Below are 71,608 nucleotides of genomic sequence, written 5' to 3'. Positions count from 1 at the left end.
AAGATCATCATAAAGGTATGTAAACACGAAATAGAATATGATATATATCTTATTAATGAAGCCCAATTAATAAAATATAACTAGTGCAACAAACTGAAAATAACCACAACAGAACAATAAAAAAAATACTGCCAGTAAACTTGGATTCCAAGAATGTGAAAAATGGCAACAATGGTAATAATAATGGGTGGAGATAATAATTGATGGATGAAGAAACGAAGTTTGGGCAAAAGATGACAATAGAACTAGTTGGATAATTACCTCTGCGAATTTGGTCCCTCCAATTCAATGAGAATTTTCAGGCCACGCTCTACCAAGGTATTGAGATGAAGGATGACGGGGTCAAGAAGGTGGCTCCAAGAAGAAATAGGTCAAGAAGCAGGATGAAAGTAGAAGAAAAAATGGTCTCTTAGGACTTCGCCCACGGTGGCACTCACCTTTCTAGGATTTCTTCTTCTCTTTCTTCCCTCCTTCCATACATTCAACAATTCTATTTTCAAGACTATCATACATCCTTCTCCGTTCCTAGAGATGAGTGATGACCGTGGGCATTGAAGAAAGGCTAAGGCTCAAGCAATTAAGTGTGGTGGATTGGAGTTGGGTTAGGCTTCCTTTTACACCTAGGTAGACCCTTTTTGCTTGGTAGTACTAGTACATAACTCGACTGAAAATCCAAGCCTAAACATGGCTTTGGATGGAAAACACAGAAACAACAAAAAACATAAACTAAGTATAAGATGGAGTTCTGAGACTATATCAGTTTCCTCCAACTGGGAAGAACTCAACTCCTGACGAGTAGGCTTCTGTATGTGCTGCAACAAATCAGGTCTCTGGCGCCTCAACTCGTCCTCGCTGATCCATGAACTATCTAACATAGGTCTCCCTTGCCAACGCACAACGAATTTGCGGTACTGCCCACGCCTAGTGTCTATTGCTCGCACGCCAAGAATATCCTCAATATCCTCATGAAAATTGGACTCTGAACTGGTGCTGTGTAGATCTGGAACTGCAACCACCTCTGGTGGATCTCCATGGAACTGGTACAGGTCGGCGACGTTGAAAATTGGGAAAGTCTGAACGTTGTTTGGAAGCTCCAATAAATAGGCGTTCTTCCCCAGCTTTCGATGTATGTGGAATGGACCATACTTTTGCGGGCTGAGTTTGCTGTATTTGTCCAATGGAAATCTCTCTCCTGAAATGGGCCATCACTAGATCGCCCTCTGCAAAGTGAACCTCCTTGTGATGACGGTCAGCATCATCCTTATACCTGGCACTGGAGTCAAGTAAGCGCTGATGAACTTCCCATTGGATATGACGGACCTGCTCAATATTGTCCTTTGCTTTGGCGCTTATTCGACCATGATAGAGAATGGAAGCACGATCGAGTATGGGTGGAATAGAAAAATCATAGATGATTTCAAATGGAGACTTACCAGTAGTACAATTTATAGAACTGTTGTATGCAAATTCAGCTTGTGTTAAAACCAAATTTCACTGAGTAGGACGCTTATTAACCAAACATCTAAGCATGTTACCAGGTGTACGGTTCACTACCTCTGACCATCTGTTTGGGGGTGATAAGCACTGCTGAAGTTTAGTTTTGTTCTTAATTTGCTCCAAAGAGTTTTTCAAAAATAACTAGTGAATTTTGTGTCCCTATCAGATGTGAATGATCTTGGAATACCATGCAGTCTAACAATTTGTTCAAAAAAATAAATGTGTTATATGAGATGCATCAGATGTTTTCCTACATGGAATGAAATGTGCCAATTTTGAAAACCGGTCCACCACAACAAAAATCGAATCAACCTTCCTAGCAATCATGGGTAGTCCTACAATGAAGTCCATGGTGACATCCTCTCAAAGGCCACTAGGGATAGGCAACGGGGTGTACAAGCCTGTATTCTGGACCTTTTCCTTTTTCTGACAAACTACCGAGTCCTTTTTTAGTTCATCCTTGAAAGATTTTAGATTTAGAATCAAGGTCCTTTGAGTAGGTTCTTTGCCTTTTTCTTTCACAGAATTTTTTGTGTTATACTCATACAACTCTTTGTGTGGATAGAGTGTGATATTTATTTTATTTTTCACAAAGAAATATGTATTTTTTTCCGTCATGTTGGGTCTTCCTATCGTACTGCCAAGGCCTATCTAACAACACGTGGCACACTTCTATAGGCATAACGTCACACCATACCTAATCTTGGTATCGTTTTCCAATGGAAAACTCTACTAGACATCTGTGGGTGACTGGAACCTCAACTCTCTCCTTAAACCAAGATACCTTATATAGTTTATTAATCTTTTGTGTATGTATATTTAGTTTATCAACCATATGTTGAGACACGAAGTTTTCAATACTGCCACTATCAATCAAGATAGAACATCTATATCCCCCTGCAGTACCTATAGTCAAAAAAATACTTCGCCTCAACCAATTATTCTGGACAAATTGCTTAGGTGCCACCATGACACGGTGAACCACCATGAGTGGGCCCACCTCATCACATGTAATGTGGACATCGTCATTCTCCGACTCATCCCGCTGTTCAGACTTATCCTCATTTGCCTCTGGATTGGGTTCATTTGAATCGTCCTGGCGTCCTTGCTCAATCAGGTGTGACTGAGACTGAAATTTTCTCAAGGGACATTCAGAGGATTTATGTCCGGGTTTTCGGCACTTATAGCAAATGATAGTGGAATCAGGTGCCGGTGCCAGTACGCCTTTGCCCTTGTCCCATAAGTTTTTGTTAAAATTGGACTTTAGGGCAGTTGTGATCTTGGTAGGGTTCTGAGAACTTATTACCTTGTTTCCGAACTGACTCTTTCCTTGGATAATGGAGTTTCTGTTTGAGTCCCACTTTCGACCACTAGTTCGCATTTGTTGTGCTTCCACTCTCAATGCACGGCGATGGGCATCATCAGTACTCAAGACATCGAACATCTCTACTTGGTTCAGGATGTCCCGTCTCAAGCCATTGATATATCTACTAGCAACATGAATGGGTCCTCCCTAAGGTTGTTTCTTGCTTGGAGCTCATGAACTCCTAGGTGTACTCATCCACGGTCCTACGGAGGTTTGGGAATTTCAAGTAGAGGTTTTGGCGATAATCCAATGGGACAAATTGCTTCCCCAACTTCTCCTTCATTTTACTCGAGGTACGGATCTTATCCTTACCTTGCTGAACCCTTCGTTCCTGGAGTTGCTTCTACCAAACCAGTGCGTGTCCTTTTCATTTGAGGGTCATAAGTTTGACCTCTTTATCCTCAGAAATTTTCTTCTAATCAAAATATTGGTCGATTTGTCGACCCAATCAAGGAAAGCATCTGGCTGGAAATGCCCCTCAAAATCTCCAACATCAATCTTAATGCCATCATCCCAACGTCTGGCACGAGGGGGTTCTCTATGTGGTGGTCTCTCCCTGTTCCTATGTGGTGGTCGGTCATCTAATTCATTTTCTATCTCATCTGACTCACTACTCTCGACTACCCTCTGATGGATCCTTTGTTTATCTTGAGGCCTGACTCTACGTCTTGGTTCATTCTGATGGTTTTTCTCTCTCCTAGGTCTCACTATCTCAGGTATATTCAATTCTAGTCTAGTCATGAAGTTGGAGAGGTGTTCTACCTGTCGTTGGATCTGCTCAAAGGCTTGTTGTTGGGTTCTAAACATATCTTGACAATTATCAGACATGATTGTAGGCTAAGATTTGACCCAAAACTGTTTCGGAAGTGCTTCTAATGTTACGGAAGTGAAACAGATTTTTTTTTAGAAAAAAATTTTTCAGATTTTTTTTATTTTTTAATACCGAAAATGAATATTTTAATATAGAAATTAATATTTTAATGCATAAATATTTTTTTATTTTTTTAAATGCGGAAAATGAATGCAGAATTTTTTTTAAATGTAGAAACTAATTTTTCTGTATTTTTAACTCCGAAAATTAAAATTTCTGTAGTTTTATATGCAGAAAATATAATTTACTGTTTTTTCTTAATCCAAAAAAAATATTTTTCTGTTTTGAAGTGCAGAAATTTAATTCTCAGAATTTAAAGTGCAGAAAAAATGAATGATATAATGCAAACACAATAATAAAGATTCCTAGATATGCAGGACCTATTTGCTCTAATATCACTTTGGTGCAACCTATAATCGATTACTACAAGTGTAGATTGATTTCATAATAATCAATTATGGTGCGATTGATTAGACACTTCAGCAAATACTTATCATCCCAAAAGATCATCATAAAGGTATATGAATACAAAACAAAACATGATAGATATCTTATTAATGAAACCTAATCAATAAAATATAACTTGTGCAACAAACTGAAAATAATCGCAATAGAACAATAAAAAAAATACTGCCAGTAAACTCGGATTCCAAGGATGTGATAGATGGCAACAATGGTAATAATAATGGGTGGAGATAATGATTGATGAACGAAGAAACAAAGGTTGGGCAAAAGATGGCGATAGAACTAGTCGGATAATTACTTCTGCGAGTTTGGTCCCTCCAATCCAATGAGAATCTTTAGGCCGCGCTCCACCAAGGTATCGAGATGAAGGATGACGGGGTCAAGAAGGTGGCTCCAAGAAGAAATAGGTCAAGAAGCAGGATAAAAGTGGAAGAAAAAAAGGATCTCTCAGGGCTTCGCCCATGGTAGCACTTACCTTTTTAGGATTTCTTTTTCTCTTCCTTCCCTCCCTTCTTTCATACATTCAACAATTCTATTTCCAGACTATCATACATCCTCCTCCGTTCCTAGAGATGAGTGATGATTGTGGGCATTGAAGAAAGACTAAGGCTCAAACAATTAAGTGTGGTGGATTGGAGTTGGGTTAGGCTTCCTTTCACACCTAAGTTGACTCTGTTTGCTTGGCAGTACTAGTACATGACTCGACTGAAAAGCCAAGCCTAAACATGGCTTTGGATAGAAAACACAGAAACAATAAAAAACATAAACTAAGTATAAGATGGAGTCCTGAGACTACATCGCCACGTCATATGGATTTTATGTTGTTGAATACCTTTTGTTTTGATATTCTCTTTAAACTTCAATATCGAATCCATTGAGTTCATCAGACATATATATTTTTCCCTCCAGTTGGATGTTTTGCTTCTGTTATAATTTTGTTAGCTACATGGTCATTGTCCCTATGAACAGAGATAGGACTCGGTAGGGTTTCCCAATACTCCATAATCTTTCAGGAGGTGTTTGGTTGCCATTGAGTTTTACTAAAATAGATATCCATAAATCATGATCCTGTAAAACAGGTTTTATGAAAAAAACTCTCTCCCTTTTTATTATTATTTTCAGGTTTTATGACTTGGTTCTTTTGGCAACACAAATTTTATGAAAACAACCAAACAATTGTTTTAGTAAAACCCATTCATTTTGTGTTTTTCATATACCCATTTTAATAAAACTTCTCAACCAAATAGCCCCATAAGGTGCTATGTAAGTTTCCACACTTTAAAGCATATGCTGACTCGTGGTTGCCAATGCTTCAATTATATTCTGTAGAAACTTTTCTCACAAAATTCGTGCAACTTGTTATTAAATTCTTAGATTGCTAAGCTACTGGCTGAATTACCTAATGGTGGCTTGCATCTGGCACATTAGGATGGAATATCTAACAAAAACTTTGTGGAAAAAGCTAGTACTGTCCAGGAAAAATCCTGAATGGGATCCATAAATGTTCTTTATGATTTTCAATATGCTTACTGTTAGGTAGAGCGAGTGAAATCCTTGAAATATTCACAACTTACCAGCCAGCACAGATAGCAGTGTACTTCTATTTTACTCTATTTTCCATTTTGTTCTACAGTCTTGTGATGTTATGAATTAGAGCTGTAATTGCTACATTTAGAGAGAGTACTAATTTTTGCATGTTTTTACAATTCTACGATTGAGAATGCATGCGATTTGCTGAGCTTTGCCTAGAGCAAATATATGATATGCTAAGCTATTTCATTGCAGACTAGTGCCTCCCTGAAGTTTACTGTTTTAAATCCCAAAGGACGCATATGGACCATGGTGGCTGGTGGTGGTGCTAGTGTCATATATGCTGATACCGTAAGCTTACATTTATCCATGTCCTTTTGCATGGTTTAAAAAAAATTTGAGATCTCTTTGGACTTCATAGATTCAGTTTGAACCTACATGGCAGCAAATTGCTTTTAGGGGTATGAGTCATAGGAAGTGACAGAATGTAGGCCTGGTGCAAAAGATCTGCCAGCAAACCTAACCTTTTTATTTTTTTATCACTTTATTAGGTTGGTGACTTGGGTTATGCATCAGAGCTTGGAAACTATGCAGAGTACAGTGGTGCTCCTAATGAGGATGAGGTCCTGCAGTATGCTAGAGTGATACTTGATGTAAGTTCTTGTTCAATTCATTATCTTCGGTCTTCATCCCATTTTTGTGCTTCAGGCACTTCTTCCATTTTATTCACCCATAACTATGGTTTCTTTATGCTATTGTAGTCTGCGACTGCTGATCCAGATGGCCGAAAGAGGGCTCTTCTCATTGGGGGGGGTATAGCTAACTTCACTGATGTTGCTGCTACTTTTGGTGGCATTATCCGTGCCCTAAGGGAGAAGGTTTGGTTGATCAACTAATGCAGTGATTTCTTATCTTTTCTACTTTCAGTTTAAAACAAATATTCTCACATTTTCTTGCAGGAATCCAAGCTAAAGGCTGCCAGGATGCACATTTATGTCCGAAGAGGTGGCCCTAATTATCAAACAGGTCTGGCCAAAATGCGGGCTCTGGGTGAGGAGTTGGGCATTCCTATTAAGGTAATAATCTGCACTCAGTTCCTGTTCCTTTATTAAACATGAAATTTTATTTGGTCATTCACCAATTCTTGCCTTGCGGGGTACAACTTGAACAAGTTTTATACCCTTCTTCAGCTGTTGCTTCTACCAACTATTCCAGTTGCATAGTGGAGAACTTTCAAGGGTTCTAATGGATACTTACCTGAAAATGATGCATGATGATTTATTGTAGGTGTATGGGCCAGAGGCAACGATGACTGGAATTTGCAAGCAAGCTATTGATTGCATCATGTCTGCTGCATAATTTTGATTTCATTTTCTCCTTTTGTGTTTCTCCATCTATTTTTTGTCAAGCAAAAATCAGAATTCAGTGATTTATCCAGAGTGGATGATAAAAAGAGAACATTTATAGAGAATTAATGAGTCAATACTATCCACAATTTGGTTGCCTTCTCGAATTTCTGCAGTGCAACTTGTGCTGAGTCAATGTAGTTTTGTTCTAATAGAAATTTTCTGTTCCAGCTTGAATTTCCAGTGATTTTGAGCTTGATGTGTGGAAAGTTTGCAGGGCATTCTTTTTCATGTTACTAGCTTACATGCCTGGTAGATGTGTTGAATGAACTTAATTTTCTGAATCTGAGAATCATATATGGTAGTTGGTGAATATAGTTTTACCTTTGAGTGGGGTCATTTTAATGCACACTGTCACATGTTACTTTACCATGGTTTTTAACTCCATCGAGATGAAACTTTCAAGAAGTCTGGTCATATTATCAGCATGACCTCCTGCTTTATGTCTGGATTGGCTCTGCTGAAATATGTTCAGTTCTGGCTTAGGCCTTGCCCTGCGAGAGTAAGGACTCTGGTAGATGGAGAAGACAACAGGACTTATGTCGAGTCGGTCCTTGGCATAGTTTCCTCGGCTGAGCTTGAGGCAGGGCTAGCCTTATGCTGAAAGGTTTAACCTGTGGCTGAAACTGTGCAAGATCCAACCTGGCCCTTTGAAATTATACAGACACATTAAGAAAGAAGAAGAGGATGAAATAATATTGTTTTTCAGGGTTCACATAGATATGTCTTGTTTAATTGAGCATTACATTCCAAGTTCTTATCGGTGTTCTGCAGAGTATGTAACTATCATGTGACCATGCAATCGTAGCAGAATGACTTGCTGAGATGGAAACCAGGTGGATGACCAGGTGGTTTGTTTGCTTATGCTGATTGTCTGTTGCCTTTATTTGAAATGGACAAATGTTATGCAAATACTGAATGTCCATCTAGGAATGAACCCTGCAATAATCTTTCTTAATATCATTGTTTTGCTTTTAAAATTTGGTTTTGTCGGTTTGAGCAAGTTTTGAATAAAAAAAAATGGTTTGATTTTGATTTGAATTTCCGGAGAACTAATTTAACTGACTTGAGCTGACTTGATCCATATATATATATATATATATATATATATATATATATATATATAGACACACACCATTCATACAGATTCATACCGATCCGACCTGATTCGATCTAATCTCTCTCTCTCTCTCTCTATATATATATATATATATTTATATGTATACTTATTTTTTTATATATTTAGATTTAGTTCTTTGGTTCACAGATATGAGGCTATAAATCTAGTTATATAATTCTGCGAGATAGAATTTTCTTGTGCAAGAAGGAAAGAATATTCATGTCACCTGTTGCGAAACAATATTCATACTTTAAATTTATCCTTGTCAAAAAAGTCCGTGTCTACTTCTAGAACACTTTAAACTTCCGTCTCCAATAGCCCATCTGGAAAGACATTGCAATCATTACATTTTGAGAGGGAAATGTTTATTTGCATCGAAACACTGTTCGGTCTTCTTGCCGTATCATTGCAAGAATATGCGATACATCAATTTCTCTGATGAAATTCTGCATTATAAAAGAGTATCATTATAAATATTAATTATGTCATTTATGTTATTTAAAATGAGAAAATAGAGTTATATTTACCTTAAATACAGAATAATCTAACATTACTTCTAATTCTAAAAGAGACACATGGAAGAGGGTCCTGAACTTAGTTATCAAGTAACTCATTTGTAGTATTTAAGGCATCATTAAATGATGACTAATTAACTCTTTCGAATGTTGAAGATGGTATTGCAGCACCCTATTTCTTTTACCATGATCAATGCTGAAAAGGAAGATCCCCCTTTATCTGCCTGCCATGATTTATATGAAATAATGTCTCAAAGGCAGTTAGTAAAGTTTAAATCAAAGATAATAACCATGCTTGCTCTGAGGCTACATCTTGGAGCATTGAATTGTGGCAAGATAACACGCCATGCTTTTTTTTAAGAATAGCCCAGTCTCCTCTCTACCTCCATTCAAGTTATATCCTTTTAACAAATTATGTGGGCATCTAGCGTCATAAATCTTCCAACTATTCCCTTTTCGGGTTGAGATTGTCTTTTGCTTATTATTCTCATTATTATTTTTTTCCTCATTGTTTGCCACATCCCGATTTAAATATTGCTAGCCATTCATTTTGCCCCATTAAGTTGACATTACTATTCTTCGTTTTGACACATGCATATCAACCGCATATTGATAGTGGAAGTAAGCATAAATAACTGTGATATGTTATATAAATTTACCATAACCCGACAAAGTCTAATTGCAGAAGAATTGATAGAACAACTTTGGCATGAAATATAATATTAAAAGTGATTATCTCAATATGCAAAGCAGGCCATGAATTTGATTCGTTCACCAACAAGGGAATCAAGCTAGTTATGTAGAACATAACTTGGAATACATATTGAACATAAAAGGTTAATTTTGATGATGCAAAACAGTTGAGTTAAAAGTTGACTAATATATTTTCTTTGAGTTTAAATTATATATTTCAAAAAGCAAAAAAAAAAGCCTTCAGCCATTCAAAGGCTCAACATCAAAAAAGTTGAACTCCAAAAGGCCACAAAAATATTCCTTGAAAGCTCGCAAATAAGCAAAGAAGTTTTCATCCCGAGCTATCTCAAGAGTCGACTCCAAACTTGCAACAAGTTGACCCCGACATACTGTCGCTAACTGGTGCACTTTCACAAGCCGACTCCAACAAACTACGAGTCGACCCTAGAACAGTTTCAGAGAATAGACAAAAAGCTAAAAAATTTATCACATCAACAAGCCTTCTCATGAAGAACTCGGACAGACTCCTGCTTAGCATGAGCCGACCCCAGAATGGCTATAGAGAAAAGACAGAGAGCCATAGAAATTACCGCATTGGCAAGTCTACTCGAGGAACTCGCGAGCCGACTCCAGTAGAACTAGAGTCAAACTTAGGAACGGTTGAGTTGATCCCAGAATGACCACAGAGAAAAGACAGAGGGCCACAAAAATCACTGCATTGGCGAGTCATCCCAAAAAACTCACGAGCCAACTCTAGTAAAACTAGAGTTGACCCTAGGAACAGTTGAGTCGATCTCAGAACGGCCACAGTGGAAAGACAAAGAGCATCGAAAGATAGTTCGCTGAAGAGTCAACCCCTAAAATGGGCGAGTCGATTCTGAAAAATTTCGAGTCGACCTCTGAACCGAGAGAGCCGGTTCTACAAGTGCCACAGACAAAAGACAGAGTGCAGCAGAAACTGAAGCAAGCTCAAGCCGACTCCTGAAGATCACGAGTCGACTCTTAGAAATTTCATGTCGACCCCAGAAAACTGTGAGTTGACCTCTTTGCGCCTGATAACTGTAATGGCTAGTTATTCTGCAAGTCTAAATAACTGTTTTCTCTTCTCAACGGCTCTATTCCTGTCAAACAGCTAGAAATGTGTTCCAACATTCTCCAAAGAGTATAAAACATGAAAATACCAAAGGAAAAGAGTGAGCTTAAGCACCAAAAAGACAAATCCTCTAATAGCCAGAAAAGTAGAGCAAAAAGAGAGAGCTTCAAAGAAGATATCATTTAAGAGCTTTTATTGTGAGCTGAAAGATTACATCCTCAACTTCAGAGAGTTGGTAAAGTACCTTCGAGAGCATTTAAGTCAACCAACAAAGTTTTGCTCAACTTATTGCTTTTGTATTTATTTCAAAGCAATACTCATTATGCTTTTAATTCTTTCTACACTTTTTTGTGACAAGTTTTCAGTTTGAAACTTCAAAGATAGGTCCATCCAAATCTGTAATTGGATTGTGTTGAGCTTAGGATTGGTTTAGGGAAGATTTTGGTTGATTGGCCTGAAAAATCAATTGGGTTGATTGTGAGCCCAAAAATAATCAGTGAAGGTTTTGATTGATCAATTTAAGAAAATCAAGTTGGTTTTGTTGTAAACCCAAAAATAACTAGGCTGTAATCTTAGACGTATATTATAGTGAAATTCCTAAGAGGTCTTGGAAAGTAGATGTAGATGCAGGGTTGGCACCGAGCTACTATAAACTTCTTGTATTTGCCTTGCTTGTTTTTCTTGCTTTAATATCTTGCATATTTACTTAGTACATATTTGCCGAAATCATTATTCATCTGTCAAGCATTCAAATCCGCTGCATTATTAGTTAAAGATTTTTGAAAAACTTAATTTACGCCCCCCTCTTGGGCTACATAGTGGGCAACAATACACTTTATGGATAGGGTGGCCTAATGCACGAGGCTTCCATCATTGCAGAATTTTCGAAGGATTTGATGTATACTGTCATGCCCCAGATTTAAGACGTAATATGACCATGCTAACGAGGGGTGTAGCCCATGATAACACGAAGCCAACTATTACATTTTAACTTCCAAATCTATCACAAACAAAATATAATAAATAAAAGTCTAATTTCATCATCTATTAAATAAAACCAATACGAGTTTAGGGCATCTAAATCCAAACATAAATACAGAAACCCATAATTCTTAAAATTCAGAAAGTCAACTATGAATTCATAGCCAGTTAAAAATACTAAAATTCTTCTACAAAATCGCCAAGCTTACTAGTTAAAATTCTAATTTTTCGCATATTTTCCATGCTTGTGATTTATATGAAAATACGAAAATAATATTAAATATTGCTGATATCATGTTTTCTTAAAATTAAGGATCGAGTATATGACATTATAAAATTATAATTTATTATGAAATATTGATTCTATGAATATTTTAATGCTAAAAAGAACAGGGCCAATCAAAAGATAAAAAATAGCCCACGACTCAGGGCCACCTACAATCAGGGCCGGCCCGAGCCCTAGGCGACCGAGGCGGTCGCCTAAGGCCCTGGGCCAATGGAAGGCCCCCGGGAGGCTGACCAAAAGGAAGCAAAGGCCCCATATAAAACGGGATCAGGAGCTGGCTACGAGTCTTCCCCCTTGATGGAAGGGAGGTGGAGAGTATCCTGGCCTGCAGAGGGGCAATTTGGGAAGTTGGGGACAGTAGCTTTGTTTTGGGTGGAGACTGGAGAGAGAGAGAGAGGAGGGATTTGGTTGGCTTGATAGACGCCTGAAGCCACTCTTATCTTTCATCCCTTCTCTTTTTTGGTTTTGGTCTTGGTTTTCCTTCCCTCACATTACTCCTGATCCAGCTGGGCCATCCGGAAGAAAGGTAGGGGGATTGGAGATGGACTTCTTGGAGGGTGGAGATTCTTTTAGTTTTCTTCTCTCGGTTTCTTCTCCCCTCTTGGATGGTAGAGAGAGAAAAGGAGGGAGGGGGTTGAATGGCTGCTGTGCTGTGATGTTGCAGTTGCCGCTTGGGTACTCACTTGAAGGGGAGATGGTGGGATGGGACTTTTATTAGTTAGATGGAGTGAATTTCCCATAATGACCCTACTTTCTTTTATGGAGAGGTTCCTTTATGGACAAATTCTTTCTTTACCTTGACCATGAAGTGCCATGGGATGACCTTTTCCTATACGGCTCTTGCTTGACATGGTAAACAATATTGCCAAGCATTATCTCAGTTATTTAATCAGTTTCATGGCCCTTCATTTAGAGTAATTATTTTTATGTGCTTCCATTCAAAAATTATATTAAATTGAAAAAGCTTCTTGTCTATCTTTGTTAGATTCATGTATCTTTGTTAAAATAGTGTACTTGATAACTATCTATTTATATATATATTTTTTAAGTATTTTATATTTATTAAAAAAATTATTATCAAAAAAAAGAGGCCTCGTTCATTGGATTCGCCTTAGGCCCCAGAATGTATTGAGCCACCCCTGCCTACAACCTTGGCAACCTAGCCGGTACAAGAACAATGAAGAAAAAGGATCCCCGTCCCAGATTCAGGACCAAGAAGTATTTGCAATATATATAACACTCATGAACTACTTGGGCAATACCTAGATGATTTGGTAGACAGTAAGCATGAAAGAAATTCCCTATAATTTTTGACGTATTAATTATAGGATTTGAGTACTCAATTAATTATGTCACTTATGGTGCAAGATGTCATCCTAATAATAGCTTCTATTGATTTATCATCTCCAAGTCTCACAACTAAATACTAGATATATACCTCAACAACATGAAATGTAAAAAGACAAACCCAGAGAAGCCTGAAATCATATTGGGGTCAATAATCGACACAGACTGACGAGTAGAGTCCCCTGCGGCCAAACAAAAATTAAAACCTTATAGCAGGTTTCAAGATCTTGATTTAAAAGGGAGGGAGAGGGAGGAATAAAACAAAAGTACAGAGGAGAAAGTTATAATGCAGAACACCTTTCCATGTTCATAGCAACTAGCAAAATAGAGATTAAAAATGCACATCCAAGCAGAAAAGTATCTTATTGGAGAGCAAGCAAACTTACATGAACGATCATGGCACGCTCGATCAAATATTTTTCCAACAAGAAATGTCAGCGCACAATCATTCCATCAACTTTAGTATCCAAATCCTAGTAAATCTCATTTGAGGATCCTATGTTTTAGGGGAAGCATAGCTACACATATGATCGAAAGGATCTCATCTATGAAGGTACTCTCAAATGGGTAAACAGACCCAGTTTGCAGCATTTGTAGGGTCTGCAATTTCATTTGATCACAAGCAGTTTGGTTTAAGTGAGAAATCCAACCAACTAATGTCAAATATTGTATCAAACTAACATCTGAAGTTGGTAAGAATATGCGAAAAAGAAAAAAAAAGCCTCATATGTATCTGCTTCTAAAATGTCATAGATCCTTTTACCAAGCCACTAGCAATAAGAGTTAATGAGAAACATGAACTTTGTGCCATAATCTTAATGAAATAAGATGGAGCTTGCGCTCTTCCTTTTCTGAATTAAGAAAGAAACATGAACTTTATGTGAGGCTTAGGTAAGGGTTCGTGCATATGCTAAATTTAAGTTGAGGAATGGAAGAAGCTGTTGTTTTAAGGATGCTATTGAAGAAACAGCAGAAAAGAATATTGCATCAGAATATAACATATATTACCAAATATTTGCAAGTTCAGATCGAAGTTCTTGTGCCAAAGCATTATTAATACATTATGGAAAATTAACAACTCCATCAAATCTAGAGAAACATATGATGTGAAAATGAAAATTGAGAACTCATACAATCAACGGTTCCATGGTTCCATAAGAAATAGCTAGAAATGCTTCTGTGCACATATTAAAGAGAGCCAGAGAACCTTATTGACTGGATCATCACTTCAACTAATGCCAATTAAAATGGCTATCCTGCAAGACAGGAAACAACATATTGGTTATTTATTTAGATGGAAATGATAAAGTTAGGTGTTGAATTTTTTTATGTAGCTCGAAAAACATGCGCATCCTTTGGCATGGTGGAAATTTGGCATATATATAAAAACCCGGTCATTTGGAAGGAACTAGAATTAAATTTCTTGATTAATCGAATGGAGAAATAACTTCAGAAGAGGTAAGTACCAAGATGCATTCAATGACATTCATATTTTCCCATACTGTGGATTCTAAAGGAAGGGTGAATTTAAATTACTAAAGTACTAATAATATATTATTATCTTGAATTATATTTGAAATTACTAAGTTATGAATTACAAGCTTTGATTGTATTCAATGATGCAAGAAGTTTATTCCATTAATAGAGTTTTCCCCTAAGTTAAAGGAGTCATAATATCACAACCGACCGTAATAACAATCATTTCCCCCTAATGTTTAGAATACATATTCTGAGTTTTTCAGTGTTTACTTTCTACTTTTTCTAACTGTTCTTGGCCGGTCCCAGGTGTATGAATGGTGTTATCAGTGTCTTAATGCATGAGGTGTTGTAAGAGATGGACCGAGTTATCACATCCTGTCATCCAACTGTTTGTATTTGACAAAAAACAATAGAAATAGTGAGGATCAATCTCCAGTAAGGTCAGTAGTACTTGGTTGAGTTCAATGCTCTGTTTCTTAAACTAGATAAGGGAAAGAATTTTTGAATAAGAATTTCAGCAATTAGAATGTTCGAAGATCAGAGAGAAATCAATCATAATATTATGCATGATATTATATCAAACATGTAGCATGCTATAATTGCGAGCTTTGAGCGTATTCAATCATGCAAGAAATTTATTCCATTAGTAGGATCTCGAGGGATGGAAATAATAGAGGAAATAGAGGAGGGAGGGAGTGTCTTACAGGTACTGGTGATATTATGTTTCAACAAGCTCATCTACAAAAATAATGGAGGAGATGTGTTGGACCTCATTTCTGACCCTGCCATTGAACTCACGGGGCATTTCAATCAGCTTCAGTTCTCGAAGTGTGGTCACGTGCTGCAATCCCTCGGGAAGCATTTTCAATTTCGCGCACCAATGAATGGTTAAGTGGGTGAGGCTGGGCATTGCCCCAGCCTCCACTCTCCATTCCTCTAAATTGTTTAGATAGAATAATATCAAGTGTTGCAGTCGAGAAAAGCCACCAGCAGAAGAACACAACATGCTTGTCCCTACGTACTGGCAAGAAAACTGAGGTTTGGCAGCTTCTCTAGCACCGGCATTAGGTCTTGCTCCAATTCAGAGTACCATAATACGAGCTTGGTGACGTTTGGCGGGAATTGGCTGCTGTCTGGGAGTTGTTGTTGTTGTTTGAGTAACAACTGTCTATCCAGTTTCAATGAACAGAGCCGGTGCAGGTTTGGTGCCCGAGCGAAAAGGACGTCCCCAGGGATTATAAGTTCGTGCAAACTCAGAGAGAAGGAGATGAGGCTGTCCATTTTCTCAAGTGCTTTTCCGAGTACTGCAAATATTCTCTCACATGCTTTGTCAATCACGTCCCTAGTAAAGCCCGGTGTAGTAACCAAATTTTTGGTGAATCTTAAGCCTAGTGAACAGACGATCTTCATAACATCCATATCAAATCCAAAGTCCTCGATTTTCGAAGTCTGCAAGTTCTTGTGATCACCACTTATCGGTGCGCTTAGAAACATGTGTATATTAATATATACGTGCCTCAGCGTCCGGATTTTCCAAAATGATTTCGGAAGCCATTCGACTTTTGTTCTGCTCACATCCAGAGTCTACAGATTCAAAAGATGTCAGATGGAGGATGGCAGTCTTTTCAAACCAGTGTTTCTCAATCCCAGGTATCGTAGATGAATCATGCTGCCCATCTGTTTCGGTAACTCCTTCAAATCTTGTGCATTCTCCAAATCCAGCACCCTTAATAAGTTTAACCCATTCAAAAATCTTCCCCCATTAGTCAAAATTAAATTGAAGCCCGGCAAAGTGCGGAGATGCGGTGAGGAAACAACCACATCCTCATTGATACGATTGTAGAAAGCTGCACGATGACTCGATATACGATCAGATACTGCCATGTCCTCACTACTGCAAACATGAAGAAATTCATCCTTTTTGGCTTCTTCAAGGCCATAGTCGCGTAACAGATCATGGATGCGTATGCGGCTAACCTGCCCACGATCCGGGCTTCTATGGACAACTTGGATCATGCACCTCTGCACCAACTCATCCAACCAATCCCTTGCGGTGTCTTCCATTGTCTGTCGCTGCTCTTGCAGTATGAAACCTTCGGCGACCCACAACCTAGCTAATTTGGAAACAGAGATAATGGAGTCCTCTGGAAACGCAGCGATGTACAAGAAACATGGTTTTAACGGATATGGCAAGTCATTGTAACTTAAACCCAATATATTGTGGCATCCCTTCCCATCTCTAGTAGATGCCCAGTTCATGCTCTGAGCTACTTTCAACCACGTATCGTAGCTAGGATCTTTCCTTGACAGAAGCCCCCCTAACACCACCAGTGCAAGAGGAAGTCCGCCACACTTCTTTGCAAGCTTCTGGGCCAATGCCTCCAACTCAGTTGCGACATGTTGCTTAGTTTTGTAGTTTTTTGTCTACTGGGAGTGAGGCTGGGGTTGAATAATTCAGATCATCCTCCACCTCTCTCTTGGTTGAACATTCAAATTTTCTACCTCTCTAGTATCACTAGAATCATCTAAAATTCCACAAGGACTTAAAAGACATCTAAGAAGTGGTTTACTGCCATTAATCACTAGGAGTGCAAATGGGTCATCGTTTGTGGCCGGCGCCATGGGATTTTGGAATGAGAAGAAGGGATTTGGGTTTTCTGGAGAACGATTGGGATTTGGGCTATCGAAGGAATTTGGGCGGAGCGGCGGGCACACTTGATTTTATTTTGGATTTTCCTCCTTTTATCTTTTTTTTTAATTTATAATTACTCAAAAATAATATTTTTAATATTTTTGGAATTAAAAATTAAATTTGGTGACGAAAATTTCTGTCAATAACCCGTCACTGCCAAAAATAATCTTTTAAAAATTTATAAACCCTTGGGTTACAATATTTGTGACGGCTGAATTTGTCACTGTCTGGTTGCAATTTCGGTTACCAGTTTTCTGACAGATATCCATCACTACGGCGGTCACTAAGTTTTGGTGCCCATCCTACCCGCGTATTCTATGACCTTTCTGTCACTAATCTGTCACTAAGTTCACACCACGGTGACTAAATTTCTGTCGGTCACTAATCCATCACAAATAGTGACTGATAACGGTCCGTCATTATTTTTCCGTCACTATATGCATATTTTCTGGTAGTGTGTGAAGCCATTTATATCTTGCCTCAAACCTCTAGATGAGTTTATATTCACCCAATCACATCGAAATAATACTACCTTAAAATTTCTTCATATGGCATAGTGTAAGTGCAACATTAGACTCCAATTGATCAAGCTCCTTAGGATCAAGAACTTTGGAACATAATGCCTTAAAAAAGGATGATAACTGAGACACAATTGCAAGAACTTGTTTCTGAGCTGACGATCTTAAAGCCAATGGAAAGATATCTTGCATCAAAATGTGACTATCGTGATTTTTAAGATTTGAAAGTTTTCGTTCTTTAAGATTAACTCATCTTAAAATATTTGATGCATATCTATCAGGAACCTTCATATTTTTTAGAACCGTTAGAAAAAGATCTTTCTCTTGAGTAGACATTGTGTAACATGCAGAAGGTATAAAATATTTATCATTGGCAAGTTCTTTCGGATGAAGCTCTTGTCTTATGCCCATGTCTTTCAAATCAAGACATGCTTTTAAGTTGTCTTTGGTCTTTCTTTCAAGATTTAACATGTTCCAATCAAGTTATCACAAACATTCTTTTCTATATGCATGACATCAAGATTATGTCGAAGAAGATTATACTCATAATAAGGTAAATAAAAAAAATGCTTCTTTTTTTTCATAAGTGCTTCTGTGTAGATACCGAGTTTGTGCCATCGTCATTTTTTTGTCCATAAATGTTGTCATCATTCTCGAAGTTGTCAGCATCCTCAAAAACCTGTGTTATTAACCCTTCTTTCATTAAGCTGCCAACATCACCCTTTCCCCTCTTCTTTGAACAATTGGAGACCTTACCGGGCATATAGTTAGTGCCATACATTTGTTTAAGAACTTTAGTTCCAGTTGGTGGAATAGGAGCAGATCGCAACTTTATGATACCATGAAACAAATTATTCTGAAATCAAAATGGATGGTTTGCTTCTAACCATCGACGATGACCCATATAACAAATTTTCCTCCAGATTTTAACCAATATGAATGGGTTGAATCTCCACAAGAAGGGCATGCAATACACCCTTTAGTGCTCCAACCAGATAAAATAGCATATGTAGAAAAATCATTGATTGTCCAGATAAGAGTTGCACGCAATTTGAATGTTCGGCCCAGTGAAAACATCAAATGCATCAATACCCTTCCATAACTTTTTCAGTTCATCCATTAAAGGCCGCAGAAAAACATCTATATCATTACCTGGGCCCTTATCACTTGGAATAACCATTGACAGAATGAGTGAAGACTGTTTCATATGCATCCATGGTAGTAAATTATATGGAACCAAAATAACTGGCCAAGTGCGGTATGTAGAACTTATCGTTCGAAATGGATTAAATCCATCAGTAGCCAAACCCAGCCTAACACTGCGAACATCAGAAGCAAATTCGTGATGTCTATCATCAAATGCTTTTAATGCTAAACTGTCTGCTGGGTGTCTTAACATTCCATCCCTTGTATGGTCTTCATCATGCCATCTCATCGAGGAAGCCGTCTTTGATGATGCATACATCTCTTTCAATCTAGGTATGAGAGAAAAATACCTCAAAACTTTAGCCCGTTCTTTTTTAGTCTGTGCAGCATCCATTTGATTCGACAAATCAGACTCGTCTTCATTTTGTTTTTTCCATCATGAAGATCCACATGTTTGGCATGAATCATCATTAATATTTTCACCACGGTATAAAATATAGTCATTTGGACAATTGTGTATCTTTTCATATCCAAGATTCAAGTCTTTTACTAGTTTTTTGGCTTTATAAAAAGATAATGGCAAAGTAGCACCTTCTGGAAATGCATCCTTTAATAATTGAAGAAGTATAGTAAAAGACTTGCTAGACCATCCATCAAATATTTCAAATGGAATAAATGCACCAGAAAAAATCCTTCGTAAAATTCTTACAACCCGGATATAGTTCTTGATCATAATCTTTCAGCAAGTTATGATATCGAGTTGTGTTATATTTAGAGTCTATAGGTTCCTCAATATGTATAGATTCAGTAACAGTATGCTCATCACCTATTGCAGCTGCTTCTTGCTCTCCACTGAAATTTGTTAAATTTCTAACATTATGTTCAAGAGCATATCTAAGTAAGTCCCTCACATCATTTTCTCTAACAGGATTTCTGTTCGTATTACTAGATCCAATACTAGTAGTGTGTTCCATAATTAAAAGTTGGTTACATAAAGACGACAATTTAGACTCTCCATGAAATATCCATTCTTTATAATCCTTTAGAAGACCATTCCATACTAAATGTTTTTCAACAGTTTTTGGAGCGAGAGCAAAACAATTTACACATTTTTGACATGGACAAAAAATCTTTCCAATTATATCAGATTTATCAAAAGCAAATTTAACGAAATTCTAAACTTCATTCAAATATTCGGCACCGAATCTCGACTTATTTATCCAATTTTTGTCTATTCTAATTTTCACTCTTGAATTACTGTTTCTCACAAACATAATTTTTTGAAGGTTGAGCATGTATTGTGGTCAATAGAACTTGCTTTATATGTAAGGGAATAAATGCATGCAATAATGTTATTCAATATATATAGATTTGTCCGTACATGAACTAATGCAAGCAGTTACTCACTATTTATGTTTTCCAACAAAAAGTAAATTGGAAGTATCTGAAGGGACTTTCCTTTAATAATTCTATTTCTTTGGGATATATGTAGTTATTTCCATCTTAAAATTTGAACTCCTCCAAGCGTGAGTTCACACTTTGACACGGGAGACTCTCGAACAGTATCTTCCTTTGGCAGGGTGTAGTACATATTGCTATGCAAGAAATATAGCTATCATTCATGTTTTCCAATAAATGCAATATGCAAACATCCGGAAGGGCTTTTCTATAATAATTTGATTTCTGTAGGAGATATATGCAGTAATCCATCTGAAGTTTGAAAGAATTCACACTTTTATACAAGAGAATCTTAGAATATCTTCCTTTGGTCTGGAGTTGAACGTAATAATCATCAACTTTGCACTAGTCACGGCTTGCAGCTTTTCGTGATCGCATTTAAATTGTTGCCAAAAACTGACAAAGTGCCGATATTTTGCAAATAGAGGAGATCTAAAGTCAAAGACTGTTTGGAAACATGAAGATCCAAACCCCCAGTCTGGATCCGTTTGATTGGACTTGTGGTCTAATAATTAGCTTCTGTGGATCTAACTCAGGAACTCGACTAAGCTTCTGGATGGATCTGTGGTCTAATCAGGAGCGGTTTCTGAATGGAAAAATAGCTTTATAATCTCTGTATATCTTGTGTTTCATATTGTATAATTGTATCATACTGGTTTCATTTAGAGTTGCATAGGCGTATATGCCCACCATAATCTGTAATTTAACTAAATTTCTAGGGCAGTTCTTCATCTTCCCAAGTTTCCACCTTAGCTGCTTATCCTACCTAGAAATGGTGGGTTAAGTAGTTAATGGTTAGAAGCACGTAAGGCCAAGCTCAGATGTTGGGGAAGTAGCCTTCGCCATCAAACATCATTATCCATCGAGGATCAACTTAATGGAATAATTACAAACATGATTACATCTTTCAACTAGCTTAAAACAATAAAAGAAATATCTCGTCTTAACTTCAACACTTTGAATTGAGTAGGAAAGAGAACAAACTGTGCCATTGGTTCTGAAGCCAATGGCACAAGTCAACAAAAAGCTTCAAGCAACACCCATCCAACCTACAAACAGCAATAGGGGGGAGGGGGGGCCAAAACTAGTTCCCTAAAAACCATCACAACAAAAAATTTTCTATTTAATAACCTACACAACAGAAAATTTTCTATTTAATATTCAACACAAAAGTATCCGAATTACACACATCCACTAATAAATTATTAAGAAATTTTCTATTCGGTGGGGTTATCAAATGATACCTCTTTCTTGAGAAGAGGGGGATGAAATCGGCCGGTCGGCGCCGCAGAGGAGGGAGGAGGAGAGGAGGTTGCGGATGTACGGTCACTCAGCGTCGGAGAGGAGAGGGACGAGGAGAGGACCATGGTGTCGGACATCGCTCGTCGTTGGAGAGGATAAGGGTCGGTCGCTTGTCGTCGGAGAGGAGCTAGGGCTTGATCAGGATGTAGAATGAGGAGGAGGGGGGCGGCCGCTGGTTTTGCCGTGAATTTCACTTCTGACGATGCTTATAAGCGTCGTCGTAGGCCAGTCAGTACAACGACGCTTAGTAGCGTCGTCTATTGCCGACACTTTTTAAAAACGTCGGAAAATTTTGGCGCTAGACTGAAAATTACGGATGTTTATAAAAAGCGTCTGTAAAACCGATTTTTTTCTGTAGTGACATAACCGGTTAGAACCATATCTCCATTCTGGACTCCCTATCCACCAACTCCGAAGAAAACAGATCTCTCTCTCTCTCTCTCTCTCTCAGAAGTTGGGATGGATCAATACCAACCATCGTATCCTTACCTTGGGAACGCGCAGTACTCTATAATTTATAAGTTTTCACCTCCAAATAAGATTTTATCAAAAATCCAACTTCATAGCCTGCAAATTAAGCCACCTGGGTCCAAGCCAGTGTTCTAATTATAATACTTGCAAACTCAAAACAACGAAATTAAACTCTATCCCAATAATCCAAAGCAACGCAAGCCTTGGCTTTTATTACTATATTATTATTATGATTTTAATAAGGCATGCCATCGGTTGATTACACTTTGCGCGCAGCACTCAAAGTGCATCGTTTCATTTCACTTGGGCTGCAGGGACTGGAGGGATCGCACCAACAGCAGTCGCCCCCCCATCAACGATCAGGTTTTGTCCGGTGACGAACGCCGACTCGTCGGACGCCAGGAAGAGTGCAGCCTCCCCAGTATCACTTGCCTTCAACGGCCCTCCTCCCTTCAACACCATCATGCCCTCGAAAATCTCGTCTGACTGACTCTGGCTCTGCCCAGTGTATTTCAGAGCCAGCGGCGTCGCCACGCCGGCCGGCGACACGCAGTTCGCCCGTATTCCATGCCTTCCAAGCTCCGCTGCCGCCGACCGCACGAGCCCGACCAACGCATGCTTCGACGTTGTGTACACTGCCCGCCCGTATCCGCCCCTCGTTGCCGCGATGCTCGCCGTGCATATGATCGATCCTCGTGTCCCGCTGGCCACCATCGCCCTCCCTGCATGCTTGATCGTGGCAGCTATGCCGCGGACGTTGACGGCGATGACATTATCGAGCACGTCGAAGTCCACGTCCAGAATGCTGCTGGTTATCTTCTCCGAGATCCCGGCGTTGCTGAACATGATGTCGAGCCGGCCGTAGGCCTTGATGGCGAAGCCCACGAGCTCCTCTACTTCCTTCTCGCTGCGCACGTCGCAGTGCTTGTACTTGCACTTGTCCGGGCCGATGGAGGCGACGACGCCGGCGCCCAGCTCGTCCTGGATGTCGGCGATGACGACGAGGGCGCCGTGGGCTGCGAAGATCCTTGCGGTGGCCTCCCCGATCCCACTGGCCGCGCCAGTGATGATGGCCACCTTGCCTTCCAACCTGCGTGTCATGGTTACCACTTGTTAGCGCCAAGTTCCCTGGAAATTAACCAGTATACATGCATGAAAATATAAGCTCAAATCCATGAATTAGCTTTGGGAAACATAGCGTCACCTCTGCTTAGACATATTGTTAAGGTTTGGTACTTCTACTTAATCTTATGACCCTTGACACAGTTGAGCGAAATGGCTCCGCCTTTCTTCTTATATTGACGTCCCAGCAAAGCTACAGTTCTGAAATATTTAAAGATGTGTATCGAGATAGCTTCCAATCTTGAAAATGAATTGAATTATGGGGTAATTAATCACCGGTACATTTATTGACCGGTCTCTAAGTGATTGTTCCGTCCAGCCATATTTCAATACTTTATTGACCGGTCTCTAACCGATTATTCAGTCCAGCCATATTTCAATACTTTATTATGAGACGAAAATGCCCTCAAAGAATATTTTAATTCATATTGCTTTATCTTCCATCCCACCGAAGAAGAGAAAAAAAAAGGGGTCGGGCCCGCCATGGCCAGTGCCGGCCATGGCCCAACCCCTCTCGAGCCTCCTACAGTGGCCGCGCCGCCGGAAATACCCCCGCCCCAGCCCCCTTCCGAGCCCCCTTGCTTTGCTGCGTCGCCGAGAATACCCCCGCCCTTGCCCCACGGTGGGGAGGCGCTGAAGAAGAGGAGGAAGGGCGGCCGTGGCGTCCTGCGGCCGTTGCGGCCACGACCCACCCTCCTACCGCGTCCAGGGGCCGACGGCCTCGCGGGAGGAGAAGAATTCTCCGCGGGCCATCTACGGCCGCCGCGGCTGTTCGCAGGCACCGCGGCCCGGCCCCTTCCCATGGCCCCCTCCTGTGTCCACCATGGCCCGGCCCCCTTCCGACGCCGGCAACGTTGCGGGAGGAGAAGAAAAAAGAAAGAAGAAGAATGGAAGAAGAGAAGAAAAAAAAGAAAAAGAAAAGAAGAAAAGAAGAAAAGGAAAAAAAGAAAAGAAAAAAAAAAAGAAAGAAAGGGAATATATATATATATATATATATATATATATATATATATATATATATATATGAATGAATGAAAGGAAGAAAAAAGAAAAGAAAAAAAGGAAAGAAAAAAAAGAAGAGAAGGAAAGAAAAGAAAAAATAAGAAAAAGGAAAGAAAAAGAAGAAAAAGGAAAGAAAAAGAAGAAAAAGAAAAGAAAAAATGGAGAAGAAAAAGAAAAGAAAAAGAAGAAAAAGAAAGAAAAAGAAAAAAAAGAAAAAAACGAAACAAAAGAAGAAAAAAAGAAAATAATGAATGAGTGGCAGTTAGGTAGTAAGCTTGGTACACATGTAATATAGTATAGCATACATTTAAGTAAGCTGGGCATACAATTAATTAATATTTTAACACTTAATATAGTCTGGCACAGTTTTCTGTTTTTCTTTCCTTCTCTTTTCTTTCTTTTCTTTTTATTCTTTTTCTTTTCTTTTCTTCTTTTTTTTCTTTTCTTTTCTTGATATTGATAGATACAGTGGAAGAAAAGACAAAAAAAAAGAAGAAAAAGAAAAGAAGAAAGAAGAAAGAAAAAAGAAGAAAAAGGAAAGAAAAGAAGAAAAGAAAAGAAAAAGGAAGAAAATGAAAGAAAAAGAAGAGAAGGAAAGAAAAAAGGAAGAAAAGGACAAAAAGAAGAGAAGGAAAGAAAAAGAAGAAAAGAAAAAAAAAGAAGAAAATGAAAGAAAAAAGAAACAATTAAGTATTCTATATATGTGCACAATTAAGTCTTCCCTGCACACAGATTTAATTGTACATAAAGAATACTTAACTGCGTACAGATAGCACTTAACTGTGTGCATCACACAGTTAAGTATTCTCTGTACAGAATTAAATCTTCTCTGCACACAGTTAAGTGTTCTTTGCATCACAAAATTAAGTATGTACAGAGAATATTTAACTGTGTGCATCACACAGTTAGGTGTTCTCTATACACAATTAAATCTTCTCTGCACACACTTAAATCTTCTTTGTACACAGTTAAGTGTTCTCTGCATCACACAATTAAGTGTGTGCAGAGAAGACTTAATTGTATACAGAGAACATTTAATTATGTGCATCACACAGTTAGGTGTTCTCTATACACAATTAAATCTTCTCTGCACATATTTAAATTTTTTCTGCATACAGTTAATGTTCTATACATCATATAGTTAAGTTAAATATTCTCTATATACAATTAAGTCTTCTCTGCACACACACTTAAATCTTCTCTGCACACAGTTAACTGTTCTATGCATCACACAGTTAAGTATTTTTTTCCTTTCCTTTTTTTCTTCTTTTTTCTTTTCTTTTTTTCTTTTTTTCCCTTTTCTTCCTTTTCTTTCCTTTTTTTCTTTTTCTTTCCTTCTCTTCTTTTTCTTTCTTTTTTTTTTCTTTCCTTTTTCTTCTTCTTTTTTCTTTTCTTTTTTTCCTTTTTTTCCCTTTTTTCTTTTTTTTTCTTTTTCTTTTTTTTCTTTTTCTTTCCTTCTCTTCTTTTCCTTTTCTTCTCTTTTTCTTTCCTTCTCTGCACAGAGTTAAGTATTCTCTGCATCACACAGTTAAGTATGTGCAGAAAAAACTTAATTGTATACAGAGAATACTTAATTGTGTGCATCATACAGTTAAGTGTTCTCTGTATAACAATTAAGTCTTCTCTACACACACTTAAATCTTCTTTTTCCTTCCTTTTCTTTTGTTTTTTCCTTTTTTCTTTTTTTCTTTCTTTTTTTTTCTTTTTTCTTTTTTTTTCTACTTTCTCCTCTCATGAGGCCGACGACGCCAAAAAGGGGCTGTGCCATGGCAGCAGCGGGAGGGGGCCCATCCGCAGCCACTTTATTTATTTATTTATTATTTTATTACAATATATTATTTATTTATTTATTTATTCGTTCATCACATATATATATGTATTTATTTATTTATCAATTTATTTATTTATTTATTTTTCTTTCTTTTTTTCTTTTTGTTTTTTAATTTTCTTTTTTTCTTTCCTTTTCTTCTTCTTTTTTCTTTCCTTTTCTTCTTTTTTCTTTCTTTTCTTCTATTTTCTCCTTCCGTGAGGCCGGTGGCGCCAGAAGGGGGCCGGGCCGTGGCGGCCGCGTGAGGAGGTCCAGCCGCAGCAGCTTTATTTATTTATAATTATTTTATTTCATAAAAATATATTATTTATTTATTTATTCGTTCATTCATATATATAAATATATTGATGCATTTATTTATTTATTTATTTATTTATTTTTCTTTCTTTTTTTTCTTTTCTTTTTTTCTTTTTTTCTTTTTTTCTTTTTCTTTTCTTCTTTTTCTTTCCTTTTCTTTTTTTTTTTCTTTTTTTTTTCTTCTCTTCTTCCCTTCTTCTTTCTTCTCCTCCCGCGAGCCGACGGCGCCGGAAGGGGGCCCGGGCCGCGGGAGGTGGGGCGCCGGCGGCGGCAGCCGCGGCTGGCCATCGGAGAACACCTCTCCTCCCGCTAGGCCGGCGACTTCGGAAAGGGGCCGGGCCGTGGCAGACGTGGGAGGAGGACGGGTTGTGGCCGGCGACGGCCGCAGGAGGGGGCTCGTGAGGGGGCAGGGGCGGGGCCAATCCCGGCGGCGCGGCGCGGGAGAGGGCTCGGGAGGGGGCGGGGCCGTGGGAGGGGCTTCGGGAGGGGGCGGGGCTGCAGGAGGGAGCTCGAGAGGGGACAAGCCGGGGCCGGCGGCGGCCGCAAGAGGGAGCTCGGGCGGAGGCAAGGTCGCGAGAAGGGGCCTCGGGAGGAGGCGAGTCGGGGCCGGCCGGTGGCCGCAGGAGGGAGCTCGGGCGGGTGCGGGCCGTGGTCGGCGGGGGGGTCTTTTCTTCTCCCTATACATCACACAGTTAAGTTAAATATTCTCTGTATACAATTAAGTCTTCTCTGCACACACACTTAATCTTCTCTGCACACAGTTAACTGTTCTAATGCATCACACAGTTAAGTATTTTTTTTCCTTTCCTTTTTTTCTTCTTTTTTCTTTTCTTTTTTCTTTTTTTCCCTTTTCTTCCTTTTCTTTCCTTTTTTTTCTTTTTCTTTCCTTCTCTTCTTTTTCTTTCTTTTTTTTTCCTTCCTTTTTCTTCTTTTTTTTCTTTTCTTTTTTTCCTTTTTTCCCTTTTTTCTTTTTTTCCTTTTTTCTTTTTTTTCTTTTTCTTTCCTTCTCTTCTTTTCCTTTTCTTCTCTTTTTCTTTTGCTTCTCTGCACAGAGTTAAGTATTCTCTGCATCACACAGTTAAGTATGGTGCAGAAAAACTTAATTGTATATAGAGAATACTTAATTGTGTGCATCATACAAGTTAAGTGTTCTCTGTATAACAATTAAGTCTTCTCTACACACACTTAAATCTTCTTTTTTCCTTCCTTTTCTTTTGTTTTTTCCTTTTTCTTTTTTTCTTTCTTTTTTTTCTTTTTTCTTTTTTTTTCTACTTTTCTCCTCTCATGAGGCCGACGACGCCAAAAAGGGGCTGTGCCATGGCAGCAGCGGGAGGGGGCCCATCCGCAGCCACTTTATTTATTTATTTATTATTTTTTACAATATATTATTTATTTATTTATTTATTCGTTCATCACATATAATATGTATTTATTTATTTATCATTTATTTATTTATTTATTTTTCTTTCTTTTTTCTTTTTGTTTTTTAATTTTCCTTTTTTTTCTTTCCTTTTCTTCTTCTTTTTTCTTTCCTTTTCTTCTTTTTTCTTTCTTTTCTTCTATTTTCTCCTTCCGTGAGGCCGGTGGCGCCAGAAGGGGGCCGGGCCGTGGCGGCCGCGTGAGGAGGTCCAGCCGCAGCAGCTTTAATTTATTTATAATTATTTTATTTCATAAAAATATAATTATTTATTTATTTATTTGTTCATTCATATATATATATATATTGATGCTATTTAATTTATTTATTTTTCTTCTTTCTTTTTTTCTTTTCTTTTTTTCTTTTTTTTCTTTTCTTTTCTTCTTTTTCTTTCCTTTTCTTTTTTCTTTTTTTTCTTCTCTTCTTCCCTTCTTCTTTCTTCTCCTCCCGCGAGCCGACGGCGCCGAAAGGGAGCCGGGCCGCGGGAGGTGGGGCCGCCGGCGGCGGCAGCCGCGGCTGGCCATCGGAGAACACCTCTACTCCCGCTAGGCCGGCGACTTCGGAAAGGGGCCGGGCCGTGGCAGACGTGGGAGGAGGACGGGTTGTGGCCGGCGACGGCCGCAGGAGGGGGCTCGTGAGGGGCAGGGGCGGGGCCAATCCCGGCGGCGCGGCCGCGGGAGAGGGCTCGGGAGGGGGCGGGGCCGTGGGAAGGGGCTCGGGAGGGGGCGGGGCTGCAGGAGTGGAGCTCGAGAGGGACGAGCCAGGGGCCGGCGGCGGCCGCAAGAGGGAGCTCGGGCGGAGGTGGGGTCGCGAGAAGGGGCTCGGGAGGAGGCGAGTCGGGGCCGGCGGTGCCGCAGGAGGGAGCTCGGGCGGGTGCGGGCCGGGGTCGGCGGGGGGGTCTTTTTCTTCTCCTTCTGGGAATGGGAGATGAAGAGAGCAGGGGCATTTTCGGCCTTTTAAAAAAAATAAAAGGGGCTCAAGGACCGGAAATTAATTACCCCTTTTAAGACCGGTCAACCGGGACTTTTTGTTATAGCGGATCTTTATTGGAGGGTGGGGAATTAATTACCCCTTGAATTATAGACGCACTGACTAATACTTGGGAGGCAACTGCACTATTGAATTCGTCAGCGACGGTGTGGACGGCTGCTGCACTATTGAATTAGGCATCGATGGCGTGCTCGATCGTGTTCTCCAAAGATGAGTACAGGAAGATAGGGACGGGAAAGAGGAGTCGTTGGAGAGAGGTGGTGTGATATTTTCACGTGCTAATGTGTGTAGAATTTTTGGCACCATAATATCGTGTGCACATTAAACGACGGGGATGCACCGTAATATGGTGCATGCAGTAAACGAATTATCTCATAATGCAGTAAGCTTCAAGTTGTTGATCGATCATATGAGCTTCATTTATTCCATCTTGCGTGGATGTAAATTACATGCCGGGGGATATGATCAACATAGTCCTATCGACAAATGCCAAGGTTATTTATGACAATCCATGATGTAAAACAATCTTCACCTTATTATAATTAAATAACTTAAGGTGTCAACTTTGACAATGGAAAGATTACTGGAAATTAAGGTGTCAAATTTTAGTTGTTTTAACAAAAATTTGCATGGCTTAAGCCTTGTGTTGTCCTCCTAATATTTGATGGCGAAATGGTGTTTATCAGGCACTTTATCGCTAATATAGAGCAAGACGGCAAAAAATTGATGCCCAATAGGCACCGTTGGTGCATCTTTTCCTTCCAGGATCATGTCTTCGACTTCAAACTTTTCCCATCATTATAGCATCAAATGTTTGGCTAAGCTATTAGGGCCGCTTGGCTTTGCTAATAAACTTGACGATATGACAACTAATAATCAGTAAGGGAGTCCATATATGGGTTATAACATTTCAGATGCAAATGATTACTGCTGTAACCCAACTTCCAAGAAGATAGTTGAGATGCATGCTTGAATGATAGGTGACTTGGTTGTCATAATGACATGTTAAGCGCACCATATTCACATGCCATCCGATGCATGATAAGGCCTTTAGCTTCAAAATGAAGATGAGCCAATCCTCATGATGTTATTATTTAGTAGAACAGCTAAATGATATTTTAGGATCGCCATATACACATCCTATCGTATGCATGATAAGGCCTTTAGCATTGAAATGAAGATGACCAATCATCATATTTTATTATTTAGTAGAATAACTAAATGACTCATGGTATGATTATGAAAATTGCATCTCCACAGGTTAGACTCAGAATCAGCAAGTGATGGAATGAAATTCATGGAATCCAGAAAGAACATACCAAATTAGGAGCAAAAAAGACCAATATGAGCAACAGTAGTGCTGATTTTAAGCCTCATACTGTCTTTCGAACCCTCAGATTCTTATTTTATGAGTTTAGGAGATCTTTTGTAATTATTTTCTTCTTTTAGTGGGTGATGTGGGGTAACTGCCAGTTTCCTAACATCTGATGATTAAGATTATATATCAGCAATAACATTTTTTTATGCTATTCCATCTATTCTTTAACTTATGGAACTTAAGACTTATTATAGTTATCAATCTACATGACCTATTGCATTAAGAGGCCCTTCCATCGTTGTTTGGAAAATGATGCAATATGGACTCCTAACCACAGCCATGTGATTGGCAACCAGTGAGCTGCATGTCTTGCGGAGAAAAAAAGAAAACTCAGCCATTGGAAACCAGAGACATGTGATGGTAAGCTGAGACACGAACATTGGAAACCAGAGACTCAGCCATATCTCCTTCCCTCTCTCTTACTCAGACGAAGAAGATTTTTGAGGATGGTCGAACGTATGGGCCAAGAAAGAGAGTCCATCCTCATCTCTGGGAAATAAGTGCTCTACATGTCAAGCATCATTTTTGATGACTTTAGCAATGATCGGAAGAAGATAGCGGGTTCTAAAGGGCTTCTTGCTTCATTCTTTCAGCTAATGATATTAATCTGAATCAAAATTGACTAATCTGAAGTCCAGTTACTTGTTTTTCACTCATATAAATTACTCATGAAATGATTTAAAAAGACTGAGGTGAGGGTAGGACTGCAGGTGTACATGTTGGTTATTGTTGTTTTATTGCATAATATGTTTATCATTATCAATTTAGTTTAACGGGTTAAACTAAATTTTTTTTATTTAAATGGGTTAAACGGGTTGGGTTGGGTTACCTATTAATAGACAGGTCGGGTTCAGTTGTAATTTCTGACCTGTTTAATAAATAGGTTGGATTCAGGTTTACAATTTTGTGACCCGACCTACATCTGACCCGATCCGTTTATGTCTGACCAGACCCGATTGCCACCCCTGCTTCCATCCACTGCACTACTTTGACCTGGATTGGCAAGGGCATAGCTTACTGTGTTCTGAGAAATACTATGGATCTTGTTCTTTATCAGCTCAATTCTGGAACAATTTTACGGAGGGTGATCAATTCACAAGGTTTGTGAGAGTACCTCGAAATGGAGCCCATGCAGCCTCTCCTTTGGCGTCGCCTCTCGCCATGTAGTGATGGTGCCTATGACGTCTTCTATTTCATATGCTACACCTCTTATCTGCCTTATCCAAGCTTCCCATTCTTGCATCTCCGCTCTTCCTTCTGGAGTCTGCATCTTCGAGGTTGGGTTTTCACCCATTCGATTCTGATCAAAGCACACACCAAGGAAACAGCTTTCTTGGATGAAGAAGGTTGGTAAGCTGAGACACGACATTGGAAACCAGAGACTCAGCCATATCTCCTTCCCTCTCTCTTACTCAGACGAAGAAGATTTTGGAGGATGGTCGACCGTGTGATGCCAAGAAGGAGAGACCTTGATCTCTGGGAAAGAAGTTCTCCTCAATCCCATCTACGTGGGCCACCACAAGAGGAGAAATAGCATATGAGATACCTCAGTCAGTCCACCCGGGCCCCACTGCCAGCCACCGCGACAAGTAAAGCAAGGAACCCACTTCTCTATGCGTGTAAAGCCATATGAGATACCTCTTCATATTATCAGCATGACCTCCTGCTTTATGTCTGGATTGGCTCTGCTGAAATATGTTCAGTTCTGGCTTTGGCCTTGCCCTGCGAGAGTTAGAACTCTGGTAGATGTAGAAGGCAACAGGACTTATGTCGAGTCGGCCTTCGGCATAGTATCCTTGGCTGAGCTTGAGGCAGGGCTAGCCTTATGCTGAAGGTTTTAACCTGTCACGCCCCCGTCCCGAGATCGCGGGGCGGGGGGTCGCGCCAACCGCCGCACATCCGTAGGAAACTTCTCCCCACGAGCATGCAAGGCATCTAAACCCAAACACCTCAATTATGCAATTCTAAAATAATTTAACTGAATAAATGCAATCTTATTCCATTGACTAACTCAAGTCCATAAGGTCTCACAAGTCTAAATACGCAGCGGAATAATCATTTACCAACATGCAGAAACCTAGTTCTTAAAATAACAAAAGTCCACCAATCATAATAAATGTCCATAATAACAAATCAACTTAAATAACCCTAATCTAAGATAACTTATGCCACAATCCTTCTAGTCGCTCTCCCCAATTTGAATCCCCAATAGATTAGTTCTCAAAATCTGTAAAACAACAAGAGATAATATAATGAGCTAGACAGCCCCAGTAAGTAATGAACACTCTAACTAGATAAGTCAAGCAATAATATGTGGCAAATAAATAAATATGCAATTCCAAAGTATAAGTCAAATATTTCCTTGAATTCATAAGATTCTTTTCGCGGTTTCAAGATTCTTTCACATATTCAATTTATCATGTCGATCCTGGACTATGACCACATGTTCCCTGTGGCAGGGTCATCAACACCGACTAATCTTCTTGCGGTGAGTCCTTCAGGACAGTCAATTGCCAACGTATCTGCCCCCATTGGCGGGGTCCTCAACATAGGCCAGGTCGATAGTTCAGTTTGTTCTCTATTTCATATTTCAGTTATATATAAGAAAAATCATACAATGTCAAAACCCAAATGTCGTTCATATCTTAATTTCTTTCAATTTATCGGATTCAACTCAACAGCCAGAAACTATGACCACATGTTCCCTGTGGTAGGGTCATATCACCGACTATTCATCTTGCAGTACCAATGTATTAGCCCCCCATTGGCAGGGGTCCTCAACATAGCCCCGACTGCAAGTCTGAATCTATTTCAAGTCATAATCTTTTCTTACATTATGTTTAGTGTTCCAAGCCAAAAGGTACAATGTCAGAGCAATTAAACACAATTCAAATCAAAAAGCAAATACGTTCAATCATAATCATATAATATTCTAAAAATACACATATAATCCATGCATCAAATTCGAAATCACGAATAATTCGATTCGTGAAACATATATATAGTGTGCCGATAAATCTAGAAAAGAGGTTACATCACTTACCTTGCGAACGTGATCCACGACAAATCCAATTAATTCCGCAATTCCCTCGCAGAACCTAATATTCAAAAACCATATTTTCTTTTAAAATTCATCACAATATATATATATATATATATATACAACCTAAATTTTAACATTCTCCCAGGGCCGACCTTCTCGAAGTGTCTAGCACCCCGGGTTCGGGTTCGGATCCGGGTTCATACCCGAAAACCACCCTTCTTTATATTTTTTTTCTTCTTTTCTTTTCTTTTCTTTTCTTTTTCTTCTTTCTTCTTTTCTCTTTATTCTTTCTCTTTTCTCTTTTCTTTCCTTCTTTCTTTTCTTCTTTCTTCTTTTCTCTCCCGATCCCTTCTTCTCCTTCGGTGAAACAGGGGACCCCATGACCCCCTGTCGCCGCCCCCTCTTCTCTCCTCTCGATCGAACCCAAGGCGACCGCGGTGGCCGGCCTTGGCAGCGGCAGGAGGTGGCGGAGCAAGCCCGGCCACCCCCGGGCGACTGGCGGCGGCGAACACGCCGACGGCTAGGCAAGCCGTTTTGGACCCAAATCCGGCGATCGGGCCGGCCCCAACCCACCAACATCGTGGCCAAGCATCAGAGGAAAAGGAGAAGAAGGTGAGAGATTCTTACCTCAGCGCCCGACGAAGACCGGCGCCTCCCCCTCTCCGACGGAAAAGAAGAAGAAGACCCCCCTTCGTACCGACGGAAATTGAAGAAGAAAGAGAAGAAGAAGAGGAAGAAGAAAACCCCAACTGGCCCCTTTCTCCCCACTCTCTCTTTCGACGGCTCTTCTCGGTGGCCGCAAGGAGGAGAGGAAGCCCTAAAATAGGGCTTCCTTCTTCTTCGGGATGGAAACAATCCATCCCGTCGCCTCACGTGCATTGCACGTGAGGCTGAGATTTTGGGATTGGGCCGGTCACTTGGACCGGGCCCAGTTCCAGGGTTTTACATCCCACCCTCCTAAAAAAAAATTTCGTCCACGAAATTTGCGTACCTGCAGTTTCGAAAAGTTGAGGGTATTTCTGCTTCATTTCATCTTCCAGTTCCCAGGTAGCTTCTCTTTCTGTATGATGGCTCCACTGCACCTTGACGTAAGGTATAACACGATGTCTCAAAACTTGATCTTTCCTGTCCACTATCCGCACTGGATGCTCCTTATATGATAGGTCTTCTCTAACTTGTAAAGGCTCAAGCTCTGTGACATTACTTGGGTCTGATATATATTTCTTCAACATCGAGACATGGAAAACATTGTGTACACCGGCCAGAGAAGGCGGCAAGGCAAGTCTGTAAGCCACTTTACCAATTCTTTCCAAGATCTCGAACGGACCAACAAATCTGGGATTCAATTTTCCTCGAATACCGAATCTTGCAACTCCCTTTGTAGGTGATATTTTAAGAAATACATGGTTACCAACTTGAAATTCTAATTCTCGTCTTCTATTATCCGCATAACTCTTCTGTCTACTTTGTGCAGTCCGAAGGCGATCTCTGATTAGCTGGATTTTCTCAACTGTCTGTTGAACAAGTTCAGGGCCCAACAATCTTCGTTCACCAATATCATCCCAACAAATTGGCGAACGGCATTTTCTTCCGTATAAGGCTTCATAAGGCGCCATCTGTATGCTACTCTGATAACTGTTGTTATATGCAAACTCTATCAGAGGTAGATGCTCATCCCAAGAACCCTTCATATCTATGACGCAAGCTCTCAACATATCCTCGAGAATCTGAATGGTCCTCTCAGACTGACCATCGGTCTGAGGGTGAAAGACAGTACTAAAACATAATTTTGTCCCCAAAGCCTTATGCAAGCTTTTCCAAAATTGTGATACAAATCTAATATCTCGATCCAACAAAATGGATACTGGAATACCGTGCAGTCTCACAATTTCTTTAATGTATAATTTAGCTAGCCTTTCCAGACCGAACCCCACTTTGATAGGTAAAAAGTGTGCCGATTTAGTTAGCCTATCCACTATCACCCATACTGCATCATTAGAACTGGGAGTCTTTGGCAGTCCTGTTACAAAATCCATAAAAATTTGTTCCCACTTCCATATTGGAATGTCAAGAGGCTGAAGCGGTCCTGCAGGTCTTTGGTGTTCAGCTTTAACCTGCTGACATACTAGACATTGTGCCACGAATTGAGCAATTTCTCTTTTCATGTTGTTCCACCAATACAATTCCTTTAAATCTCTATACATCTTAGTTCCTCCTGGGTGCACTGTATATCCAGACTGATGGGCTTCTTTAAGAATTTCCTGTTTGATTTCTAAATCCATAGGTACACAAATTCTATTCCGATACCTCAAAGATCCGTCCTCATGAATCCTGAATTCAGATATATCTCCTGCTTCTATCGACTTCCGAATCTTCAATAACTGCTGGTCATTACCCTGAGCTGTCTTGATCCTCTCTATGAGTGTCGGCTGAACCTGCATATAAGCCAATTGAGTCCTTGTGCCAGGTACTCGGATTTCTAGTTCAAGTTTCCTCACATCTTCCAAATATGTAGTTGGCTAGTAATCAAAGTAGCCATATTTCCTATTGACTTTCTGCTCAAGGCATCTGCAACAACGTTAGCTTTTCAGGGTGATAAGTTTATCGTTAGATCAATAGTCCTTCAACAATTCCAGCCATCTTCTTTGTCTCAAATTCAATTCCTTCTGGGTAAATATAATTTCAAACTTTTGTGATCTGTAAACACCTCGCATTGCACCCCGTAAAGATGCTGTCTCCAAATCTTGAGAGCAAAAATCACAGCTGCTACTCCAAATCATGAGTAGGATAATTTTGCTCATAAGATTTTAATTGTCTAGAGGCACTAGGCTACTACTTTTACCGTGCTGCCCTCAAAACACAGCGAGTCCCTTTTTTGAAGCATCACTATAAATTGTGAATCCATCATCACCTGTAGGTATAGTAGAATAGGTGCTGTAACCAATCGCCTCTTTAATTCCTGAAAGCCTCGTTCACAATCTTCAGTCCATTCAAACTTAACTCCTTTTTGAGTTAAAGCGAGTCAAAGTTATAGCTATAGAGGAAATCCTTCCATAAATCGTCTGTAATAGCCTGCTATTCTAGAAAGCTGCGAATCTCAGAAACATTAGTAGGCCTGTTCCATTGTACTACAGCTTCCACTTTTGCTAGATTCCACAGAAAATCCATCTCCGGATATGATATGCCCCAAAAACGATATCTCATTCAAACCAAACTCACACTTCTTTAATTTAGCATAGAGCTTCTCCCTCCTTAAGAGTTGAAGTACGCTTCGTAAATGTTCCTCATGTTCTTCTTTTTCCTTTTGAATAAATTAAAATGTCATCAATGAACACCACCACAAATCGATCTAGAAAATGATTTAAATATTCTGTTCATTAAGTCCATAAAGCTGCTGGGGCATTCGTCAATCCAAAAGGCATCACCAAGAATTCATAAATGTCCATAACAAGTTCTGAATGCAGTCTTTGGGTACATCTTCCGCTTTGATCTTTAGCTGATGATATCCTGTGCGGAGATCAATCTTAGAGAAAACATGTGCACCTGCAACTGGTCAAATAAATCATCTATTCGAGGCAAAGGGTACTTGTTCTTGTATAGTGACTTTATTCAATTCTCTATAGTCAATGCAGAGTCTCATGCTTCCATCTTTCTTTTTCACAAAGAGCACTGGAGCTCCCCAAGGTGACACACTAGGTCGTATAAAACCCTTGTCCAGTAAATCTTGCAACTGATCTTTCATTCTTTTAATTCAGCTGGGCCATTCGATAAGGAGCTTTAGAAATCGGACCCTGAACCAGGGGGGGGTTTACAAGATCAATAGTGAAAGTTCAATTTCTCTGTCCCGGTGGCAATCCTGATAACTCTCGGAAAAGACGTCCGAAAATTCATTCACTATAGGAATATCCTCTATCTTTAGTTCATCTTGTTGTATATCAATTACTGAGGCCAATAACCTGTGCATCCTTTCCTTAACATTCGTCCAGCTTGCAAAGCCGAGATAATATGAGGAAAAGCAGTTCCCTGGTTCCCACAGAAACTGAATGCCGGTTCCCCCGGAATTTGAAAATTTACCCTCTTGCCATGACAGTCCACTGAGGCATGATAGGTAGCAAGCCAATTCATCCCCAGAATGACATCAAAATCCCGCATATCAAGTACAATTAGATCCACAGGTAACTCCCTATCTATTATTTCAATTTTGCATGCCTTGCATATAACATCAGTGCTCAACATACCACCTACTGGCGTCTCCACATAGAACTTAGTGGTCATAGATTCACACAATATATTATGTGTTTTGATAAATCTTGAGGATATGAATGAATGTGTGGCACCCGGATCAAATAAGACATAAGCATAAATATCGAATACGGGAATATTACCTTGCGACCACTGCATTAGAAGCTTGTGCATCCTGCTGTGTAAGTGCGAACACCCTTCCTTGAGTCTTTGGCCTCTGGCTTCCTTCCATTGCCGCGTAGATTTAATCTCGTTTCTTTGTGGGCAATCTGCAATTTTATGACCTTTCTGTCCGCAATGAAAACAAGAACCTGTAACCCAGGGACAATTTGCAAATTCATGATTACCGTCGCACATCTTGAACACTTTTCATTCTCATTTTTGGGATTTCTATCTTAATTTGGCTTCTGAGCTGGATTCTTGAAATTCTTGTTTCCCCTTTAAATTCAGCAGGTCGTTTCTTTTTCTTTTGGTTTCTTTCTCTTCAGCAAAGCTTCGTTGATTTCCTTTCAATGGATTAAAGCTTTATTCACCACAGCTGCTAGGTAGTCAACTCATAGGGTACCACTTGCTTCCTAATTTCAGTCTTCAATCCATCTCAAACTTGTGCACCGTCTGTTGCTCATCCTCTACCAATTTCGGAACAAATTTGGCTAGTTCTGTGAATTTGGCTTCATATTCGGCCACTGTCATGCCCCTTTGCTTCAAATGGATAAATTCTTGTTCCTTCTGTGTCCTTACACTCCGAGGAAAATATTTATCATAGAATGCTTTTCGAAATTTATCCCAAGTGAGAGGTTCCCCATCATGCTCAAATTTATGCCCAACATCTGCCACCAATTAAATGCTTCTCCCTGCAACATGTATGATGCAAACAAAAGTTTTTCATCGTCCCTGGCATCTTAAGACAGCAAATGCTTTTTCCATTTCTGTAAGCCAATTGTCTGCTTCCAAAGGTTCTGTAGTCCCCTGAAAAGCTGGAGGAGCCAACCTCTTAAATTCAGTTATGCTGTTACGATGTTCACACTGTTCCCCTCGTCCTTGTTGAGGCTGTGTCTGGAGCAACTGTGCTTGTTGTTGGAGCAACTGCTGTTGCATTTGCATGAGGCCCACCATGGTCTGCATAACCTGGCTTAAGCCCGGTTCCTGTCCCGTTTGAGGGCTCATGACTCCCTCCTGCTGAGGGATACTCGTAGCCCGTTGGGGTGTGCTGTCAGCGTGCCGGTTCGGTGTCTCATTCGTAGCACCAATAGTAGTCTTTTTGCGCCCGACGTTGAGGCATCCTGACCTATATGCATCAAATCACAGCAAATTCATAAAAAGAAAGCTCACCGAATTAAAATATATATTTTTTTAATAAGAATAATCATCACATTCTTTACATCTAACGTCCCAATGTCCCTAGTGTCTACCCACCTATACTCCTATCGGGTATGATTCTTTGTCTTAGATTCTATCCAAGTCCGCTCTGATACCACTTAAGTTGTCACGCCCCCGTCCCGAGATCGCGGGCCGGGGGTCGCGCCAACCGCCGCACACCCGTAGGAAACCTACCCCACGAGCATGCAAGGCATCTAAACCAAACACCTCAATTATGCAATTCTAAAATAATTTAACTGAATAAATGCAATCTTATTCCATTGACTAACTCAAGTCATAAGGTCTCACAAGTCTAAATACGCAGCGGAATAATCATTTACCAACATGCAGAAACCTAGTTCTTAAAATAACAAAAGTCCACCAATCATAATAAATGTCCATAATAACAAATCAACTTAAATAACCCTAATCTAAGATAACTTGTGCCACAATCCTTCTAGTCGCTCTCCCAATTTGAATCCCAATAGATTAGTTCTCGAAATCTGTAAAAACAACAAAGATATATAATGAGCTAGACATCCCAGTAAGTAATGAACACTCTAGCTAGATAAGTCAAGCAATAATATGTGGAAAATAAATAAATATGCAGTTCCAAAGTATAAGTCAAATATTTCTTGAATTCATAAGATTCTTTTCGCGGTTTCAAGATTCTTTCACATATTCAATTTATCATGTCGATCCTGACTATGACCACATGTTCCCTGTGGCAGGGTCATCAACACCGACTAATCTTCTTGCGGTGAGTCCTTCAGGACAGTCAATTGCCAACGTATCTGCCCCCATTGGCGGGGTCCTCAACATAGCCAGGTCGATAGTTCAGTTTGTTCTCTATTTCATATTTCAGTTATATATAAGAAAAATCATACAATGTCAAAACCAAATGTCGTTCATATCTTAATTTCTTTCAATTTATCGGATTCAACTCAACAGCCAGAAACTATGACCACATGTTCCCTGTGGTAGGGTCATATCACCGACTATTCATCTTGCAGTACCAATGTATTAGCCCCCATTGGCAGGGTCCTCAACATAGCCCGACTTGCAAGTCTGAATCTATTTCAAGTCATAATCTTTTCTTACATTATGTTTAGTGTTCCAAGCCAAAAGTACAATGTCAGAGCAATTAAACACAATTCAAATCAAAAGCAAATACGTTTAATCATAATCATATAATATTCTAAAATACACATATAATCCATGCATCAAATTCGAAATCACGAATAATTCGATTCGTGAAACATATATATAGGTTTGCCGATAAATCTAGAAAAGAGGTTACATCACTTACCTTGCGAACGCGATCCACGACAAATCCAATTAATTCCGCAATCCCTCGCAGAACCTAATATTCAAAACCATATTTTCTTTTAAAATTCATCACAATATATATATATATATAATATATATATAAAAACCTAAATTTTAACATTCTCCCAGGGCCGACCTTCCCGAAGTGTCTAGCACCCCGGGTTCGGGTTCGGATCCGGGTTCATACCCGAAAACCACCCTTCTTTTATATTTTTTTTTTTCTTCTTTTCTTTTCTTTTCTTTTTCTTTTCTTTTCTTTTTCTTTTCTTTTCTTTTTCTTCTTTCTTCTTTTCTTTTTTCTTTCTTCTTTCTCTTTTTCTTTTTCCTTCTTTTCTTTTTCTTCTTCTTCTTTCTCTCCCAATTCCCTTCTTCTCCTTCGGTGAACAGGGGACCCATGACCCCTGTCGCCGCCCCCTCTTCTCTCCTCTCGATCGAACCCAAAGCGGCCGCGGTGGCCGGCCTTGGCGGCAGCGGCAGGAGGTGGCGGAGCAAGCCGGCCACCCCCGGCGACTGGCGGCGGCGAACACGCCGACGGCTAGGGCAAGCCGTTTTGGACCCAAATCCGGCGATCGGCCGGCCCCAACCCACCACACATCGTGGCCAAGCATCAGAGGAAAGGAGAAGAAGGTGAGAGATTCTTACCTCAGCCCCGACGAAGACCGGCGCCTCCCCCTCTCCGACGGAAAAGAAGAAGAAGACCCCCCCTTCGTACCGACAGAAATGAACAGAAGGAGAAGAAGAAGAGGAAGAGAAGAACCCCAACTGGCCCCTTTCTCCCCACTCTCTCTTTCGACAGCTCTTCTCGGTGGCCGCAAGGAGGAGAGGAAGCCCTAAAAACAGGGCTTCCTTCTTCTTCGGGATGGAAACAAATCCATCCCGTCGCCTCACGGCGCATTGCACGTGAGGCTGAGATTTTGGGACTGGGCCGGTCACTTGGACCGGGCCAGTTCCAGGGTTTTACATAACCTGTGGGCTGAAACTGTGCAAGATCCAACCTGGCCATTGAAATTAAACAGACAACATTAAGAAAGAGAAGAGGATGAAATATATTGTTTTTCAGGGTTCACATAGATATGTTTTGTTTAATTGAGCATTACATTCCAAGTTCTTATCGGTGTTCTGCAGAATATGTGACTATCATGTGATCATGCCAATCGTAGCAGAATGACTTGCTGAGATGGAAACCAGGTGGATGACCAGGTTGTTTGTTTGCTTATGCTGATTGTCTGTTGCCTTTATTTGAAATGGACAAATGTTATGCAAATACTGAATGTCCATCTAGGATGGACCCTTGAATAACCTTTCTAGTATCATTTTTTTTTCTTTTAAAATTTGGTTTTGTGGTTGTCTGAGAAATTTTTGAATCAAAAAAATTCTGTTTGGTTTGGATTTTAGTTTTCAGAAAATTAACTTAACTGACTCGACCTAACCTGATCCATATATATATATATATATATATATATGTATACATGCACGATCATGACACGCTCGATCAAATATTTTTCCAGCAAGAAATGTTAACGCACAATCATTCCATCAACTTTAGCATCCAAATCCTAATAAATCTCAGCGGAGGATCTCATGTTTTGGGAAAAACATATCACACATATATATGATCACAAGCGGTTGGTTTAAGTGAGAAATCCAACCAATTAATGTCAAATATTGTGTCAAACTAACATCCGGAGTTGGTAAGAACATGTGAAAAAGAAAAAAAAAAGCCTCATATGTATTTTCTTCTTCTGAAATGTCATGGGTCCTTTTACCAAGCCATTGGCAATAAGTGTTATTGAGAAACATGAACTTTGTGCCATAGTCTTAATGAAATAAGATGGAGCTTGTGCTCTTCCTTTTCTGAGTACAAAAGGAATCATGAACTTTATGTGAGGCTTAGGTGAGGGTTAGTGCATATGCTAAATTTAAGTCGAGGAATGTAAGAAGCTGTAGTTTTAAGGATGCTATTGAAGAAACAGCAGAAAAGAAGACTGCATCAGAATATAACATATATTGCCAAATATTTGCAAGTTCAGATCGAAGTTCTTGTGCCAAAGCATTATTAAATACATTATGAAAATTAACAACTCCATCATATCTAAAGAAACATATGATGTGAAAATGAAAATTGAGAACTAATACAATCAACGGTTCCATAAGAAATAGCTAGAAATGCTTCTTTGCACATATTAAAGAGAGCCAGAGAACCTTATTGAGTGGATCATCACTTCAACTAATGCCAATTAAAATGGCTATCCTGCAAGACAGGAAACAACATATTGGTTATTTATTTAGATGGAAATGATAAAGTTAGGTGTTGATTTTTTTACGTAGTTCGCAAAACATGCGCATCCTTTGGCATGGTGGAAATTTGGCATATATATTAAAACCCAGTCATTTGGAAGGAACTAGAATTAAATTTCTTGATTAATCGAATGGAGAAATAACTTAAGAAGAGGTGAGTACCAAGATGCATTCAATGACATTCATATTTTCCCATACTGTGGATTCTAAAGGAAGGGTGAATTTAAATTACTAAAGTACTAATAATATATTATTAGCTTGAATTATATTTGAAATTACTAAGTTATGAATTACAAGCTTTGATTGTATTCAATGATGCAAGAAGTTTATTCCATTGATAGAGTTTTCCCCTAAGTTAAAGGAGTCATAGTATCACAACCACCGTAATAACAATCATTTCTCCCTAATGTTTAGAATACATATTCTGAGTCTTTCAGTGTTTACTTTCTACTTTTTCTAACTGTTCTTGGCCGGTCCTAGGTGTATGAATGGTGTTATCAGTGTCTTAATGCATGAGGTGTTGTAAGAGATGGACCGAGTTATCACATCCTGTCATCCAACTGCTTGTATTTGACAAAAAACACCAGAAATAGTGAAGATCAATCTCTAGTAAGGTCAGTAGTATTTGGTTGAGTTCAATGCTCTGTTTTTTAAACTAGACAAGGGAAAATTTTGAATAAGAATTTCAGCAATTAGAATGTTCGAAGATCAGAAGAAATCAATCATAATATTACGCATGATATTATATCAAACATGTAGCGTGCTATAATTGCGAGCTTTGAGCGTATTCAATCATATAAGAAATTTATTCCATTAGTAGGATCTCGAGGGAGGAAATAACGGAGGAAGTAGAGGAGAGAGGAAGTGTCTTACAGGTACTGGTGATATTATGTCTCATGAAGCTCATCTAAAAAAATAATGGAGGGATGTGTCGGACCTCATTTCTAACCCTGTCGTTGAACTCTCGGGGCATTTCGAATCAGCTTCAGTTCGAAGGGTGGTCACGCGCTGCAATCCCTCGGAAGCATCTTCAATTTCGCACCAATCGATGGTTAAGTGGGTGAGGCTGGGCATTGCCCCAGCTCCACTCTCCATTCCTCTAAATTGTTTAGTTTGAATAATTCAAGGTTGTAGTCGAGGAAAGCCACTAGCAGAAGAACATAACATGCTCTTCCCTATATGCATCATGCAGTTCAAGAATCCTGAGGTTTGGCAGCTTCTCGAGCACCGCATTGGGTCTTGCTCCAATTCAGAATTCCATAACACGAGCTTGGTGAGGTTTGGCGGAAATTGAGTTCTGTCTGGGAGCTGCTGCTGTTGTTTGAATAAAAACCATCCATGCAGTGTCAATGAACGGAGCTTGTGCAGGTTTGGTGCCCGAGCAAAAGGATGTCCCCAGGGATTATAAGTTTGCAAACTGAGAGAGAAGGAGACGAGGCGGTCCATTTTCTCGAGTGCTTTTCCGAGTGCTGCAAACATTCTCACATGCTTTGTCAATCACGTCCCAAGTAAAGCCCGGTGTGTAACCCAATTTTTGAATCTTAAGCCTAGTGAACGACGATCTTCATAACATCCATATCAAATCCAAAGTCCTCGATATGCAGAGTCTGCAAGTTCTTGTGATCACCATTTATCGGTGCGCTTAGAAACATGTATTATTAATGTATACGTGCCTCAGCGTCCGGATTTTCCAGAATGATTTCGGAAGCCTTTGGACTTTTGTTCTGCTCACATCCAGAGTCTGCAGATTCAGGAGATGTCGGATGGAGGATGGCAGTCTTTTCAAACCAGTTCCTCTTAATCCCAGGTATCGTAGATGAATCATGCTGCCCATCTGTTTCGGTAACTCCTTCAAATCTTGTGCATTCTCCAAATCCAGCACCCTTAATAAGTTTAACCCATTCAAAAATCTTCCCCCATTAGTCAAAATTAAATTGAAGCCCAGCAAAGTGCGGAGATGCGGTGAGGAAACAACCACATCCTCATTGATACGATTGTAGAAAGCTGCACGATGACTCGATATACGATCAATACTGCCATGTCCTCACCACTGCAACATGAAGAAATTCATCCTTTTTGGCTTCTTCAAGGCCATAGTCGCGCAACAGATCATGGATGCGTACGGACTCACAACTCCGCCCACGAGCCTTGCATCTCTGGACAGCCTGGATTAAGCACCTCTGCACCAACTCATCCAACCAATCCCTTGCGGTGTCTTCCATTGTTGTCGCTGCTCTTGCAATATGAAACCTTCGGCGACCCACAACCTAACTAATTTGGAAACAGAGATAATGGAATCCTCTGGAAACGCAGCGATGTACAAGAAACATGGTTTTAACGGATATTGGCAAGTCATTGTAACTTAAGCCCAATATATTGTGGCATTCCTTCCCATCTCTAGTAGATGCCCAGTTCATGCTCTGAGCTACTTTCAACCACGTATCGTAGCTACGATCTTTCCTTGACAGAAGGCCCCCTAACACCACCAGTGCAAGAGGAAGTCCCCACACTTCTTTGCAAGCTTCTGGGCCAATGCCTCCAACTCAGTTGGGACATCTTGATTTGGTGGAAATGCCTTCTACGAAAGAGTTTCCAGCTCTCCGTGGCATCTAAAAGCTGCAGTTCATGTGGAGGAATCCATGGCTCGGCATCTCTTGCAACCTCAATGTTACGTGTTGTAAGCAGTATTCTGCTGCCCTTGTTCCATTAGGAAATACTCGCTGCATTTCTCTCCAAACATCAACTCTCCATACATCATCCATCACGACCAAATACTTTTTGTCTCTAAGGAAATCACGGAGCATCTTTCTCACTTCTTCTTCACCCATCTGCTCTAAGTCTTCTTTTTTTTTTGATTCCTACTTTTTCCATGATGTCCTTCACGAGCTCAATGCCTCGGTAGCTCTGAGAAACTGAAACCCAAGCAAAGGTATCAAAATGTTTTGTAATTTCTTTATACACTTTTCTTGCCAGGGTGTCTTGCCAGCCCACCCATACCCACTATAGAAATTACACATCGTGCTTCTCATTTCCATCAAGCATTTGACTCACTATTTCTTTCTTATCATTCTCGAAGCCTATAACATCAATGTCATCATCATCAGAGTAAGGAGAGGATTCTCTGAGTGATAGCGAACTTCCATCCACGGCACTACCTTCACCTAGATTAGTAATGCCATATGTGGCTCTGCTCTCAGAGACACCATGGATCTTTTCCTTTATTTTTCCAATTTCAGAACCAATTTTATGTAGGGTGAACAATAAACAAGGTTTGTGCGAGTACCTGGAAATGGTGCCCATGAAGCCTCTCCTCTGACGCTGCCTCTCAGCCGTGAACCTGACCCTGTCTATGATGTCTTCCACTTCATATGCCACATCTCTTATCTCACGTATCCAATTCTCCAGTCTTTCGTCTCCCTTCCTCCTGGACTTGGCATCTTTGAGGAAGCCCTTCATTCGTTGCAGTTCTGTTCTGACCCATTCGACTTGATCCTTCACCCTACGCAAGAAAACAGCTTCTTGGATGAGAGGGTTGGCAAGCTGAGACACCACATTGAAACCAGAGACTCAGCCATATCTCCTTCCCTCTCTCTCTCTCTACTCAGACGAAGAAGATTTTAGAGGATGGTCGAAGTGCGAGGCCAAGAAGGAGAGACCTTGATCTGTGGGAAAGAAGTTCTCCTCATCCCATCTACGTGGGCCACCACAAGAGGAGAAATAGCATATGAGACACCTCAGTCAGTCCACCCGGGCCCCACTACCAACCACCGCGCAAGGAAAGCAAGGAACCCACTTTCCGCGAGTGTACAAGACACTTGGTTACGTAATATATATATATATATATATATATATATATATATATATATATATATATATATATATATTACGTAAATTTAGTTTAGGTGGAGCATTATGGCTCATGCAAGCTAATATAAAATGATTAATCTAATTGTACTTAGCAAAGTGCCTCTTTGTTACTTGTGCTTGCTAAGTTGGGCTTTAATTAGTTTGGGGCCGCTTGCTAGTGGGCCTGGGAGACCTGAGAGCCCACTGATCTCAGATCAAAGAGATCCAAGCCGTCTGGTGGATGATCTCATCTCAAATCAGAACCACCAATCAGACGGCTCATATCGCCCCAATGGTTCCACTTACATCCCCTTGGACGCGCCGCTGCCTCCCTTTCCTTGTTCATTCGCCAAGTGCAGAGCTCCAGTGAGATTCTCACGCCACCGCCGCCGCACTTTGGTCGGCCTCCAGAGGGAGAGCGATGGAGGGCGCGATGCTTCCGTGCTTCGAGTGCTTGGAGGGTTATCGAATTGGATGAAACAAGTAATGTATTGCACCATCAGCAGCCTTTCAGTCCTATCTTTGTATATTAGGGATTAGCAAGCAATTATCATGCTTCGCATGACGTCTCTAATGCGCGAACAATTGGCATGCTTTTGTATGGAAATAGCGTAATCTTTATTCATAGATACGTTAAGGATACACAAGCAACTTGTGAATTACTATAACTTTTTGTCTTTGCTTGCTTTAATATCTTGCATATTTACTTAGTACATATTTGCTGAAATTTTGTTCATATGTTAAGTATTCAATTCTGCTGCATTATTAGTTAAAGATTTTTGAAAAATCTGATTAATCCTTCCTCTTGGGCTGCATAACTGGGCGACAATGCAGTTTTTGGATAGGGTAGCCCAATGTATGAGGCTTCCATCATTGCATACTTTTCGAAGAGTTAGATGCATACTGTCACGTCCAAATTTAGAATATAACATGGCCGTGTTACTGAGGGGTGTAGCCCATAATAACACGAAACTAACAATTACATCTTAGCTTCCAAATCCATCGCAAACATAATATAATAAATAAAAGTCTAATTTCATCATATATTAAATAAAACCAATACTAGTTCAGAGTATCTAATCCAAACATAAATACAGAACTCCACGGTCCTTAAAATTCAAAAAGTCATCAACTACAAATTCATAGTCAATTAAAAATACTAAATTTTTTTTACAAAATCACCAACTCTCTGCAGCCTCTAGAACATGCAATTCATATGGATCAATAGATGGGTCGATAGACTTTGCAACTTCAATATTACGGGGAGTAAGGAGTACTCTACTTCCATTGTTTCTATTAGGAAAGACTTGGCGTATTCTTTCCCACACCAGAACTTCCATACGTCATCCATTACAACAAAATACTTTCAGTCTTGAAAAAAATTAAATAGCTTCTCTTTCAGCTCTACTTCTGTCATCTTTTCTAATTCTCCTGAAATATTGTCTTTTGCGATATCCTTTAGGGCTCGTTTGGTTCGCGGGAAGTATTTTCCCTCCTAGAAATATGATTCCTGGGAATCAGATTCCTAGGAAGAGGATACTAGGAAAGTACTTTTGGCATGTTTGGTTAACCATGGGAAAGTGACAAATTTCCAAAGTGCTTATGTTTGGTTGACCATCCACTTTCCTAGGAAAGTTATATATAATTCCTATTATGCCCTTAATAAAAATTAGGTCTTTAATGCCTCTTTAATGCTTCTTTAATGCTGAAGGGTCTTTTTCGAAAAAAATAAAAAATGAGTGATTCCCACCTCATGGGAAAGTAACTTTCTCATGTTTCTCATGGGAAAGACTTTCCCATGAAATGTGGGAATCATATTCCCATGGAAATACAACTTTCCCATCTCTTTCCTTTGAAAACTAACCAAACGAGACATTTCATTACTTTCCCGTTGACCACACTTTCCCCCCTCCTTTTCCTGCGAACCAAACGAGCCCTTAATATTGTTTTAACATCGTATTTCTGTGAAATAGTCAGCCAAACCGATGTATCGAAATTTTGTTTAACTTCATGTGTATTATAGACTTTCCTTGCAAGGGCGGTCTTATCGAGACCACCCATACCCATACCCACTATGGAAATTACACTGCGGTTTTTGTTCTCCGGGTCAACAAATAGTTCCGCTAATTTTTCCCATCATCCTCAAAGCCTATGACATCAGTGTCGTCAAAGTAATGTTCAGGGAGTTGTCTCAGTGCTCGCAGATTATCATCCCAATCATTGCTCTGCTCAACGCCACTTTCACCTAGATTAACAATGTCATATGTGGCTCGGCTCTTAGCGATACCATCGATCTTTTCCTTTATTTTTCCAATTTCAGAACCAATTTTATGTAGGGTGAACAATTGACAAGATTTGTGAGAGTACCTGGAAATGGTGCCCATGAAGCCTCTCCTTTGACGCTGCCTCTCAGCCGTGAACCTGACCCTGTCTATGATGTCTTCCACCTCATATGCCACATCTCTTATCTCACGTATCCAATTCTCCACTCTTTCGTCTCCCCGGCATCTTTGAGGAAGCCTTTCATTCGTTGCAGTTCTGTTCTGATCTATTCGACTTGATCCCTCACCCCACGCAAGAAAGCAGCTTCTTGGAGGAGAAGGTTGGCAAGCTGAGACACCACATGAACAACAATAGTCTCAGCCATCTCTCCTTCCCTCTCTCTTACTCTCGGACGAAGAAGATTTTAGAGGATGGTCGAACGAATGAGGTCAAGAAGGAGAGTCCTTGATCTCTGGGAAAGAAGTTCTCCACATGAAGGGAATCCTCCACCTTGCATCCACTCCTCAATCCCCTCTTCTGGTTCTACATGGGCCACCAGAGGAGAAACAGCATGGGAGCCGCCTCACTCGGCCCTCTCAGGCTGTGCTGGCCACATAAAACCCGGGCAACACTGCCACCCACTGCGACAAGCAAAGCCGGGCCGGAGGGCACCTCATCCTCCGACCGGCCCACGCCTTACCCTCTCTCCACGTGTCCCAACGTCGCGCCATCAGCTTCTTCCTGGGTCAGCTGTCTGGTCTTGGACAGCAACCAGCCTCACATGATGAGGTGGCCAAAGACAACCGCAAATCAGTTGCAAATCAATCTTTGGAGGTAAAATATTCCGTTAACCACCTTATCCATGTCTCCATGCTTTGATTAAAAAAAAAAAAAATTGCTAAGTTATTCTTTTATAGACAGCATCTATCTATAAAATAGATGAAAATACCTATGTCTCCGACTTAAGATTATGGGCCGAGGTCACCGCAGCCACAGCATATTCATAGAAATTTATTTCCATAAAAATACAAGATATTTCATCGTAATATTATAAAGCAAGTAGCTGAATAAAAAAAAATCTTTTTTAGAGAAGAAAATGCTAATTATTTCTGAGGACAGCTTCTTAGTCTAATTCCATCAATTTAAGGCCGAGAAAAAAAAAAGTTAACTAGACAATATTATTCCAATATTACGAGAATCTTCTCCACGTAGGAGGGTGCCTCTTTGTTACTTGTGCTTGCTAAGTTGGGCTTTAATTATTTGGGGGTCACTTGCTAGTGGGCCTGCGAGACCTGAGAGCCCACTGATCTCAGATCAAAGAGATCAAAGCCGTCTGATGGATGTCTAATCTCCAATGAGAACCACCAATCAGACGGCTCATATCTTCCCAATGGTTCCACTTACATCCCCTTGGAGACGCCGCTACTTCCCTTTCCTTGTTCTATTCGGCCAAGGGCGGAGCTCCGGCGAGATCCTCACGCCGTCGCCGCCGCTCTGGTCTGACTCCAGAGGGAGAGCAATGGAGGGCGCCACGCTTCCGTGCTTCGAGTGCTTGGAGCGCGTCGTCCGGTCCGATCTCTCGGCGGATCTCGTCTTCCGCTATGGGGTCTCCGACTCCGCCCTGCCCATTGGCTCCACCGCTGTCGTCCAGGTCTCAGTCTCATCGTTCCTTTTCCAGAATTTCGCTTCTTTATCGTCAACAAGTTCCAGAGATTAGATCCTTTTGTCTCCTAACGGAGGGTTTTGTGTCTTCTTTAGCGAAATTTCCTCCTTCTCGTTGATTTTATGTGTGGTTCTTTTCCCTCCCAGATCCGGCTTCAAAAATTCGAACTTTTTGTTTGTTTAACAGAGGTTTTAGTGTATTACCTAGCGAAATCTCGTTCCTTGCACTTTACTTTTTAGTTGGCTACTTCTTTCCTCTGGAGTTTGTTCTAAATATTTGATCTTTTTGTTCGCTAACTAACATTAGTGCATGCTTTCAGAAACATGCTGCTTTTCTGAATTCTTACGCCATGTGGTTTGTAACTAATAGACTGTTTTGTTGGGGTTTGATTGATTTAAGGGAAAAGAGATTAGATGGACCCTGGGTGATATTTAGTATTCATAAGTTGGAAAGGATAGATAGAAGTTGGGTGTTGAAGAGGGCTATCGAATTGGATGAAGCAAGTAATATATTGCACCTTCAGCGGCCTTTCAGTCCTATCTTTGTATATTAGTGGGATTAGCAAGTAACTTATCATGCTTCGCATGACATCTCTAATGTGATGCTTTGGTATCGAAATAGCACAATCTTTTTTCATAGATACTTTAAGGATACACAAAGAAACTTGTGAATCATATTTTTTCTTGTGTTGAAGATGATATTGGATAGTTTTGCACCGATAAATAAATTTTTCTTTTTAGTCATTTAACCATTAAAGTTTAATTTTGATTGTTAAATTCATCATTTGCTGTGCTTACGTTAAATTACCCGTCATGCTCTAAAGAAAGTAAACTAATTGCCAAAAGATGGCTATATCTATATAAGTTAGAGCAAGTATTGCTCTTTTATGTACCCAAAAACCCTTAAAGGAAATCTGAATATGAAGCTTAATTTCCTATCCAGATAATGACCCAGCTACTGAGCGTTGAAAGTTAGGTTTTGAAATGAATACTAACACATATTAAAATGAATGTGCACATGGGGAATATCTCTTCAGCAAGAAAACTGAGTTGTTTCACCAACAAATCAACACTTTGGTTTTTAAGTTCCTGAAGTCCCTGTTTTCAAGTGACATAAAAGAATTTACTGTCAATTTAGAGATTTCACTCGATCACATAGGAAAAAAAATATTGTAAAGTTAGAAAGGTTTAATGTTACGCTGAGGATTTTCTTTTCTTTTCTTTTTTTTGGTAGGTACAATGGTGTCCAAGTCATACTAAAGAATGCTGAAAGATGTTTGTCAAGGACTGGTGTAATTTAAGTAATTGAGATCTCTGAAGCTGTATGACATGTAGTAAAATTGACCATTCTATACAGAGTAAGATGGTGATTAAAAATAACTGCTGTCTTTGCCATAGATTACCTTCTCTCAATTTGGATGCAGAAATGATGTGGTTATTTTAAAAATTCAAATAGGTCTAATAAGATCTGTACGACTTTATTCATTCAAAACTGCCATAATTCATTATTTTAGTTCCTTTTGGTTAAGACATAGAGGATAACGTATGTTCCTCCAATCCTATATTCTTGTGTTGGATTAGTTGATCTTGTTAGTTTTAAGTGTTAAATGTGCCTGCCATTTTCTTTCTTCTTGTCTGAGACTGCTATAAAGTTGCTCCATGACTGATGTATAATGCTGATTTTTTTTTTTTTTTGACTCATAATCTTTCCATCGCTGCAGTCATATTTGAACCAGGGAGCAGACAATACTGCAGGGTAAATTAAATTTTCGCATCTTTCTCTGTTTGTTAGAAGCACGTCAGGCCAAGCTTAGATGTTGGGGAAGTAGCCTTCGCCATCAAACATCATTATCCATGGAGGATCAACTTAATGGAATAATTACAAAAATGATTACATCTTTCAACTAGCTTAAAATTAAACAATAAAAGAAATATCTCGTCTTAACTTCAACACTTTGAATTGAGTAGGAAAGAGAACAAACTGTGCTATTGGTTCTGAAGCCAATGGCACAAATCAACAAAAAGCTTCAAGCAACACCCATCCAACCTACAAACAGCAATAGGGGAGAGGGGGGGCCAAAACTAGTTCCCTAAAACGGTCACAGCAGAAATTTTCTATTTAATAACCATCACAACAGAAATTTTCTATTTAATATTCAACACAAAAGTATTCGGATTACACACATCCACCAATAAATTATTAAGAAATTTCTATTCGGTGGGCTTATCAAATCATACATCTTTTTAGAGCGGAGGAGGATGGAATCGGCCGGTCGGCGCCGCAGAGGAGGAAGGAGGAGAGTGTTGAAGACCCTCGCAAGCGCCACCGTCGGGGCCTTCAACCAAGGGGAAATACCGGCCCGGAGGAGGACCACGAAAGGACATGCCAAGGTATGAGTTTACTATTTTGCTTGGAAAGCATTGGCCGAAGCCCATTTACGCTTGGCCAAGCCTTGGCCAAGCCCCTCCATGCTTGGCCTAGCCTTGGCCAAGCTCTTCTCCACTCGGCCAAGCTCACCCATGACCGTGCCCAACCAAGGCCGCGCCCGTGCCCACGCTCGAGCGCGCCCAAGACATGCCCAAGCATGCCTCAGCCCACTGCTGGGCGCGCCCAGGCCATGGCTGGGCGAGCCCAGGCCACAGCCACACTCAGGCCACGGCTGGGCACGCCCAGGACACAGGCCGCGCGCCCAGCCGCCCGCCCGCGCGCCCAGGCGCGCGCCTGCACGCCCAGGCGAGGTTCGGGCCAGCGAACCTCGCCGCTGACCGCAGGGCCCGCGCGCCCGCCCGCGCGCCCGCCCGCGCGCCAGGCCGCGCGCCCGCCCGCGCGCCAGGCCGCGCGCCCGCCCGCGCGCCCGGCCGCGCGCCCGCCAGCATGCCCGGGCGAGGTTCGGCCCAGCGAACCTCGCCGCTTGCGCGCGCGCCCAGGCGCGCCCGACCGTCCCTGCGCGCCGCCTGCGCGAGCGCCCACGCGCGCCCGACCGGACCTGCGCGCGCGCCCACGCGCGCCCGACCGGCCCTGCGCACGCCGCCTGCCGCGCCTCGGCGCCCGTGCCGCGCCCTGCCGCACGCCTGCCGCGCCTCGGCGCCCGTGCCGCGCCCTGCCGCACGCCTGCCGCGCCCACGCGCGCCTGCCGCGCCCCTGCCGCGCCCCCTGGCGCCCTGCCGCGCCCCCTGGCGCCCTGCCGCCCCCTGGCGCCCTGCCGCGCCCCTGCCACGCCCCCTGGCGCCCTGCCGCGCGCCCAGGCGCCCTGCCGCGCGCCCAGGCGCCCTGCCGCGCGCCCAGGCGCCCTGGCACGCGCCCAGGCGCCCTGCCAGCCAGCCTGCCGCGCCCAGGCGCCCTGCCACAGCGCCCAGGCCGTGCCATAGGCCTGCCAGCCCCCTGCCAAGGCCCCAGCCGGGCCAACAGCCTATGTCCAAGGCTTGCCCATGCCTTGGCCAAGCCTTTGGCCCTTCTCATGCCATGAAGACCCCTATGCCTTGGCCACTCTTGGGCCACTTGGGGAGCACTATAAATAAGAGGGAATGAGGCTCTTTTGACCATCTTACATCTTTTATCTTGCATCTTAGCACTTGTTGTATTTCGGCCTTAGTGGCTTGGGAGGGACCTTGTCTCTTTGTATTCGGTCTTGGGGTTTGTCCAAGACTTGGGCTAGGGGAAACCCATCATAGTTTCCCTTAGATATTTTGCTTGTAAGCTTCATTTTGGGAAATAGAATCAATCAAGCGTTCCTCTAACTTTCTCCACAAATACTCTTAAGTTTGATTGTTTTCTTCTCAAGCCAAGGGTCGGGTCAAGCTGCAACCAGTAGACCCTCCCCTTGCCTTGATTCCCTCGGCTACTTAAGAGCTTGGCACACCGCGGCACAAGCTCAACTACCTTGGCGTTACCCGATCGGCCCTTTTCCAACAACTTTAAGGCATCCGCAAGGTGCGCACGAGCAAGACTTGGTGTGGTGGCTTGGGGGCCGAAAGCCACCCTCCAACATTGGTGCTTTCATTGAGAGACTTCCGAGGGAGGTCTCTCCAAAGAGGTAACGCCCTTGAAACCAAGAAATTTTCAATTCGGGGTGGAATTAAGGAGTACTACTTTCTTGCATGCTTAGAAGTGAGCCTTAAGATTCCTACTACTTCTTGCACTTAGACTTTCTTGTTGTGAGTGTGGGAGGGTAAACTAGAAGTTCTTTACTTGCAAGTAGTACTTAAATTTTGGCACTTTAAATTCCTTGCTTGCAAAAGGGAGTGAGAACATTTTTGTTGTAAAGAGGACGGTTTGTTCTTCTATTTTGCTCATCATAGGGATAGTGCCAACGGGGAGGCTACTGGTAGTACCCGGCGCTATTTGACCCAACTATTCGGTGTTAGGGTATAGAGGGACGGCACAAGAGGGAGGCTACTGGTAGTACCTCGTGCCCTCCTAACTACACCGGGTAGGGAGCAAGTAGAGCAACAACACGTTACTCTCGGGTTGTGAGGCTTATTTGTTGTAAACCATTGTTGTAATTGGAGTTGATTGAGTGGTGTACCTTTCAAAAATATATATAAGAAGGAGGGTCGGTTCATCCTTTGGGTGACGGCCAAAGGAGGTTTGGAGGTGCATTTGTAGAAGCAAAACAATGGAGTCGGGAGCTAATTCAAATTCTCACCATGCTCGGCTAGAGGCATTGGAGGGGAGTTCGGCCCACCTAAACCGAACCCTTGAAAGCCAAAATCGAACCCTAGAAAATCTATCCAATACCCTAGCCGGGATGAATGCTCACTTAGAGAGGTTAGAGAGGAGGATTGGAGAAAAAGAAAGAGAAAGAGAGCATAAAAGATCAAATGATGAGGAGCCATGGTCGCACGCCTCACGGCGGGGTCATGGAAGGGATGAGAGGAGAAGTGATGCGGAAAGCCTACGAGCTAACCGAATGGAGGAGCTAGATCACCGGAGGCCTCGGAGGAGAGGAGGAAGAATTGAAGCCCGGGGGATAGAGATTGAGAGGTGGATAGAAGAAGAGGGACCTAGCCATAGTGAAGAGGGGAGTGAACCCGAGGGAGATCCATTCCATGACCAAAGGCCTATAGGCCGGAGGAACTTCATGGAAGGAAGAAGGAGGAATGAAGACTATGATGAAGATTATGCTAGGGGCCCAAGACACCAAGATAGAGGGCTAAGAAAACCGAAGATTGACTTTCCCAAGTTCGGCGGTGGTGATCCTTATGAATGGATGGACAAAGCCGAGCAATATTTTGATGTCTATGAAGTACCAAGGAGGGATCGGGTCACATTAGCTAGTTTCCATCTTGAGGGAAGAGCTAGCCGGTGGTGGAGGTGGATCCGTGACCTATATGAGAAAGATGGCAAGAGGCTTGGGTGGACGGCCTTCGTGAAGGAGTTCATGTCACAATGGGGGCCTTCTCCCGTTGTGAATCATCATGGCCAACTCGCCAAGCTAAAGCAAGAAGGAAGAGTGCAAGCATATATTGATGAGTTCCGGCTTCTACAAACCATGGTGAGTGGATGGTCGGAAGAAGCATTGTTGGGCACTTTTCTTGACGGCTTGAAGCCTTGGCTTGCCAAGGAGTTAAAGTTGAAGCAACCGGCAAGATTACAAGAAGCTATGAGGATGGCCGAGATCTTGGACCAAAGCTATGGCATGGAGAAGAAAATGTCCAAGGAAAGCTTCAACAACAAGGCCTCTACATCACTACCACCGAAGGGGCCTTGGAAGGGGAAAGAAGAAGTGAAGAAGTACAAGGAGCGGCCTCAACATGTCAAGAAGCTTTCTAGAGATGAGCTCCAAGACTACATCAAGAAGGGACTATGCTTCAAATGTGGTGACAAGTGGAGCCGGGGCCATCAATGCAAAACCGGTCAAGCTTTCCTTCTAGATGTGGGCTCCGAGGAGGAGGAGGCTACCTCGGAGGCTTCGGAGGAAGAAGATGAGGAGGAGCAAGACCATGGGGCTGATTTTAGCCCGAGAGAAGAAGAGGCCGAGCTATCCTTGCATGCCATGTCCGGAGTACAAAGACCGTCCACCATGCGTTTGATGGCATGGGTGGGCAAACATGAGGTATCTCTCTTGGTAGATAGCGGTTCATCCCATAATTTTATCAACTCCGGAATAGTGAAGAAGGTTGGATTGAAAGGGGCGACCGTGGAGCCCTTTGAAGTAAAGGTCGCTAGTGGGGAGAAGCTCAAATGTCAAGAGGTGGTAAGGGATGTTCGCATGAATATCCAAGGAGTAAGGGTCAAGGCCGACCTACATGTTCTTCAACTAGTCGGCTTGGACGTGGTGTTGGGCAATGCTTGGCTCAAAGGCTTGGGGAAGGTGCTAACCGACTATAGCACCATGACTATGGAGTTCAAGCTTGGAGGCCAAAAGAAGAAGTGGACCGCCATGAGCAACAAAGAGGTGCGGTCTTGCGAAGCCAACATGATAGAGAAGCTATGCAAAGGAGGAGCTTCTTGCTATGCCATTGTGGTGACCGGCCAACACCAAGAAGAAGACAAGAAAGAAGATGAGTTGGAGGGCATCCCTCCAAAGATCCGAAGCTTATTGGAGGCTCACCATGATGTTATGAAGGTACCCACATCTCTCCCACCTCCAAGAAGCTTTGATCACCCTATAAGATTGAAGAATGAAGCTACACCGGTGAACGTTCCACCCTACCGGTATGCTCATTTTCAAAAAGAGGAGATAGAGAGACAAGTGGAGGAGATGTTGAAGCAAGGATTGATCCGCCATAGCACAAGTCCCTTCTCATCTCCGGTTCTACTTGTGAAGAAGAAAGATGGCACATGGAGATTTTGCACCGACTACCGGGCCTTGAATGAAGCAACTATCAAGGATCGATTCCCCATTCCCACGGTGGATGAGATGCTTGATGAACTACATGGTGCAACGGTCTTCACCAAACTTGATTTAAGGGCGGGGTACCACCAAATTCGAATGAAGGAGGAAGACATTCACAAGACGGCATTCCGGACACATTCGGGCCACTACGAATATCTTGTCATGCCATTTGGCCTTTGCAATGCTCCTTCCACATTTCAAGCTACAATGAATGAGGTATTCCGGCCTTACTTGAGGAAGTTCATGCTAGTATTTTTTGATGATATCTTGGTCTACTCCCACTCTATGGAAGAGCATGTCAAACATTTGGAGGTTGTGTTATCCATCTTGGAGAAGCACCACTTCTACATCAAGCCTTCCAAATGTGCCTTTGCCCAAAAGGAGTTAGAATATTTAGGGCACATCATATCGGGAGAAGGTGTGAAGGTGGACCAAAGGAAGATTGAGGCTATGGTGGATTGGCCTCTACCCAAGAACATCTCGGCTCTTAGAGGGTTCTTGGGATTGACCGGGTACTATCGGAGGTTTGTGAAGAACTATGGGTTGATTGCTAGACCTCTAACTTCCATGTTGAAGAAGGGAGAATTTGAATGGACTCCGGAGTCGAGAGAAGCATTTGACAACTTGAAGAGGGCCATGACTCAAACACCGGTCCTAGCACTTCCGGACTTCTCTATTCCATTTGAAGTCTACACCGATGCAAGTGGAGATGGCATCGGAGCGGTCCTTGTGCAACAAAAGAGGCCCCTAGCCTTCCTCTCCAAAGCCTTGGGCCCCATGAAGAAGGCGTGGGGAACATATGCAAGGGAGCTACTAGCATTGGTGCATGCCGTCAAGGTATGGAGGCCCTATTTGCTTGGGAAGAAGTTCACTATTATCACCGATCAACAAGCATTAAGGCATCTTTTGGAGCAAAAAATTGTGACCCCGGATCAACAAAAATTCTTAGTCAAACTACTTGGCTTTGAATATGACATTGTATACCAACCGGGGAAGGAGAACAAGGTGGCGGATGCACTATCAAGGAAAGAAGGAAGCCCAATGCTTTGGGCGGCCGAAGGAGAAGAGCCTACTTCCATGGCTCTTAGTGGGATCGAATGGAGGATTTGGGACCAAATCCGGGAGGCAAACAAGCTTGATGCTCGAGCCTTGGAGATCAAAGAAAAGATTGAAGCTTCAACCGAGGGGGTGGCCAACTACAAGCTCAAGGAAGGACTCATCATCTACAAAGGGTATGTCTATGTACCTAATGTCCCTAATTTGAGAAGAAACATCCTTGATCATTTTCACAATAGTAAGGAGGGTGGACACTCGGGTTGGTTTCGCACTTATATCCGAGTTAAGCACTTCTTCTATTGGGAGGGACTTAAAGCCGAAGTCAAGGCATTGGTGGCCGGATGTGAAATTTGCCAAAAGATCAAGTATGATCCAAGGGCACCAATGGGTCTTCTTCAACCACTCCCTATTCCAAGTATGATTTGGGAAGACATCTCTATGGATTTTGTTGAAGGATTGCCTACTAGCAAAGGGTATGAAGTCATCATAGTGGTAGTGGACCGACTAAGCAAATATGCTCATTTCATCCCCATCAAACACCCCTACACGGCCAAGTCAGTGGCTACATCATTTGTGGAGTCGGTAATCAAGTTGCATGGTGTCCCAAAGAGCATAGTATCCGATCGGGATAGGGTATTTATGAGCACATTTTGGAAAGAATTATTCACACTTCAAGGGAGCATATTGAAGACAAGCTCATCCTATCATCCTCAAACGGATGGGCAAACGGAGGTAACCAACCGGACCCTTGAACAATATTTAAGATGTTTTTGCCACAACCAACAATCCAAATGGGGAGAGTTCATTGTTTGGGCCGAATATTGGTACAACACTACCTTTCATGCATCTATCAAAACTAGCCCATTTGAGTTAGTTTATGGGAGACCACCTCCGGGTTTGCACCGACATGAGAGGGGGACGGCCAAGAATGAAGAAGTAGAACAAACATTGGCCGGAAGAGATGAAGCTCTAACCAATGCAAGAAGGGAGCTCAAGAAGGCCCAAGAAAGAATGAAGAGGTATTATGACAAAAACCGAAGAGAGGTAACCTTCAATCCCGGAGATTTTGTTTATTTAAAGTTACAACCTTACACTCAAAAATCTCTCAAGAAGAATTTTAGCCACAAACTCTCTCAAAGGTTTTATGGGCCATTCAAAGTAGTGGAAAGAATGGGAGAAGTAGCATACCGGTTGGACTTGCCCACTACTTCATTGCTACATCCGGTCTTTCATGTGTCGCTACTCAAGAAAGCGGTGGGTGACCCTTCATTGATAGAAAAAGACTTACCCACCTATGATCATGATGGAAGATTATTACTCCAACCCAAGGAAGCCATTAAATACCGCATTTGGAGGAAAGGGAGAGAACGAAGAAAAGAATGGCAAGTCTTAATCTCATGGGAAGGTATGCCAAAAGAAGGGGCCACTTGGGAGAATTATGAAGAAATAACCCGGCGATACCCACATTTTATCCTTGAGGACAAGGATATTCTTCAAGGGAGGGAGAATGTTGAAGACCCTCGCAAGCGCCACCGTCGGGGCCTTCAACCAAGGGGAAATACCGGCCCGGAGGAGGACCACGAAAGGACATGCCAAGGTATGAGTTTACTATTTTGCTTGGAAAGCATTGGCCGAAGCCCATTTACGCTTGGCCAAGCCTTGGCCAAGCCCCTCCATGCTTGGCCTAGCCTTGGCCAAGCTCTTCTCCACTCGGCCAAGCTCACCCATGACCGTGCCCAACCAAGGCCGCGCCCGTGCCCACGCTCGAGCGCGCCCAAGACATGCCCAAGCATGCCTCAGCCCACTGCTGGGCGCGCCCAGGCCATGGCTGGGCGAGCCCAGGCCACAGCCACACTCAGGCCACGGCTGGGCACGCCCAGGACACAGGCCGCGCGCCCAGCCGCCCGCCCGCGCGCCCAGGCGCGCGCCTGCACGCCCAGGCGAGGTTCGGGCCAGCGAACCTCGCCGCTGACCGCAGGGCCCGCGCGCCCGCCCGCCGCGCGCCAGGCCGCGCCCGCCCGCGCGCCAGGCCGCGCGCCCGCCCGCGCGCCCGCCCGCGCGCCCGGCCGCACGCCCGCCAGCATGCCCGGGCGAGGTTCGGCCCAGCGAACCTCGCCGCTTGCGCGCGCGCCCAGGCGCGCCCGACCGTCCCTGCGCGCCGCCTGCGCGAGCGCCCACGCGCGCCCGACCGGACCTGCGCGCGCGCCCACGCGCGCCCGACCGGCCCTGCGCACGCCGCCTGCCGCGCCTCGGCGCCCGTGCCGCGCCCTGCCGCACGCCTGCCGCGCCTCGGCGCCCGTGCCGCGCCCTGCCGCACGCCTGCCGCGCCCACGCGCGCCTGCCGCGCCCCTGCCGCGCCCCCTGGCGCCCTGCCGCGCCCCCTGGCGCCCTGCCGCGCCCCCTGGCGCCCTGCCGCGCCCCTGCCACGCCCCCTGGCGCCCTGCCGCGCGCCCAGGCGCCCTGCCGCGCGCCCAGGCGCCCTGCCGCGCGCCCAGGCGCCCTGGCACGCGCCCAGGCGCCCTGCCAGCCAGCCTGCCGCGCCCAGGCGCCCTGCCACAGCGCCCAGGCCGTGCCATAGGCCTGCCAGCCCCCTGCCAAGGCCCCAGCCGGGCCAACAGCCTATGTCCAAGGCTTGCCCATGCCTTGGCCAAGCCTTTGGCCCTTCTCATGCCATGAAGACCCCTATGCCTTGGCCACTCTTGGGCCACTTGGGGAGCACTATAAATAAGAGGGAATGAGGCTCTTTTGACCATCTTACATCTTTTATCTTGCATCTTAGCACTTGTTGTATTTCGGCCTTAGTGGCTTGGGAGGGACCTTGTCTCTTTGTATTCGGTCTTGGGGTTTGTCCAAGACTTGGGCTAGGGGAAACCCATCATAGTTTCCCTTAGATATTTTGCTTGTAAGCTTCATTTTGGGAAATAGAATCAATCAAGCGTTCCTCTAACTTTCTCCACAAATACTCTTAAGTTTGATTGTTTTCTTCTCAAGCCAAGGGTCGGGTCAAGCTGCAACCAGTAGACCCTCCCCTTGCCTTGATTCCCTCGGCTACTTAAGAGCTTGGCACACCGCGGCACAAGCTCAACTACCTTGGCGTTACCCGATCGGCCCTTTTCCAACAACTTTAAGGCATCCGCAAGGTGCGCACGAGCAAGACTTGGTGTGGTGGCTTGGGGGCCGAAAGCCACCCTCCAACAGAGAGGAGGTTGCGGACGTGCGGTCACTCGGCACCGGAGAGGAGGGACGAGGAGAGGACCTTGACGTCAGACGTTGCTCAGCGTCGCAGAGAATAAAGGTCAGTCGCTCGTCGTCGGAGAGGAGCTAGGGCTTGATCAGGACACAGAATAAGGAGGAGGGAGGCGGCCGCTGGTTTTGCTGTAAATTTCACTTCTGACGATGCTTATAAACGGGGTGGTTCTATATACACCCCCCCTATTGCTCAGGACACCCCCCAAAAATTAAAAAAAAATTAAATACTCTCTACACCCCCCCATTTGCTAAGGACACCCCTAAAAAATTAAAAATTCCTAAATTACCCCCTACCCTCCCCACCCCCTCACCTAAATTGCTCTCTACACCCCCCAAACCCCCCCCACCCCGCTCTTCCCCTCCAAAACACCCGCCGGCTTATCCCTTCCGCCCAAAAAACCTCGCCTCAAGCACCTCGCCGGCGGCCAAACCCCCTCCGTCTCCCTTTGAACTGTTCCGCCCAAAGCACCTCGCCAACGCCCAAAACCCCCCCGTTCCCCCTTCTCCCTCTCGTCGCCGGCATTCTCCCGATTTCCGACCACCTCGCCGGCTTCTCCCGGAACCACCTCCCCGGCCATCTCCCGAGCAATGAGCACCTCACCGGCGCCTCCACGACCACCTCGAGGTAGCTCCCCCCCCCCCCCCGCCTCCCCAAATCGTTCGGCACTGGTTCTTTGAACCAGTGCCTTCGGTTCGGCCCCATGGGGCCGACCCGCTGCAATTGGGTCGGCCCCATGGGGTCGACCCGCTGCAATTGGGTCGGCCCCATGGGGCCGACCAAAATACATTGGTTCGGCCCCATGGGGCCGACCCAATGTATCTTGGTCCCCATGGGGCCGAATCCAAATTATTTTTTTTTTCTGTTGCTAGACTAAGGATTATTTTTATTCCCAAATTTTAGCCTAGATCACGTCCTTAGGGTGAATTGGATACCCAACATCAAGGACAAGTTTTTCATTACTAGATTAGATAGTAATTTGAGAAGTAGGGATAATTTAGAATCATTATCATATAGCATTAACATGGTGCATCCAAATATGATGATCTTGTTACCTTCATCGATGTCATTCTTGATCTTGGAATGATTATCTCATATCAAATGCTCTATCAAATAATAAAACCACAACATTAGTTAACGAACAAAAACTAAAAACAAAAACTAAGAACTGCGGCATAGTTTTAGGTAAAGTCTATTATTGAGTTATGTCTTGAGTTTACGAGTCGTATACTTTTGAATTATCATTTATGTATGCAATTGAAGTAACATTGAATTATTTATCACAAAACCCAATCATGTAGATTCCAAGAAGTAACTTGTTTCTTTTTTGGCTTGTTTTATCATTTATCATTTATCATTTATGTATGCAATTGAATTATTTTCTTTGATATAGCCTAACATTGAATTTCTATATTTTCAGACATGGATCCCGGTCCCTCCAGAGTTAGACCTACGGCGTCAGCTAGGAGACGTCGTGCTAGGATTGCTTCTCCCGAGCCTGCTCATATGCCATCGCCCTCTCCTGAGTCATAGCATGATGATATGCCCGCTAGGGGCGAAGACGATGAGTCCGTTGGACCATGTCCAGGAGGTCCAGAGGATGAGTCCGTCCTGATCAGTTTCAGGACGCATATAGCAGCTTCCATCTGGAGGCAACAGGTATTGTTTATTTGTTATAGCATTATATTTTGTTTATTGATGTTTTATAAAGTAGTAGTAATTATACATTTATATTACAGGAACGGGCTCCACTAAAGTGTATGAACCATACTGCCAAGGTTGGTGAATGGAAGTGGTGGTCTTCAAACCAACCAAATACCAGGTTCAAAGCACTATTGAGGCAGTCGGGCCTCATAGAGTTAGTACAGTGCTCTTATCGATTCACCGATAAGATTCTGATTTCGGGCTTCGTAGAGAGATGGCAGCCCGAGACGAACACCTTCCATATACCATTTGGCGAGATCACTATCACGTTGGATGATGTATCCGCCATTTTAGGGATTCCTGTCGCAGGTGCCTCAGTAGCAGTTTCTCCTGAGAGGATGAGTGATCGGGATGCTGAGGAGCTACTTGTGGAGTTGTTGGGGGTGTCAGCTGGAGACGCGCGTCAGGAGGTACTGTCATCGCGCGGTCAGTCTGTGAGGATGGAGTGGCTGAGGACTCAGTTTCACTCTGTATCTGATAGAGACATCCAGCAGAGGATAGAGTGTGCAGCACGAGCCTATTTGTTATTTTTGTTAGGCTGCACACTCTTTGCTGATAAGAGTGGGACCAGGGTGCCTATAGCGTATCTGTGTTTACTGCGGGATCTGGATAGGGTGAGCACATATGCCTGGGGTACAGCTGCCTTAGCATATTTGTATCGGCAGTTGGGGATTGCGTCGAGGTCATCAGTGAGACAGATCAGTGGTTATATGACGCTTCTGCAGGCATGGATTTATGAGCATTTTCCAGCACTCAGTCCTCACCCGTCGCTTGAGTATACTGATGCCAGTCCCCGCGTGCACCGCTGGATGCCCGGTACTCCATCCCGTACCACGATGGACCATTTAGTGGTTCTACGTGAGTCATTGGACCTTTTGAGCATCGATGAGGTACGTATCATATTACCATTTGCTTGTGTTTGTCAGTACTTTTAATATGCGATATAGTATAAAACTGAAATGGACCTTTTGTTTTGCAGGTTATTTGGGATCCCCATCATCGGCTTCGGGGAGATCGCCCATATGTTGATATCGCATTTTTTAGTGGCTCCATCAAGTGCCTTGATATCGTAGAACCCTATCATCCAGAAAGGGTTCTTAGACAGTTTGGTCGTATTCAGACCATCCATCGAGCGCCACTAGCCCCTACGCGAGCCAACAGAGGTTCCACAGCAGGCTCGTACCGGATACATTACTCCTATATGGATCAGCTTTGGGAGCGGTGGGAGGACCACGTGCTGAGCCAGGCGAGCAGGAGCCACCCAGTTACCCGGCCATCAGACAGCGTACCGGGATACATGGAGTGGTATCTCCGTATCACGCACGTTGCAGTTCAGCCTCCTCATCTGCGCTCGAGTACTCATTCTGGAGCTAGGGAAGGTCATGATGATGCTGACATGCACCGGCGGCGTATTGCAGATGCACTCGGTATCAGTACCGACATTGTACGGATGGGTCCCTCAGAGGCTACGTCACTAGGTGCCGGGCACCTATTTCATGCTATTTGTCAGATGCATCAGTTACTTCTGGGTGATGAGCCTGGCCCGAGTACAGCACCCTCTCATTCGGATCCAGCACCCTCTCATTCGGACGTACAGCAGTACACGCGTCGACGACGGCGTCATAGGGATTGATGATGGAGCCTTTATTTTGATTATGTAGCTTCGACTTTTTTTTTTGTGTAATTTGAAACTGTTGATATTAATGAAAAATATATATTTTTGGTACATTTACGTGTAATCTTTGTAAAGCCTGGCCCGTTCTATTTTACACAAATATAACAGTGCACATAACAATCAATCTAACAATGCGAAGACAGATATTTTTTGATTTATATTGATGATGGAGTTTCACAGTACATGACTCTAAGAGCCCAAAAAAATTTACAACTTTCAAAAATTGTACATATATAAACAATCAATCTAACTCTACTGTCTCGCTAATTATAACATTAGGTGAGATGCTCTCTTTGAACTGTTGAATTCGGGCTTCATATGAATTTTTCCATCCGGTAGCACAAGGAAGATGATATTTTCGCCAGTTGGTCGCTACTGGCGGAACGGGATGTCCCGGCAACAACAACACCTTCAAAATTAGAAATAAGAAAATATTAATAGCTACAAAATTATAAATAAGCAAAATTAAATAAGCAAAATTAAATATTCGCAAGTGTTGTGAACGTAGTACCTCAACAAAATGATTTCCATTTACGAATCCGATAGCGATATCTTTGCGGGATAGAAGAGGTACTGGCACAGAACGGAGAGGTAGGAAGGTCAGACATTGTTGCAACGAGAGATGGTATAGGACAACATTATAGCAGGATGCTATAAGATGACCCATGTCCGGCATAGTCATCCATCTGTCATATGGTGGACAATCATCATAATATGATAATGCATGAGTGATCTCAGCAATCGTCCCTTCCATACCATATAATGTGCAATAGTGGTCCGAATGACATTGCAACTCTTGCAATAAATCCTTCCTAACACGCACCCAGTCATCTTCTCCAAATCCCAGTAAGTCAGCTATTGCCCTAAATTCGCAATTCCCATCAGCTTTTACATCCTTGATATGCTGGATGTATGGTCTCAAGGCAGAAGGAATAGCATCAATATAGATAATGGGCGTATGTGACTGGGCTCTAGTACGAAAAACCTGCAAATAATATCAAATGATAGAAAATATGTAACAATGGCAGAAATATCCAAATAGTTATCCGTCTCAGCACATCCCGTACTGGCACGGCACGGCACGTCCCGACATGTCCCGTATCGGCACATCTCGGCACGGCACGTACCGACATGTCCCGTATCGGCACATCTCGGCACGGCACATCCCGTATTGGCACATCTCGGCACGGCACATCCCGTATCGGCACATCTCGGCACGGCACGTCCCGACATGTCCCGTATCGGCACATCTCGGCACGGCACGTCCCGACATGTCCCGTATCGGCACATCACATACCGGCACGGCACGGACCGTCCCGTAGACGTTGTGATACCTATTGTAAGGAAATAAATATTTGGTACTTACCTTTTGCTTGGGCCGCCTCTTTTGAATCTGAGTAGATGGATTGCGGATGGTAACTTTCTCAACACCAGGTGAATTACTATCCTGTCCAGATAGAACCAACTCAAACGCAGACGGGTCACGTCGAGTAGACGTATCAACCTTCATTGAAGCGCGCCCACGTGAACCGGTCTTCCGTTTTGCAGGCTCTAAAAGAGGTGTACTATCTGGACTTGCAATCTCTCGTAACTTCTTGATCATCTGCAATTGAGAAGCCCCATCTAACTTCTTGAATCGTAGCGCAATCAAATCTAACTCTGCATCACAACTCAACTGAATTGGCTGCACGGGGGGGGGGGGGGGGGGGTAGGCACAATATCAAGTTTCCTGCAATGAGGATCTATGCAGTTGAGAGGAATGGGCCGACCTTCCACCCTGTACCGCGCAATCTGGTGAGCACATGGTATACCATGTGTGCGTCGAATAGCGCACCCACAATTTGAATCATCAAACCCAACTGAATTGGCTCGTTTCGATTGGGCGAGGACATGATTTAACGCACTTATAGATATGAAACCTCGCAACTCTTTGAATTCAGCTGGCTTGAAGTTGTGCTGCACTACCAATAAACTCTTCTCCAATGAGGCTTTAACGAAGCTGTGCTGCAACTCAATCAATCCATGTATTCTAGTCCAAGATGACTCGAAACTTCCTTGGCTTGATCCAAGCTGCTTTTTGAGCTTTGCATGTGCACTCTCGACCCTAGTAAACAAATGAAAGTTAGATATAACAATTGAGGCAAATTAAAATTAAATGAGTCTTTATTTGTGATACCTATTTGTCGTCACATTTCCGTAGTGCCTGCATGTATCCGTCCACGCCGCAACAAATCTTTTCTTGTATTTGCTCAGCCAAGTATCTGACACATACTGTAGTGCATCTGGATAGGTACCGAACTCTCTCTGCAGTGCACTCCAGCGATCATTATACTCGTCTTCCGTGGAGGACAGCACTAGTACATTCCAACTCATAATAAATTTATCCCATTTCTCCTTTAATTCGAAAAATTTTTTGCACTTGGCCAAAACATTCCTACTAATATGCCATCTACATAATAAATGTCTAGCAGTAGGAAATACTCTATGAATTGCATTCATCAAAGCCAAGTCTCTATTTGTAACAATCAACTCAGGCAAAACATCATCAGCTATGACACTGCGCAATCTCTCTAATGCCCAAGTATAGCTTTCTTCCCGCTCAGAATTTAAGTATACAAAAGCAATTGAAAATGTCATGTCAGTAGATGTCACCCCCACAATCTCTAAGAGCGGAAGACGATACCTATTCGTCTTGTACGTGCAATCCATTATCAACACACGGGGAAATGCACGGAACAAATCAATGCTGCCAGGGTGTGCCCAAAATAAGTCATGCACAACATCCGTATTAGTACAATTCCTATGCCACTCAATATATTTAGCCTCTGATAATTTACCTAATAGATGTTGCATTTCAGACCTCCCGGCTTTCTCTACAACCTTAAACCGTTGACGTACATTGTAGATAGTCTTGATAGTCGTAACATTGAGGGCATCTCTTTCCTTCAATGTGGATAATATGTCCTTTGGACGAACCAAACTCTTCGACATATCCACTAACAATTCCGTCTCCTGCTCAGATAATCTCCCTGCATATGAGTGCCCCTCCAGATTCTCTGCAGCGGGATGATTGTGCACTCCACATACGACCAGTAATATCCAATCATCCGCAGTATCCAATTTCTTTCCTCTTAATGCAAAAGGGCATCCACACTTCTTTGTCCCACAGGCAGTCTTTATTCGCTTTTCTTTTTTGGTTCGGTACGTCCCACCCCTCTCACAACCTAACGTAATTCTGGGTTTCTTAGAAATGGTACCTGCATCGGATGATTTGATTACAACAACAAAACCATTTCGCCTCCCAGCTTCACGACACCAATTACACAAGTCCTCTCTACTCTTGAAGATCTATATATTAAACAATTTATGTAAGTACACAGTTGTAAAAATAGCTCGCTAAACTAATACAAAATTGCACAATACATTATAATACCTCGTAAGTTGTAAATTCGCTTGTGTAATCCAGTACAAATTCTGATCCAATTATACTCGATTCGGTTGTAGCATAGCCCTACATATAAAATAATTTATCACCAAGAATTAATGAATCAGAGGATCTGTTCGGCACAAAATTCAGCACGGCACGCGATTTGGCACCAGAAGCCTTCTGTTCGGCTGCACAGTGCCGAACAGAAGGCTTCTGTTCGGCTGCACAGAGCCGGACAGAACCCTTCTGTTCGGCTGCACAGTGCCGGACAGAAGCCTTCTGTTCGGCACTGTGCAGCCGAACAGAAGGCTTCTGTTCGGTTGAGGGTTGCCGAACAGAAGGCTTCTGTTCGGCACTGTTCAGCCGAACAGAAGCCTTTTGTTCGGCGATCCAGTGCCGAACGGAGCACGAACCGTGAAAAAAAAAAAAATCGAAACAAGGTGGAACACGTACCTTTGCGGCCGATTCTTCGTCCCAAATCACTAGTTGCTTGTCCATGCTTCGAATGGGGCTTAAATCTCCTTCAAAGATCGCCTAAACGATGTAAATGGATCGAGGGGTTTAGGGGGGTTTGAGGGGTGTTTTTTTTTCTTTTCAAAACGAAACGGAGGAGGAGGAAGGGGGGTGTACTGAGAAAATTTCAAGGGCAATATGGTAATTACACTAAAGGTTAGTTTGGGTATTTTTTTTTTGGTTTTTGGGGGGTGTCCATAGCAATAGGGGGGGTGTATATAGAACCCCCTTATAAACGTCGTCGTAGGCCAGTCAGTACAACGACGAGCGATTGTAAAATTTTGGTGCTAGATTGAAAATTGCTACAAACGTCGGTAAAACTAATTTTTTCTATAGTGACATGACCTGATTAGAATCATACCTCGGCTTCCGCGACTCCCTATCCACCAACTCTGAAGACAACAGATCTCTCTCTCTCTCTCTCTCTCTCTCTCTCTCAGAAGTTGGGATGGATCAATACCAACCATCGTATCCTTACCTTGGGAACGCGCAGTACTCTATAATTTATAAGTTTTCTCCTCCAAATAAGATTTTATCAAAAATCCAACTTCATAGCCTGCAAATTAAGCCACCTGGGTCCAAGCCAGTGTTCTAATTATAATACTTGCAAACTCAAAACAACGAAATTAAACTCTAATCCCAATAATCCAAAGCAACGCAAGCCTTGGCTTTTATTACTATATTATTATTATGATTTTAATAAGGCATGCCATCGGTTGATTACACTTTGCGCGCAGCACTCAAAGTGCATCGTTTCATTTCACTTGGGCTGCAGGGACTGGAGGGGTCGCACCAACAGCAGTCACCCCCCCATCAACGATCAGGTTTTGTCCGGTGACGAACGCCGACTCGTCGGACGCCAGGAAGAGTGCAGCCTCCCCAATATCACTTGCCTTCAACGGCCCTCCTCCCTTCAACACCATCATGCCCTCGAAAAACTCTTCTGTCTGACTCTGGCTCAGCCCAGTATAGTTCTGTACCCTCGGCGTCGCCACGCCGGCCGGCGACACGCAGTTCGCCCGTATTCCATGCCTTCCAAGCTCCGCTGCCGCCGACCGCACGAGCCCGACCATCGCATGCTTCGACGTTGTGTACACTGCCCGCCCGTATCCGCCTCTCGTCGCCGCGACGCTCGCCGTGCATATGATCGATCCTCGTGTCCCGCTGGCCACCATCGCCCTCCCTGCATGCTTGATCGTCGCAGCTACGCCGCGGACGTTGACGGCGATGACATTATCGAGCACGTCGAAGTCCACGTCCAGAATGCTGCTGGTTATCTTCTCCGAGATCCCGGCGTTGCTGAACATGATGTCGAGCCGGCCGTAGGCCTTGATTGCGAAGCCCACGAGCTCCTCTACTTCCTTCTCGCTGCGCACGTCGCAGTGCTTGTACTTGCACTTGTCCGGGCCGATGGAGGCGACGACGCCGGCGCCCAGCTCGTCCTGGATGTCGGCGATGACGACGAGGGCGCCGTGGGCTGCGAAGATCCTTGCGGTGGCCTCCCCGATCCCACTGGCCGCGCCAGTGATGATGGCCACCTTGCCTTCCAACCTGCGTGTCATGGTTACCACTTGTTAGCGCCAAGTTCCCTGGAAATTAACCAGTATACATGCATGAAATATAAGCTCAAATCCATGAATTAGCTTTGGGAAACATAGCGTCACCTCTGCTTAGACATATTGTTAAGGTTTGGTACTTCTACTTAATCTTATGACCCTTGACACAGTTGAGCGAAATGGCTCCGCCTTCTTCTTATATTGACGTCCTAGCAAAGCTACAGTTCTGAAATATTTAAAGTTGTGTATCTGAGATAGTTTCCAATCTTGAAAATGAATTCAATTATGAAGATTTTAAGACCGACAATGAATTCAATCTTGAAAATGAAGATTTTAAGACCGGTTGAACTTTTTGTTATAGCGGGGCCTTTATTGGAGGGTGGGGAATTAATTACCCCTTGAATTATAGACGCACTGACTAGTACTTGGGAGGCAACTGCGCTATTGAATTCGTCAGCGACGGTGTGGACGGCTGCTGCACTATTGAATTAGTCATCGATGGCGTGCTCGATCGACTTTTCCAAAGATGAGTACAAGAAGATAGGGATGGGAAAGAAGAGTCGTTGGAGAGAGGTGGTGTGATATTTTCACGTGCTGATGTGTGTAGAATTTTTGGCACTATAGTATCGTGTGCACAATATTAAACGACGGGGATGCACCGTAATATGGTGCATGCAGTAAACGAATTATCTCATAATGCAGTAAGCTTCAAGTTGTTGATCGATCATATGAGCTTCATTTATTCCATCTTGCGTGGATGTAGATTACATGCCGGGGGATATGATCAACATAGTCCTATCGACTTGTCGATGTTCCGTGCCCAACACGATCGATAATGCAATAAGAATAATACGACAAATGCCAAGGTTATTTATGACAATCCATGATGTAAAACAATCTTTACCTTATTATAATTAAATAACTTAAGGTGTCAACTTTGACAATGGAAAGATTATTGGAAATTAAGGTGTCAAATTTTAGTTGTTTTAACAAAAATTTGCATGGCTTAAGCCTTGTGTTGTCCTCCTAATATTTGATGGCGAAATGGTGTTTATCAGGCACTTTATCGCTAATATAGAGCAAAATCGCAAAAAATTGATGGCCAATAGGCACCGTTGGTGCATCTTTTCCTTCCAGGATCATGTCTTCGGCTTCAAACTTTTCCCATCATTATAGCATCAAATGTTTGGCTAAGCTATTAGGGCCGCTTGGCTTTGCTAATAAACTTGACGATATGACAACTAATAATCAGTAAGGGAGTCCATATATGGGTTATAACA

The 71,608-nt window shown here is 42.6% G+C and overlaps 5 protein-coding genes and 1 long non-coding RNA gene across 8 annotated transcripts in view; 3 read left to right on the top strand and 3 right to left on the bottom strand.

The window, feature by feature from the left end:
* The window catches only part of LOC103721595 (ATP-citrate synthase alpha chain protein 2-like), a 10,617-nt gene extending 3,305 nt beyond the window's left edge, over positions 1 to 7,312 (top strand). The window contains exons 7-11 of the mRNA XM_039119732.1: positions 5,985 to 6,080; positions 6,281 to 6,382; positions 6,491 to 6,607; positions 6,689 to 6,805; positions 7,017 to 7,312. Coding sequence (XP_038975660.1) covers positions 5,985 to 6,080; positions 6,281 to 6,382; positions 6,491 to 6,607; positions 6,689 to 6,805; positions 7,017 to 7,088 — 504 coding nt within the window. The 3' untranslated portion in view covers positions 7,089 to 7,312. The remainder of the gene's footprint in view (positions 1 to 5,984; positions 6,081 to 6,280; positions 6,383 to 6,490; positions 6,608 to 6,688; positions 6,806 to 7,016) is intronic.
* A 6,838-nt stretch (positions 7,313 to 14,150) lies between these two features.
* LOC103698734 (putative disease resistance RPP13-like protein 3) lies at positions 14,151 to 49,482 on the bottom strand. Of its 3 annotated transcripts, none has more exons than XM_039119673.1 (3): positions 48,755 to 49,482; positions 45,825 to 46,040; positions 14,151 to 14,426 (listed from the first exon to the last, which is right to left on the bottom strand). In XM_039119673.1, the coding sequence occupies exons 1-3, from the start codon at positions 48,769 to 48,771 to the stop codon at positions 14,399 to 14,401; spliced, it is 261 nt and encodes an 86-aa protein (XP_038975601.1). In that variant the 5' UTR covers positions 48,772 to 49,482; the 3' UTR covers positions 14,151 to 14,398. The 3 variants fall into 3 exon arrangements, 2 of the variants coding, with proteins under 2 accessions (XP_038975601.1, XP_038975561.1); XM_039119633.1 differs by lacking the exon at positions 14,151 to 14,426 and adding an exon at positions 42,229 to 42,494 and having other exon boundaries at positions 48,755 to 49,475; XR_005508755.1 differs by lacking the exons at positions 45,825 to 46,040; positions 48,755 to 49,482 and adding an exon at positions 15,354 to 15,652.
* On the bottom strand, positions 22,403 to 23,551 carry LOC120106586 (short-chain dehydrogenase reductase 3b-like). Its single transcript, XM_039119580.1, has 2 exons — positions 23,441 to 23,551; positions 22,403 to 23,326 (listed from the first exon to the last, which is right to left on the bottom strand). The coding sequence occupies exons 1-2, from the start codon at positions 23,452 to 23,454 to the stop codon at positions 22,531 to 22,533; spliced, it is 810 nt and encodes a 269-aa protein (XP_038975508.1). The 5' UTR covers positions 23,455 to 23,551; the 3' UTR covers positions 22,403 to 22,530.
* Positions 49,483 to 50,081: 599 nt separating the features above from the next.
* On the top strand, positions 50,082 to 51,839 carry LOC103698733. Its single transcript, XR_602759.3, has 2 exons — positions 50,082 to 50,300; positions 51,546 to 51,839. It is a non-coding gene; the product is annotated as an uncharacterized LOC103698733 (long non-coding RNA).
* Positions 51,840 to 55,059: 3,220 nt separating this feature from the next.
* LOC120104192 lies at positions 55,060 to 58,894 on the top strand. Its single transcript, XM_039114824.1, has 2 exons — positions 55,060 to 58,788; positions 58,883 to 58,894. The coding sequence occupies exons 1-2, from the start codon at positions 55,060 to 55,062 to the stop codon at positions 58,892 to 58,894; spliced, it is 3,741 nt and encodes a 1,246-aa protein (XP_038970752.1).
* A 10,441-nt stretch (positions 58,895 to 69,335) lies between these two features.
* On the bottom strand, positions 69,336 to 70,547 carry LOC103700412 (short-chain dehydrogenase reductase 3b-like). Its single transcript, XM_039119496.1, has 2 exons — positions 70,437 to 70,547; positions 69,336 to 70,323 (listed from the first exon to the last, which is right to left on the bottom strand). The coding sequence occupies exons 1-2, from the start codon at positions 70,448 to 70,450 to the stop codon at positions 69,528 to 69,530; spliced, it is 810 nt and encodes a 269-aa protein (XP_038975424.1). The 5' UTR covers positions 70,451 to 70,547; the 3' UTR covers positions 69,336 to 69,527.
* Positions 70,548 to 71,608: the final 1,061 nt, after the last annotated feature.

This window comes from Phoenix dactylifera, chromosome 1 (genome assembly GCF_009389715.1).
Source record: "Phoenix dactylifera cultivar Barhee BC4 chromosome 1, palm_55x_up_171113_PBpolish2nd_filt_p, whole genome shotgun sequence".
NCBI lineage: Eukaryota > Viridiplantae > Streptophyta > Magnoliopsida > Arecales > Arecaceae > Phoenix > Phoenix dactylifera.
Note: the sequence above shows the minus strand (reverse complement) of the source record. Positions and strands in the feature narration are given on the sequence as shown.

What these genes read in the sequence shown, in the direction of transcription:
- LOC103698734 (XM_039119673.1), bottom strand. An exon ending in TTCATGGGCACCATTTCCAG is followed by an intron (nt 14,427 to 45,824) that starts GTACTCGCACAA and finishes CCTGTCTTGCAG; the next exon opens with GATAGCCATTTTAATTGGCA.
- LOC120104192 (XM_039114824.1), top strand. Translation starts at nt 55,060, where the DNA reads ATGAATGCTCACTTAGAGAGGTTAGAGAGGAGGATTGGAGAAAAAGAA.